This window comes from Dicentrarchus labrax, unplaced genomic scaffold, assembly GCF_905237075.1.
Source record: "Dicentrarchus labrax unplaced genomic scaffold, dlabrax2021, whole genome shotgun sequence".
NCBI classification, from domain to species: domain Eukaryota; kingdom Metazoa; phylum Chordata; class Actinopteri; family Moronidae; genus Dicentrarchus; species Dicentrarchus labrax.
This window is the reverse complement of record NW_026136717.1, coordinates 613,090-685,178: the sequence shown is the minus strand read 5'-3', so window position 1 is coordinate 685,178 and position 72,089 is coordinate 613,090. Positions and strand designations below refer to the sequence as shown.

The 72,089-nt window shown below is 39.2% G+C and overlaps 3 protein-coding genes and 2 non-coding genes across 7 annotated transcripts; 1 reads left to right on the top strand and 4 right to left on the bottom strand.

Annotated features, from left to right (window-relative positions):
* Positions 1 to 23,233: 23,233 nt before the first annotated feature.
* On the bottom strand, positions 23,234 to 33,029 carry LOC127349463 (eukaryotic initiation factor 4A-I). Its single transcript, XM_051375233.1, has 11 exons — positions 32,908 to 33,029; positions 31,585 to 31,627; positions 31,296 to 31,428; positions 29,568 to 29,707; positions 28,701 to 28,869; positions 27,841 to 27,950; positions 27,594 to 27,737; positions 26,991 to 27,128; positions 26,480 to 26,569; positions 25,872 to 25,951; positions 23,234 to 25,321 (listed from the first exon to the last, which is right to left on the bottom strand). The coding sequence occupies exons 1-11, from the start codon at positions 32,928 to 32,930 to the stop codon at positions 25,177 to 25,179; spliced, it is 1,215 nt and encodes a 404-aa protein (XP_051231193.1). The 5' UTR covers positions 32,931 to 33,029; the 3' UTR covers positions 23,234 to 25,176.
* On the bottom strand, positions 28,435 to 28,573 carry LOC127349611 (small nucleolar RNA SNORD10). Its single transcript, XR_007880342.1, has one exon. It is a non-coding gene; the product is annotated as a small nucleolar RNA SNORD10 (small nucleolar RNA).
* Positions 29,029 to 29,167, bottom strand: LOC127349610 (small nucleolar RNA SNORD10). The gene has a single exon (XR_007880341.1). It is a non-coding gene; the product is annotated as a small nucleolar RNA SNORD10 (small nucleolar RNA).
* Positions 33,030 to 35,455: 2,426 nt separating the features above from the next.
* senp3b (SUMO specific peptidase 3b) lies at positions 35,456 to 59,663 on the bottom strand. Of its 3 annotated transcripts, none has more exons than XM_051375217.1 (12): positions 59,315 to 59,663; positions 58,378 to 58,503; positions 51,049 to 51,753; positions 49,282 to 49,398; positions 48,744 to 48,855; positions 45,714 to 45,861; positions 44,096 to 44,143; positions 41,616 to 41,693; positions 40,512 to 40,649; positions 38,749 to 38,832; positions 38,507 to 38,557; positions 35,456 to 37,089 (listed from the first exon to the last, which is right to left on the bottom strand). In XM_051375217.1, the coding sequence occupies exons 2-12, from the start codon at positions 58,463 to 58,465 to the stop codon at positions 36,979 to 36,981; spliced, it is 1,680 nt and encodes a 559-aa protein (XP_051231177.1). In that variant the 5' UTR covers positions 58,466 to 58,503; positions 59,315 to 59,663; the 3' UTR covers positions 35,456 to 36,978. The 3 variants fall into 3 exon arrangements, with proteins under 3 accessions (XP_051231177.1, XP_051231179.1, XP_051231178.1); XM_051375219.1 differs by having other exon boundaries at positions 49,282 to 49,395; positions 59,315 to 59,630; XM_051375218.1 differs by having other exon boundaries at positions 59,605 to 59,623.
* Positions 59,664 to 62,876: 3,213 nt separating this feature from the next.
* Positions 62,877 to 70,337, top strand: LOC127349467 (gastrula zinc finger protein XlCGF52.1-like). The gene is made up of 2 exons (XM_051375241.1): positions 62,877 to 63,111; positions 65,810 to 70,337. Exons 1-2 carry the CDS (start codon positions 62,943 to 62,945, stop codon positions 66,688 to 66,690), a joined length of 1,050 nt encoding a protein of 349 aa, XP_051231201.1. The 5' UTR covers positions 62,877 to 62,942; the 3' UTR covers positions 66,691 to 70,337.
* The last annotated feature ends 1,752 nt before the right edge of the window (positions 70,338 to 72,089 follow it).

The window sequence follows — 72,089 nt, the reverse complement described above, 5'->3', positions numbered from 1 at the left end:
TTTTTATCTCTATGCTCTAAGTAGGAAAAAACATTCTATAATGTAAGTAGACCTCCATAAAAACGTACAGATTTTTTTGTTTGTATGGAAGCCAGATTAACTTTAGGGCCTCGGGGCAAAAATATTTTTTGCGCCCCCATTCTGCAGTGTGTATGTACTGTATCCTGTTGGGTTTGAAGATGTTATTATTGTGTTGTTGAAATAATAAAAATAAAAAATGTTAATCATAAAAAAAATCATGCTCATAGGCCCTGCTCCTTAAAATTAGATTTTCAGTGAGCACAGATAAACTTTCCACTTTCAGCAGATTTCAATTCAATACAATTCAATTTTATTTGTATAGTGCCAATTCATAACAGAAGTTATCTCAGGACACTTTTCAAATAGAGCAGGTCTAGACCGAACTCCTTATAACATTATTTACAGAGACCCAACAGTACCACCATTAGCAAGCACTTGGCGACAAGGGCAAGGTAAAACTGCCTGTTAAAAGGCAGAAACCTAGGACAGACCCTTCGGCTTTAGGTGGGTGGTCGTCTGCCTCGACCAGTTGGAGTGAGAGAGAGCGAGAGAGAGACAGACAGAGAGAGAGAGACAGAGAGAGAAACAGAGAGAAACAGACAGACAGGTGTACAGCAACAACAGTAGCAACAACTACACTTAGTAATAGTAGTGACTGATGACGATGAACATGAATAAAGACGACGACGACAACAGCAACGATGGGGGACAACAAGCAGCGACAACAGCAACAACAGTAACTGTAGCAATAATAATACTTATAATAATAATAACACTAATATCAGTGATATTTAGCAATGACAGTCAAGCAGGACCATGGCAGGAGGCCATGAGATCCATGAGAAAGAGATGAGAAATGAGATGAGAAAGCTCCGGGATGAATGTGAAAGCATCCTTCTGTCAAACTCTGCACATACATCATTCGGCACAGTGAACATCCAGCTGTAAGAACTATTTTTGAGTAGAGGCACACTTTAAGTACCCATCAGGTACGGTGTGGACTGCAGACTTCACAGCAGTTTCATTGTATTTTTGCCAGTTTTTAAAACTACATTTTGACACAGCGCCCCCAGAGTAAGATATAGTTACTCTAGATGGCATTAACTTGGCCTCTAGCACCACTGTCAGGAATCTTGGAGTTATCTTTGATCAGGATTTGTCATTTATCTCCCACATAAAGCAAACCTCTAGGACTGCCTTCTTTCATTTACGTAATATTACAAAAATTAGACACACTATCACAGACAGATGCAGAAAAACTAATCCATGCATTTGTTACTTCAAGGCTGGATTACTGCAACTCTTTATTATCAGGTCTCTCTCTCTCTCTCTCTCTCTCTCTCTCTCTCTCTCTCTCTCTCTCTCTCTCTCTCACCCCAACTGGTCGAGACAGACGACCACCCACCTAGAGCCGGAAGATCTGTCCTAGGTTTCTGCCTTTTGACAGGCAGTTTTTCCTTGCCCTTGTCGCCAAGTGCTTGCTCATGGTGGTACTGTTGGGTCTCTGTAATTAATGTTTTAAAGAGTTCGGTCTAGACCTGCTCTGTTTGAAAAGTGTCCTGAGATAACTTCTGTTGTGAATTGGTGCTATACAAATAAAATTGGATTGAATTGAATTGAATTGAATTGAACATAAGAGCTTCAAGACTAGGTAAAATGCAGCACCCTTTCATCTTATGTTATCAAAAGGTCACTGCCACAGATAAAATAGAAGAAAGTTCCTTGTATCAGTCAGTCAATCAAGACAGTTTGTTAATCTGTAGGTAATAGGCTAAAATCTTTAGTTCATCATGGTGTTGTTCACTGAGCTCACAGTTCTCCCAACTTTGTATTTTATGTTACATTAATACTTTTATGTACTCCATTATTATGCAGATACACCGCAACTGCTTCTTGCTAAATATCCCTCCATCAGTAACAGAGTAAACTAGTCCAACTCAATCAAAAAGCACATTATTATTTGGCTAGCCAACTGCAAATGAAATGTTTTCTAGAAAGTCTTTGAGAAGCCTGACCCTCTTTTTAGATGATTGTGCTGAAGACGTGTCCCTATACACAGGTATTCATTTAGCTTGACACACAGAATTACTTTAGAGCTGTAGGAGAATGAGGAAGATCTTTGTTGGTTTGACTAAATAGATTAGAGTCTTTGTTAATGGCAGTGTTCCCCAAAACTACAAGGACTATGCTGTCTCAGTCTACTCAACAAAAGTTGTCTTTAGTGATGTATTGAAAATCAAATTAAGTTATAGACAGAATTATTCTTTAATTTATTATAAAGTGCAGTGTTTCCTGAATATACACTTAAATATTGTGTAGTTAATGATCACATACAGAAGCTCAAATACATTCTTGTTTACCATTTTTAAGGATGGCTCATTTTCAACATGTCTGTGTGTGCAGATAAATCTACCTGGAGGGAAAAAGATGTGCGGGTATAGGCCCACAATTACTTCCCCATTCCTCTTACCCTATATACAATGTGCAATAGCACCTGGCCTCAGGTTTGTTGTGTGGTTATTTAGTTAAAGGTGTTAACAATTATTAATGTGTTACATGATAATAATATGCACCATTACCCACAATAACAACTGGTCCTGCTTTATTTCCAAATCATAAGAGCCCTGTTTTGAAGAGAAGCTGTGTTCCAAAATCTAGTTTGAAACTTTCATTATTTCTGTTTTGTGCTTATGTTGCATATTCCTAAATTGTTTTCATGCACTCTGACAAGATGGATTGTTCCCTCTGTCTTTTTAATTTATTATGAATTTAGCAGAATCTAGCAGTGTACTTGCAGATTGCAGCTCATTTGCTTTTCCCTACCCATCTAAGCTCAAAAGGAGAAACTATGATGGCCACAAAAGGAAAAAACAGCCTTATCTACAACCAGTATTTAGTTTATCTGTTCTGGACTACTGTAGAAAAATGACAGTTCAACATGGCGGACCCATAGAAGGCAAAAGTATTATTTATTTCTTTATCAGTGGAATCACTAAATCATAGTTCTAAAATAAAAGACCTGTTGCATGTATACTTGGATGTACAGTAATCTGAGATGTACAGTATATGTAAGCACATTTCTTGTGTAACCTAATTTCTATAGTATCCTGGTTGCTTGTGTGCATTTAAGCGAGCTCAATGAAACCACTGCGCTGACGTAGTGGGGCTTCAGACAGAAAATGCAGTTACTGCAACATACTGCACTGACCAATCAAATATTTGCAAGTCCACCTTCCTGGTAGATTACTTTGTTACTAATGGGGTTTTGCATTGTTCATCTCATAATATTCATGTAGGAGGATAAAATGATCACAGTTTCCCCACCATAACAAACCCTGTTGTATCTGTGATTAGTGATTATGTTAATATGTCTAATGACAGATTCAGACTGCATAATATATGAGTTGGTCCCTGACCACTCATAGCTTGTTTCATCGTTCCACTTCGCAGCATCAACAACAGAAATTCCTTGTCACTACATTTGCAGTTGTGCTCCTATTGGTCAACATCTGGAACATGTTGAGGTTTTTTTTTTGCGGAAGGCAAAATACAAATCTAGTATATAAAGCAAGTCTTTCTGCCAATTCCAGGTATGGCAGTAGGGTTGCTGTGCACTATAATACAATACACAGATGCCCTACTTCTGTGTGGTCAGGCTATTATCAGGCTTATATCATGTAGTCTAAACCCAGCATAATGTACAATTGAAAAAATCTTGGAGTGGTGAATTGAGCATGAAGGATGGGTTCCAATTCCCACTCCATTTTGGATCCGTTTCCAATGTGGTAGAAAACACAAATTTGTTAAGCTCTGCCAGTGAATCCCTTATTGAATCTTTCATTCAAATCTCTCTAAGTCTCTTTTGCCTATTTCTGACACTACAGGCATCTGCAAAGGGAGAAAACTGGGGACATATGAGTGCCTACTAATTCAGCAACACAGCTGTTAAACTGTATTCTGTGTTTACAACTTAAAACACATGCAAATTTAAAAAAAGCAAATTAAGAAAACATCATCATCTTGACGAGTTGTGCACAAACAAAATACTGTCGTTCTTCTGCGGACAACAGTCCCTTGCTGTCTGTAACCACCATAGACCTTAATGTAGTTACATTTTGGAGAAGGCGCAGCGACAGTGTAAAAAAAAAACACCTGGTGCGCCTGTGGAGCAAGGCAGCTTGCGCAACCGAGCAATCAATTATGATTAACAGAAAAAAATTATTGATTTAGATGTCGAGCTTTAGATGAGTTAGCTCTAGCTTCTTTTCAAAGGAGGTAGATAACTGAGTTTACTTTGGTGTACCCCCCACTACACCCCTGACCCAAAGCTCTCTCACAGTCAAACAGCTAGCTAACTAGCTAGCTAGTTAACCTATTTACTGGCATTAAACAACATCAAAACTAGAAGGAAGTGGTAAAGTAGTAAACCCCACCTTTTGCTTGATTGGCTGTCTGGGACAAGTGTGACACTGATGAGCAGAGCGTCTTGAGCTGAAAAGTTGATAATATTTAAACTTTTTATGCACGTCTAAAACCACTTGAAAACCATGTGCAGGCAATACGTATCTGGCGGTGCATTTCTGTGTGATCAGTCCCTTAATGTGCAACTATAAATTAAGCTTCAATGTTTGTTAAAGAGGTCTCAAAATAAACTAGATTAAAAACTGCCCTACCAGAAAGGGAAGACAGAACACATGAGAATCACACACACAAATAGTTGAGACAGGAGAGATTTCCTAGCACTTGTCTGACAAATTCATAAATCTGTGTATGTATGTGGGCAAGTGAATGATGACGGACCAGTGGTAGTGCTACACAAGTGTTTTTCTGTGTCTGAGAATGAGAATATGCCTTGTGTCAATGCAGTATGCAGATTTGTGTGTGCATGCTGCAGGTGTGTGTTAGAGATCATGTGTTTGTGACTAATTGGGAATTGTGAGGGTCTAGTCTCCCGTTTCCATCTCCATGACGACCTTGTGTGGAATCCCTTCCAAACCTTGCTCTCTCCCTCCTCCTCCTCCTCCTCCTCCTCCTCCTCTTCTCCGCTCCCCTAGCTTTCCTTTTACAAAAACAACTCACCAACACCCACACTCTCAGCTTTTCTTCATCTGTCTGTCAACTTCTGTGGCTTCAGACGGGATGGAAAGGCAGTGGAGTTCAGCCCTCTCGTGTCCTCACACACTCTTACTTTATGTGTGTGCATGTTGCATTTGTGAAAAAAAAGCCAACATGGCTGCAGGTTTGTTCTTTCTTTACATGATCACAGAGCTGAGAATTGTTTTGGTTGCTGTAAAACTTTCTTTTTCCGCTTGCTTGTCAAAGTTGTGAGAGGTGAAGTGAAGGCAGCAGCAGTTTTCAGTTCTCTCCCTCTCTGTTCTGTCTCCTGCCATCACCCTCAGTTTGGATTAGCAGAAATGGCCTTGTTGTTCACGACCTTGGCTTTTGTTTGTCAGGTTTTTCATTAAAATGTAGGTTTTTGTTCACACCTGTAATGCTATACACTCCTGCTCTCCTCATCTATTCAAATCTAAATTAAAGCTTTTCTTGTCCTATTAAAATTATTTAGTCTGTGGTCACAAGGGACTCCCTCTAGTCCTAAGGCCATAAACTATAACATCAAATTATATATAATCACTGATAATGCAGCAGTGGTGTGTGTTCTCCCATTTTTGGGGGACACGCCTCTTGGTTCAAGTGTGTCTGTCCTTATGTGGGTGTAAATGGTCCACCCTCGCTGTTCAGCTCTGATTGCTGCAGTATCACCTGTGACAGAAAATTGGCCTCTGTAATATTATACTGACAATAATATCATGTTCATCAATATATTACTACAACTGAATATTAACAATAACATAGAAATGCTTTACATAACTTTATAACTTTAATATTTTTAAATATTATACTGATGTCAGATATTATATAAGTATGAGAAATATATCTTGGGGGCACAACTTGCTGCCCTAAAAATAATAAATTACATGAGAAAATTTCACATCGCACATGGAATGGTAGTTAAATAAGCTACTTGAAAAAAGTTTCTCCTCTGATTCTGTCAACAGCTGGAGGTAAAGGTCTCTGTGAAACTTTACAGATAAACTTTTTGAGGTTCTTATTATTAGTAGAGGGCTTGTAGAGGGACAGCACCTAGATCAATATTTTAAGTCAGCTCCGCCTTTTACCATTTCCACTGGCTTTACACATACAACTGTGAAACTAAAAGCCCATATACTGAATATATATTAAGTGAATAAAACTGATTATGGTAAATGGACTGTACTTAATTAAAACCAACTCCTCAGTAGCACAAAATAAGAGAATGAAATGTGGGCTGTTAAATATCAGGTCTCTGTCCTCTAAAGCTGTTTTAGTGAATGAATTAATATCAGATTATGATATTGATTTACTTTGTCTTACTGAGACCTGGTTGTCCCACGAGGAGTATGTTAGCCTAAATGAATCCATCCCCCCCCCCCAGTCATATTAATACTCACATTCCTCGAGGCACAGGCCAAGGAGGTGGAGTGGCAGCCATATATGATTCGAGCGTTTTAATGGACCCTAAACCTAAACTAAATTATAATTCATTTGAAAGCCTTGTTCTTAGTCTTTCTCACCCAAACTGGAAAACAAAAATAAATAAATAAACCAACTCATTGTTTTAATCACACTCTTGACCTTGTTCTATCATATGGCATTGATATTGAACATTTAATAGTCTTCCCACATAATCCTTTCCTATCTGACCATTATTTAATAACTTTTGAATTCATACTATTAGATTATAAGCCATTAGGCAAAACTTCCTACAGCAGATGTCTATCTGACAGTTCTGTAGCTAAATTTAAGGAGGAGATTCCTTCAGTGTTTAATTCAATGCCATGTCTGAATTTAACAGAGTCCTATAACGACTTTAGTCCCTCTGAAATTGATAATCTTGTCGATAGTGCTACAGGCTCACTACGATCAACATTAGACTCTATCGCTCCTATAAAAAGGAAATTATTAAAACATAGGAGACTAGCACCTTGGTATAACCACCAAACCCGCCAGTTAAAACAAATAGCTAGGAAATCTGAAAGGAAATGGCGCTCTTCCAAATTATCAGAATATCGCTCAAATTGGCAAGATAATCTTAAAATTTATAGAAAGGCCCTCCGTTATGCCAGAGGAGCCTATTACTCAGCACTAATAGAAGAAAATAAGAATAACCCCAGGTTCCTCTTCAGCACTGTAGCCAGGCTGACAGAGAGTCACAGCTCTATTGAGCCACATATCCCCATAAACTTAAGTAGCAATGACTTCATGAGCTTCTTCTATAATAAAATTATTACTATTAGAGAAAAAATTAATCACCAACTGCCATCAACAGTTATCAGTGGCTCTCCAAGTTCAGGGACTTCTGTCAATGTAAACTTAGACATATATTTAGACTGTTTTTCTGCTATCGATCTTCATCAGTTAACTTCAATCATTTCTTCATCGAAGCCATCAACCTGTCTATTAGACCCGATCCCAACTAGGCTGCTTAAAGAAGTTGTTCCCTTAATTGGCACTTCTTTACTGGATATGATTAATCTTTCTTTATTATCAGGATATGTACCACAGTGCTTTAAAGTAGCTGTAATTAAACCCCTTCTTAAAAAGTCCACTCTTGACCCAGGGGTTTTAGCCAACTATAAACCGATTTCTAACCTCCCCTTCCTCTCTAAGATTCTGGAGAAAGTAGTCGCCAAAGAGTTGTGTGACTTTCTACATAACAATAGTTTATTTGAGGATTTTCAGTCAGGATTTAGAGTTCATCATAGCACAGAGACAGCTCTGGTTAAAGTTAATAATGACCTTCTGACTGTTTCTGACAATGGACTTGTCTCTGTACTTGTATTATTAGATCTTAGTGCTGCATTTGACACCACTGACCATAATATTCTTTTAGAGAGACTTGAGCATCAAATTGGCATTATAGGAACCGCACTAAGCTGGTTTAAGTCATATTTATCAGATCGCTCGCAGTTTGTACATGTTAACGATGAATCTTCAATAAATACTACAGTTAGTCATGGAGTTCCACAAGGTTCTGTACTTCGACCAATACTATTTACTTTATATATGCTCCCTTTAGGCAACATTATTAGGAATCACTCCATTAACTTTCACTGTTATGCAGATGATACGCAGTTATATCTATCAATCAAGCCCAATGAAATTAATCAATTATCTTCATTACAAACATGTCTTAAGGACATAAAATCCTGGATGACCTGCAATTTTCTGATGTTAAACTCAGAAAAAAACGAAATTCTTGTTCTTGGCCCCAAAAACCTTAGAGACTCACTGTCTAAAGATATAGTTACTCTAGATGGCATTAACTTGGCCTCTAGCACCACTGTCAGGAATCTTGGAGTTATCTTTGATCAGGATTTGTCATTTAACTCCCACATAAAGCAGACCTCTAGGACTGCCTTCTTTCATTTACGTAATATTAGAAAAATTAGACACATCCTATCACAGACAGATGCAGAAAAACTAATCCATGCATTTGTTACTTCAAGGCTGGATTACTGCAACTCTTTATTATCAGGTTGCCCCAATAAGTCCATTAAAACGCTCCAATTAATTTAGAACGCTGCAGCACGAGTACTGACAGGAACTAGAAAAAGAGATCACATCTCTCCTGTACTAGCTTCTCTGCATTGGCTCCCTGTAAAATGTAGAATAGCATTTAAAATCCTCCTCCTCACCTATAAAGCTCTTCATGGTCAGGCCCCTTCATATCTTAAAGAGCTCATAGTACCCTATTACCCCTCTAGAACACTACGTTCTCTGAATGCTGGGCTACTTGTGGTTCCTATAGTCTCTAAAAGTAGAACAGGAGCCAGAGCCTTCAGCTACCAAGCTCCTCTCCTGTGGAACCAGCTTCCAGGAGTGGTTCGGGAGGCAGACACCCTCACCACATTCAAGAGTAGGCTTAAGACATTCCTCTTTGATAAAGCTTATAGTTAGGGCTGGATCAGGTGAGTCCTGAACCATCCCTTAGTTATGCTGCTATAGGCCTAGACTATTGGGGGATTTCCCATGGTGCACTGAGCTCCTCCCTTCCTCTCTCTTTCTGCACTCATTCATGTCCCATTAATGCATGTTACTAACTTCACTTCTTCCCCGGAGTTCTTGTGCTTTCTCGTCTCGCAGGTTCTTGTCGATCCTGGTGGAGCCTCCTGCCATGGTCCTGCTAGATTGCCATTGCCAATACTGTTGTTGCTGTGCACCTGTCTGTCTGTCTCTCGCTCTCTCTCTCTCTGCCTCTCTCTCTCTCTCTCTCTCTCTCTCTCTCTCTCTCTCTCTCTCTCACCCCAACTGGTCGAGACAGACGACCACCCACCTAGAGCCGGAGGATCTGTCCTAGGTTTCTGCCTTTTAACAGGCAGTTTTTCCTTGCCCTTGTCGCCAAGTGCTTGCTCATGGTGGTACTGTTGGGTCTCTGTAATTAATGTTTTAAAGAGTTCGGTCTAGACCTGCTCTATTTGAAAAGTGTCCTGAGATAACTTCTGTTATGAATTGGCGCTATACAAATAAAATTTAATTGAATTGAATTGAACTTATATAGCATCTTTTTAGTCTTTCAACCACCTAACGCGCTGTACACTACATGCCACACTCCGCACACATTCATACACTGATGGAAGTGGCTGCCATGCAAGGTGCCAACTGCTCATCAGAACAGAAACTAATCATTTATCAGCTCAAGGGAACTTCCACATGCAGTGAGAGGGTCTAACCACAAACTTCCAGATTAGTGGACGACCCGCTCTATCTGAGCAACAGAAGGCCGAATTATTGGGTTCTGTCAGTGGGTGGGATATATCAGGCAGCAGGTGAAATTTTTTGTCCTATATACCTATATATAAATTTTTGATGGTCAGGGCTGTTTTACTGGCAAAAGGGAACCTACACAATATTAGGCAGGCATTCAGAATGTTATGGCTGATCTGTGTATTTGTGTGTGTGTGTGTGTGTGTGTGTGTGTGTGTGTGTGTGTGTATACATATATTATAGGCTTTATAATTAAAAATGGACGTTGTCTCTGTGACGTCACCCATATGTTTCTGAGGAGCCGTTGTGAATCCCTGTAGTCAATATAATTTTTTTTTAATTCACCCCCTTTACGGCTATATAAAGACCAAAACTGTTGTAATGCTATAAAGTTTATTTCTGCTGTAACATTGAACATTTCAATATGCAGGTTTATGGAGATTGATCACTTCTGCAGCCAGCCTCAGGTGGCCATTCAAGGAACATTTTTTTACTTCTGTGTTGGCTACATTTGCCAGACACAGAAGTTGTAACTTGGTTGAGATTTGGATACAAGAAAGTGCAGTAGATATATGCAAGAAGCAATATTTTTTGTTGAGACTGTGATGGGCAATGAATGATAACCCTCAACCCTTGAGTTTTTTGGTTTAGTTTCTGAAAATTTCAACACAAAAGGGTTGATGACAAACTTGAGCAGGAGAGTTAAAACAGACTGGTGAACAAAGTTAGGGTTGGTTTTCTTTTGTTAGCTAACGGTGCTTGTTTGCTTTTAGATTGGCATTGTGACTGTGTGTGGAACTGGTAAAGATACCCAAGTGCTATTGGATCACTAAATAGGCCTCACTGCTAGGTTTACATTGACAGGTAGGGTGGCTTGTGAGTGGATAGGCTGTTCAACTCATGTACCCTCAAATACAGTACAAATACTTTGTTACTGTACTAACTTACTAAGTCGTTTTTCTACTAGTATTTATGTATGCAGTCATACAGACGTTATACTGATGAAAACACATATCAGTTCAAACATTAAAGTCTCAGTAATTATCTTATGAGTTCACAAACACTTTTCCCGGTATTGCAGGAATTTATTATCCCATAAATAAATAGTCACAATATCGATCCAGTCGCTCTTTTGTTGGAGGCTCGGTCTGTAACTATTTTTGTGTTACAGCTTTCTTGCTGGCTGCTAATAGTATCTTTAGTAGATATTTGTCTTGCACCAGCAAATGAGCCGCAATATTGTCCAAATAGATTGTAGAGAAAGAGCAATGAACTCCTTCATCTAATACAATGTTTGTATTACCCCCTGCCAGTATGACTGAATGGTTGGGCTGCTCCCACATAGACGCTTTCCAACCTGACCTGTCTGTACACATTTTAACCTGGGAGTTACAAAGTATCTAATCAAATTCCACCATTAGAATTCTCTCGAAAGACCTGAACCGGTGAAAGTAGACTGTACAGAGCTGAAGTCCAGATTCTTTCTCCCATTTTAGTCCAAACTTATTTGTTGAATGTTCTTTACTGAACTGAATACTTGTGCAGTTTCCTATTGTCCTTGTCAATAAATATGTAAATGAAATTAGTGTCCCATTTTCCATAGATTTTATCCAACAATTGAAATAAACCCTGGTTTGTAAATTCTTTAAAATGTTGTGTTTTTCTAAACCATATGAGTCTGAGATTTTCCCTTTGATAAGATTGAACAGGAAGAAGTGTTGCTGGCTTAAGGTCCGGGTCAAAAGTGACCCATCTGAGCAATCTAGACTTTTTTTCAAATAGTGTTGATTTACATTCCTTGAACCAGATTCTGGGAGGAACTTTAGTCCATTGATTTAAACTATTAGAATGCTGCTCATACAAAGTTTTGCTTCCCACTACGGATTGTAGTGGTACATCTAACTGACATTTCCAAGCCTTTCTAATTTGCTACATACTCAGGATTACAGCAGCAGGCTATCATAGTCTGTTAAGCATTGTAGTGATCTATCCCCTTTTAGACAGTTGCAGTGTTTTAAATTGAATTCTTGGCCTCCTACCAAGATGAGTTCCAAAATCTTTTAGTGAGGTCAGGAATGCTAACCTCTGGTGCTGTAGCAAGCAGCAATACGTCATCCGCATGTAAACAAATCTTCTGCTCTAAGCCTTTAACCATTATTCCTTTCATCAGCTGGTCATCCCTAATTAACTGTGCCCAATGCTCAATAAATAAGCCAAAAATGGTGGGGCTGAGAGGGTACCCTTGGTGGCAGGCAACCTCTCTCCAAATTAATAATCTTAGAGAGGTGTCCGTTATGAATGCGTTCTGTTTGATGGGCTTTGCCATCACTGAGTGAATGTGTGTGAAAGGGTGAATATGGCACGTAGTGTAAAAAAGCGTTTTGAGTGGTCGGAAGACTAGAAAGGCTTTTTACACATACAGGTACATTTACCATTTACCTCTTTTAGAATGACCAAATATATTGCCTCCCTCCATGTTCTCGGTGGTTCATTTTCTTTAGGTATAATTAAAGCAGTCAAAAAGTATGGGCACTATTCGATCACTAAAGGCCTTATACCACTGGGCTGGAAAGCCATCTATTCCTCGTGCTTTTTTAGCCTTTAATCTAGAAATTACTTTCCCTATTTCCTTCTTTGTAATCTCTCCCTTTAGGGCTTTATTCTGTGCTTCACCTATGGAGGGTAAATCTAGTGACTCTATTCTCGATTCCTCGATTCCTTATATAGATATCTGTAGTAGTCTTCAAACATGTGTTGAATATCCTCTAATTTATGACAGACTTTTTTAGTTCTGGGGTCCCTAATTTCATATATGGTACTGTTTGGTTGCTTCCTTAGCCTCCATGCCAAAAGTTTTAAGGCTCTTGAGCCATCTCTTTTAACATTGGATATTTGATTTAATAAACTTTTAGAGAGGGGGGTACCATTTGAAAGGGAACTAAACAGGCTTTCCAACGGTATAAGATTTATTGCCAAAAAGCATTGTTACCACAGAGAAATAATCTACCAAACACAAATTTCCTTACTTTTTGTGCTAAGTTTATATGTGGTTCCTTCCTTTCAACGTGTTCCCTCTCTAAAACTATTTAGGTGATGTGATGGCTATAAGCTTTTCTCGCTGATTTTCAGGCGTCCCATTGCACTTCTATATTATTGTTGTTATCCATATAATCTTTAAATTCCTTCTGCACAAATTCCTGACATAATCAATCATTAGGGACCGAGCCAGCGACCGCTGGAGGTCCCTATTGTATTTGCTATGTTTCTTATTATTATTTTTAGCCCCCTCTGACTGCATTTTTGCCCCCCTGAACATATACGAAAAGTCAATTTTATTTGCCAAAGTTGTCAGGCCTGGTGAAAATGGGGATATTCTATGCGTCGCTTTTAGGTTGGCCACTAGGTGGCGCTACTATCATAAAAAATGCGTTTAGGCTAATAACTTCTGCATAGTTTGTCGCACATACAAAAACCTTACATCCCCACGTTTGGTGAATGGAGCTGAATCTCCCTATATAGGCCACGCCCACTTTCGCATATAATTTTTTTTCTAGAGCGCAAAATGTCCATAAACTACTTTTTCGTGTTCCTCCTATGTGCTTTGTCCGATTCGCACAACATTTTTCATGTAGTACCTGGGGACTGTCCTTATAAGTAATTCAAATAATTTTGATATTTCAAAAAATTAGCACGTAATAAAATTAGCACTTCCTGTGGATTTTTCATCAAAAAATTAAGTGGACCATTTCTCCACATTGGTATGTCCGATTGACACCAAGCTTGGGTCCATAGTTCCCCATGTCTTCTTTAGGCATCGTGCACAATTTCAAGCCATCGCCACGAGGTGGCGCTCTTTAAAATGAAGAAGTTTATATCTCTGTAACGGCACATGTGATTTAAATGAAACTTGGTACAATGCTTGCCCATGGCTCCCTGAGGCTCACCTAAAAAGGAAAAAAAATTACGCCAATGGGTGGCGCTCTGGTGGCAGTGTAAATTACTGTGCGGAGAACGTAATAGTTATGAATATGAAATTCACAGGGGACGTGTAGACTGGTGCCTGAAGCTCACATACCAAAAATCGTGTTTGTAGCACCCCCTGCAGGATAAAAAAACTGCAGCCGCGGCACCACGTTTCACCGATATGTACGAAAATCGGTAGGCACATGCAACGTGCAGAGACGTACAAAAAAACCTCTTGGACCCATACCCCAAACCCCACGGGAAGTCGGCCATTTTGATTTTCATTTTCACTTTTGATGAACATTTTGCGTTGTATTTGAACGAACTCCTCCTAGGGAATTTATCGGATCTGCTTCAAAATTGGTCAGTACAGTAAAAAAATGGTGCTGATTAAAAGTTGTGCTATTTCTGCATGTATATTAAAGGGCGTGTCCGTGGCGTGCCCTCAAAGTTTGCCAGGTTGGCCCCGAGTTGCGTGGAGTCCTGCCCAACACTGCTTGCAGGTTTAATTCAAAATACTTCTATTAAGTCACCAGAGTGTGTTCTTCTTTTTATTGTCTGCTGCAGGGTTCAATAACAGCTGAGATATCTCTGAGCCGTATCCTGCTATCTTTAAGCCTGTGTCTGTCTAAGAATTTACTCTTTATAAATTAGTATTGCAGCACCTCTCTACCCTTCTTTGACCTTCTTGTATTGTTCTACTTCCATTATTAATTAAATCAAGTTTTAAAGGTTACTTGAATTTAAAATGGGGAATGAACTTTGACCAACTGCTTTTGGCATTCCACCAGTAGTCAAGTATTTATTGTTCTGACAACTTTTTGTTTTTACTCCCTATATTTTTACTTAAATATCTGTACTTTCTAATCCTTATATTTTAAAAACAGACATGTTACTTTAGTATTAATGTATTTGAGGGGAACCCCATCATTCCACAACTTTCCAATTTCACTGCATATTGGGCATGACAGAAGTAATATGAAGAAAACAACATGAAAGACATAACAGAGAGGGAGACTCAAACCTATTTGAAGTTTGAGTTAGTTTTATACAGAAACAGCCGGTAGAATGTCCTTCAGAGAAACCAAGAGAGTATTTTTACTTTTAGTAAATACTTTTTCACTTTTACTTGAGTAAATAAGTTGAACTTCTGCTTTTACCAGAGTCTTTTACACAAGTTTCTGTACTTCTACTTGAGTAAAGACTGTGTGTACATATGCCACCTCTGGCTACAGCATGCTAGTCAGCAGTCACAAAGCATAGTGCGTTTGGGTTTAGTTTGATGAGTCATCAGTGATAAATCTCTTCTTGTATTCATTTTAGTTAACAGTTAGCATGACTGTACATAAACATTTCTGACGGTGAATCTTGTTTGTGTCTTGTTAGAGGCCAGTTAACGCTGTGTGCATTTGGTGCTCCATCAAAAATGTCAGGAGTCCAAATGACTACATCTGTATGTAACAGCTTAACTGTCTGTGTAAAAAAAAATAATTTTAAAATCTGTTACCAATTCTCGCCCATTCTGTCAGTGTATCAAGATGTTTCAATAACTGATGGTTAATGGATTGCACTTATATAACAACTCTCTTCCATCGACTCAACGTGCTTTACACTTACATGTCACACTAATAGCAAAGGCCTTAACAAAAAGAAACAAACTGATAACAGATTCACAGGTTAAGTATCTTCTGAATTAGCTGTTTTCAGGGGGTTTCTAGCAGTGTCTCTAATATGGAATCACCTCTATTTCTTTTTTGATATGCAGTCTAATTTCATGAATGTTGTTGGAAGCATGTGTAATTGACATAAACATCATTTATTTAGACTCAAAACACTTTCTTTATTAACCATGAAAAAACACAACTGAGACTTCAGTATATATCCAGTCACATATTAACAGAACACTGAGAATTAACATCCAGTTGCATCTCTATGTAGCTTTTTAGCTCATTGTACTTGGTTTACAGGGAGGTTTGAGTCCAGCGACTCTAATTAATCCTTATAAACAGAAGGGATGAGCGAGTACACTATCTGTCCAACCAACTAAATGACCTGCTGTATTCATAGTTGGGCAGGGCTTAAATGGTGGTGAAGCTTTAGCTTGAAGTGAGCGGGACTAATAGCTTGAAGTGAGCGGGACTAATAAAGGTAATGCTGCAGTAGGTAACTTTTATAAAAATGTGTTTTTGTCATATTTGTTGAGTCTCATTCCTAGGGTCCCAAAGCATCTGTATTTGACAACCTGGGAATGAGGCTCAACAATCAACCATCTTTCTTGGCTCTGATTGGTTGTTTTGTTAAGGCCCGGTGGATTCTTGCAAATGCCATTTTGTGCTAGAACGAGCCAGAGGAAGCAGAATGTATGTACTACTGTCAGGACATAGTGAAAATTTTAAAAAATATGATAAAAAGTTATTTTTATAAAAGTTACCTACTGCAGCTTTAACCCTGAAATTGATATGGATTGATCAGAAGTTGCTTTATTTATTAGAATACTGTTTATAGAATTGAGCTTCAGAGGAATGTTTCTATCATATGAGAGACTAATACACTTACGTTTTATTTTATTTTATAAAACTTTGTATATTTACGAGTACATATATTGACACATTTTACTTGTTTGATACCCGTACTTGTTAAAAGTACATTATCTGTACTGGTTTCAAACGTCGCTCAACCCAAATAAAAAGCTATTTTAGGTAAAAAGCTCTGATAAACCATAAAACCATAAAACATTCTGTTCACTGTTCATGTGGCTGTACATTTGCAGCAAAAAACATTTTGATATTTTGCAGAAATTTCTCTTATTTTTCTCAGGAGTTGGTGGAGATAAAAGCTAAAAGGAGAGTGACTCCTTATGAATGGTAATGTTGCTCTGTGTCTGCTGGATGTATAGACATTTTATATGTTCACCATATCACATAACTGTGACAAATATGTGGCTGTATATCTGTCTGTTTTGTTTTAGTGTTTTTCTGCTCCCTAGTGGCTAAAAATTGTTGAATGCAGCTTTAACCTAATTATGCCATAATATCTCCTGCTGACTCAAATGTAGACTCAGTCAGCATGTCAGAGCATCAAGTCACATGACTTATTTTAGTGTTAAAGAGCTTTGACAATGACATTTCCATTATAGCTTCTCATTCACAATACCCACAAAGTAATGAGAGGATACAAATGTTATGGAACTCACCGAGGTAAAAACAGCTTGATGGAAAGGAGGGAAAATCTGAATGAACAGAAATTAAGTGGGATGAAATCAAGAAGTAAGGAGGGCAGCAGAGTGGGGGTGGGATGTAGATTATAGGGTGAGAAAGAAGCAGTGAAGACAGCCAAATGAAAGCCACAAAATGAAGGAAGAAAGGGAGACTGAGATGGAGGGGGAGAACAAGGGAGGAGGAGGGGCGAAAGGATGAAGGGATGGATGATGAAGGGGTGGGGTGTGAGGGTTCGGTGCAGGAGGGTGGTTTTGGGTGACAGGCCTCATTGAATAGACCTCTTTTCTCCCCTCTGCTGGCTTCTCTTCTCATGCAAAACAGGCCTGTTCAGCCTCCCAGCCATCCGTCACACAACAGAAAGACCATGGCAGGCCCTTTACGAGTCTCACACTCGCATAATCCCCCCACCCCACCCCACCATCTCTCAACCCCACAATCTAGCACCCAACAGGGGGTGGAGTGGGTAACAGGAGTGTGTATGTGTGTTGGGCAGTTGGGGGATGGGATGGGGTATCTTCGCCACAGAGAAAGTGCCATTGGAAGAAGGGCCACCTAGGCTGAGAGTGGAACAAAAACACAGAGAGACGTAACATGTTTTGAGGTTGGATGGACGTCATATTGGGACACCGGGGAAGTTAGTAGGAGTAAACCTGCCTGGGATGTTGTGTGTATGTTTGGGGAGTGGTGCACGGGGGCATTGAAGTGTTGGTGCAGGGAGGTACGAGTCAATGATAGCTGGAGGTAGCGCTGTTTTCATTTGTGTTAATCGTGTATTCACTGTGTATGACAATGCATGTGTGGCTGCTGCATGCACACGTTATTGGTGCAGTGAATCATGGGAATAGCCTATAGTACCTTTCACACTGGACAAAAAACCCACTAACATCTGGCTTTTGTCTTCAGTGGGAAAGGGTACAATCAGCATTTATTGCCAGGTCAAATTACTGCAATAGTCACAGGTATTTATCGGCTCCAGCACCGATCAGCAGTAATGGAGACATGACACCTAGGTGGATGCTAATTTCATCTAATAAAGTCATGACAAAATGTGTTATCACCACAATGAGTTGTTCAGGGTCAGTTGCCATTAAACCAAACCATTGCTTATAGGTTTACTCCTATAGGCCACATTTAACAATGTATGTTAAAGACACTGGCACATTAATAGCCAGGAATATTATTTATAGTTTCTTACAGTCTATAGGAACAAATCGTAACAGCAATTTGGTTCTTCGTATCGTGCAAAGCACCCAGTCGAGTCAGCAAGGTGTTGAAATGTCACTACTCTCCATGTTGCTTTCCTACTCTGTTTTCTGGCCCGTTAGTGATGTCATATGTAACACATCAGAACACTAGGAATTGCCTACTAGCAATGGCAAAGGATTTTTTTTTTTTAAACTGCATTTACACAGTAATTTTGGTGTAATTATGTTAAAGCTGCAGGAGGTTACTGTTTTTTTCTTTACTGTGTCCTGACAGTAGTAGATGAGACAAATAATATATGAAAAAAGCAGGTTCCCGCGTCCCGTGGTTCTAGCACTCCTAATGGCATTTTCAAGAATCCACCGGGCCTGGATGAAAACAACCAATCAGAGCTAAGGAAGATACAAAGACAATTTTGAAGCTTGTAGATAATTGATTGTTGGGTCCCAGTCCCAGAGCATCTGTATTTGACACCTTGGGAATGAGACTCAACAATCAACTATCTTTCTTGGCTTGGTTGTTTTTGTCCAGGCCCCGTGGAATCTTGCAAAAAACCCAAACTGATTTTTCACAGATTATCTGTCTCATGTACTAATGTCAGAATATAGTCAAGTTACAGCAAAAATGGCAAAAATATTATTTTTTTAAAATGCCCTACTGCAGCTTTAACTAAAGCCTACAGGAGTAAACCTATAAGCCATGCTTTAGAACATAATAACTTAATATGGTTATAACATATCAGAGGTGTGTATTTACAAACAGTAACGGTTGGGATGAGATATTTAGTTGTGATGGTTAAAGTTAAGGTTAGGGGCAAGGTAATGCCTTATGTCAAGTATGTTAGATGGTAGACAGGTAAAGAAAGATGCGTGTGTGTGTCTCTCATGATCTTGTCTGTAACATTTCTAACATTTCTGATGTTGTTTTTGTAGATGAAGACCAAAGAGAAGTTTGAACCTGTGAATGAAGCTCGACAGTTGGTGACATTTTTTTTACATTTTAGCTGAAACCAGTAGCTTTGCTGTAAGGCATATGCAGTGTTTTCTTTACCCTTGACAAAGTTTTGGATGTCACTGAATTTGAAAAATACTGTATGTGTGCGCTGAGCATTGTACTCAAAAAACTTGCGATGAAGAGAAGCACAGGTAGTTGGGATTAGCTGGAGGAGTGCCTCGTAAAAGGAAACAAATAAATTAGTCTCATTATCATCACTGTGGTATCATCCTGTTCCACCTACAAAGCTAAATAATGGTATTGTTTAGTTAAGTATTAAAAAAGTGGACATTACTAGAAAAGTTTTTGCTTCCTGTCCAATGTGGCACAATATTATTTTTAAAGCTGCAGGGAACCCACTGTCATACAACGGTTGGCAGGATCACAATATTACAGAAATTTCACAAATTGGAGAGAATGGAAAGATTTTATCCTTTGAGGAGCTTAGAAGGAGATATAAGACTTGACTTTAAATGGATTTTTGCAATATGCTCAACTGAAATCAATCCTCTCAAAATTTCCCAAAGAATACCTTGATTACAATTACAAGACACAGAAACAATTCAGGTCTTTAGCATCAGACAGACACGCTGTATATGGTTTGTTACAAAATGTTATCCCAGTCCTCCTTGAATCCCAACATTCAGGCTCATCATCACTCAAGATCTAGGGGTCTCACAGAATGGGAAAGAATGTGGAGGGACCCTCTGGTAATATCAAAGTCGGACAGATTCAGAATTATACAATAAAAAATCCTACACAGAGCATATATCACACCCTCAAGACTTAAAAAATAGACCCAAGCTTCTCTTAGCGCTGTTGGCATGGTTGTAAACAAGTAGAAACTTTGACCCATATGCTGTGGATGCCACAGGATTTGGCATTGCCCTGCAGTCAAATCCTTTTGGACGGAAGTGTTTCACTCAGTCTCAGTAATGATGAATATTAATCTCTCTCTCAAATGAATTGGGATAAAGTTTTAAAATGTGCTTCAGCATTGAATATCTGCAATTAATATGAAGCAGCCTCTGAAATTTTGGATCAGGTCCACACTACGATAATGAAATGGACAATTAATTGTCCATAGTTTCATATTGGTGCAGAGAATCATGGGAATATTCTATTTTAGATATGGCCTAAAGTGCCTTGAGTAAATCTATAAGCAATGGTTTTGTTTAATGGCAAGTGAGCCAGAACTTGAATTTCCCTCGGGATAAATAAAGTATCTATCTATCTATCTATCTATCTATCTATCTATCTAGAACAACTCAATAAGTTAAAAACGTGGTGTGTTTTCAGCTTGTTGTGGAGTTCTTCTGCCCCAATGTGGCCAGTTAATATATATGTCTATATATACAGATAATATAGGTGTTTGGCAACATTCTTGATACAGGGGGATCATAAATAAGCATATAAGTATCCTGCAGCCCATTAATTATTTTTTTGCTTTTTTTTCTCATTAAGTAACAACCAGGGTTTTCAAGAGATAATCCATATTGTCAGGTTTGGGGGCAATCCAGGCATTTTTGGATGCATCTTTTCCTTGGTTGCTATGCCTGTTGTCAAAAAGCCCTACATTACTGTAAAATATAGTCTACAGAACATCAGATCAAGGTCAGTGTGCAAGCTTTCATCATTATTCTATTTTATTTATCATTTATGTTATTCTATGAATTTGATTATCTTTGTGTGTGTGTGTGTGTGTGTGTGTGTGTGTGTGTGTGTGTGTGTGTGTGTGTGCAGCATGAAGGAATTACAAACTTTGATTTCGTTATACAACCTTGTGTTGTACAATGATGAATATATTTCCTTGATTGATGTTAAAGCCCCATATTCCTACAGTAGCCCAGAACAGATAGGACTCTAGATAGGGCCTTTTACATTTTTCGTGACCACCGTAGTTTCTCTACATACTTGGAAGGCTGAACAGTATTCAAATGGTTGCATTTTGCAAATTCACAGCCAGATACCACTGAATATACACTGGTCCTTTAAGCACTACACCCCAATATAAAACAACAAATACATGACAATAAATTTGTGATTCTGACTTTGGACACATATGTTGAAGGACAGATAATATTTATGGATTATTTTATAAACACACCACATATCTGTACATACCAATATAATATTGGACGATTCTCAATTCAGCAAAACCCCAGATTACATTCAAAGTTTTTTTAAATGTTGCCAAATTTGGAACAATTGGTTCTTACAATATGTGCTCATGGCAGTATGGTTAATGTCAGGGAAAGATTGTGGCAGTGTGGAATCTAACTATCTGTGACTCAACAAGAACTTTTCCGCATCAAGACCATCACCCAAACCTCCACACCTTTATTTTCTACCTCTCCACATAAAGAAACATTACTTCTTGAGGTGCTGTTGAACATTGATGTCCTAAGATACACATACATTATGTCAGACAAGTATTCATCAAAGTATATCCCTCTAATATTCCTTCCAGCAGCCGTACTGTGACTTCCACTCATATTCCTACATTTATATTTGTGGATGGGCTACAAATTTAAATAAATAATTAAACCACCGAAATGAATGAATTCTGTGCCTTCTGTCTCGAACAGAGCCTACCAACCTATCTACCAGAGCCTTCACATTCACATTAAGATACTAAACCTCAAATTGCTCCTGATGCTGTGCCATTAGTGTATGAAAGGTTAAGGTAAACGTGACATATAATGTAAAGTGCTTTGAGTGGTCAGAAGACTTGAAAGGCACTATATAAGTACAGTCCATTATCGATTTACACCCTGAAGCTTCCCAAGGAGGACTACAGTCTGATCTGTTGGCTAGGGAGCTGCTCCACTACAGCACTTCAGTGGTGATAATCAGGGAAGTATGAGGGCATAAGTAAGTTCCAGATTACAGAACAAGTTGTGAAATTTTCCTTCAACACATGATGGACATCTGGCAAATAAGCTAAATAGTACCTAAATAAGTTAAATTTTTCTGTAGAGCGTGTGATAAACCCAGAGGTTATAAAGGTTTTCTGGTGTGCCTCCATTCAGAATTCCAATAAAATGTACCTAAAACAATATTTAGCACTCATTATAGGAGATCCCAAATTATTATTTTTAAACGGCTCCCAGTTGTATTTTACTGAAATAAAGATAAGTACAATAGCATCAGCAAACTTTTTTTCCCCTATATAAATCTTATTCATTCAACTTAGTTTCACTAATTTTTTCCAAATCATGGCATTTTTGTCTGCTACAATCAATGAAATGTTTTGTCAGATGGAAGATGATCAAAACAATCCAAATGATTGAAAAAAGATCAATAAATAATACTGTCAGTACTAACTGTCGACTTTGCGGTTGAAAAAGTAAACACCCTAAAAGAACACACTAAAGAAATGAAAGCAACATCCCAATGACAATCGATGAGGCAGACAAAATATGGACAAGGCTGAGAAATGTCAACAGTGATCGAACCTCTGACTCCACAGGGTACCTGATAGATATTAAATGCATTTTATTTACATCTCTACCAAAATTCTCCCTAACTCCAAATCCAAAGGGAAATAGTAATAATGTCGATACTGCGAGAAACAGGTACAAGACAAAACAGAAAGACCAATATTCATGTTACAGGATCAACATCGGATCTGATCTAGAAATGTGTCAAAAAAACAAAACATTCAAAATCTGAAACTCATGTCTACTGTTTGAATATTCTCTCAGAATGTGTCAGGAGGGAGATTCTTTCTACAGTTTGAAATGTTTTCAGAGAGAAGAAAGAACAATGTCACCCTCTAGTGGAATGACGAGTCCATATTAATCACATGATGCCTCAGAAATTAGTCCTAAGTGGAAAGAGATGTATTATGTATTAAATGTGTTTTAATAAAGTGCTGAAAAACATACTAATGGCATGGATTTGGCAGAATGGCCTATGTTTATGATGAAGGCCAAACAGCTGGATCATATAGATGAAAGTTGCTTTGGTTCCTCTTGGATTTTGTATGAGGGGTGAGCATGCTACTGAAGGACATGACACTGATATACAATTCAATGTTTATTGCAGAAAGACAACAATCAGTAAAGACATGCTAAGATGTTCTAAATTAAGTCCAGGCTGAAGACCGCCACCAGCACGGTAAAGCTGTAGCTTGAAATGGCAGATCAGTAAAGAATCACAAGATAAATAAAGGGCATTCAAGTTGTTTCATGGTTTAGACCAAGTTATCAAATAACCACTAATTTTAACCAAATGATAAAGCAGAAAGTGAAGTCAAAAACTTGGTATTAAATATTAAACGTCTGTTATGTCTGTCAGGGCCAGCAGTTGGAGCCAACTGAGTTGGTTTCAGAGGAACCAGTCACAAAGAGCACAGGTATGCGTTGATTCAACATAGCCTGTGCTTCAGCTGTCAATTTACAGATGGTGTAAATCCATTACTAGCCTTTCCACACAGGATTTGGCCATAAGAGCTTTCATGCTATTCAACAATGCAGAGGCCAGTTTACACTGTTAAAAAGGAGAAACCTTTATTTTTTTTAAAGACCATTAAAATAAATACTATACAGAATCCAATGTAGAAAACTTGATACACTGTTTCTGTCTCAAAAAAGGTTAACAATTCCGTAAATTCATTTTAAAAAATAGCACTGACTATACACCCCAAAACATGACAGTTCTCCTAAACCAGACACCAAACCCCATGATGACAGGCATTTTAATATGAGAGCGCTTAGAAAGAGTAGAGATTTCAGGGGTGGGGATCTCTATATACTTAATCATCTGTAGTTTGGTCCTTTCATGTCAAACGCGCCCTGCCCACCCCACCCCCCCAACATTTTGGCGAGGTAGGTTACAAAAAGTCACCACCACTTATCAAAAATCCAATATTTTGTTTAAAAATAAAATCTAAATGAACAATAACGTCAAAGAGAGATGAAAATCCAACCAGGTCGTCAGGGTTAGGAGGCAAAGTCTCCACAAAACTCACCGTTGTTTTTGCCTCCAAACATCTGTGGCCCCCAGTCAGTCAGTCTTCAACTGAATGCTACTGCACAAATGACTGTACAAGTCAAGCAGTATGTACAATAGCAATAAAAAAAATATATATATATGAAACAGCAGTAAAAGGATCAAAATGGTAAACAACTCATTCATGATGGATTTTACTATACAGGTCTTTTTATTGAATATGCCCTGTGTACTCTAGCCCCCAAACCTGTTCTTAACATGATCATGGATGTGTGTTAAAGGCCGTTTTAAGTACACTGAAGGTTGTTTAAATACTGATCTGGTCAAATGCAGCATTTCCCCCATTCAATTTAGATAATTGTTTAGATCAGTGTGTTGACTCCAAACTTGTCTAAACCATTCATCCATCACTAGCAGTGCAGCACCTGAGACACTACAGGTACAAATCACAGCCACATTTCTCAAAAGCTTCAATCAACTTTGTGTTAGCACTGTGTATGTCACCAGCTGAGCAAAGATGTAATAAGCTTTTGCTAACAGAGCCATTAACAAACAAAAAAAAAAAAAAAAAAAGTGAGCTTTGTAAATTTGTATTTTGTAATTATGTTTTTCAATGTGCTTTCGGAAACAGGGTTATGTTTTGCACTTGTCAGACCCAGTTACAACCTCACTCATTTTTATGTTAAAAGTCCTCTGTTTAAGACATCAATGTGGTTCAAATTAATGCTTTAAGTTTGAGAGTAGAGAGATCAGCTGCAGGAGGAATTCGGGTGCCAATGTGGGCTAATGGAATATGGCGAGCAGACGAAGCAGGCCAGTAATTCATCCTTTCACGATGGCCCAAGACTATTTCAAAGGTTGAGAAGGAATAATGGCTGCATTCTTCCTTCCTGCTGAGGGTAAAGTCATGGTGGAATTTAGCAAAAGAAAGTTCTTAGAATTCAGATCGTATAAGAAACAAGGTTTGACTTCTAAAATAAGCGGGGTGGGGTGGACGAAGGGCGTGTGGATTCTTCTAGATAAGATCAGCCACATTCATGGGCATCTCCTCAACGGTGGTGTTGTAGAATGTCTCAATGTCCCTCAGGGTTCGCTTGTCATCCTCAGTCACCATGTTGATGGCTACTCCCTTTCTGCCGAAACGACCACCCCGACCAATCCTGACAAAGGAAAGGAGAAAAAAAAAGTTAATTCTGTTAGACTCAGCCAAGAGCCTCTAGCAGTGGCAAGTTGTATCTGGATTCATTTTCACATCATACAGGATGGAAAACAGATGCAAGTGTTTACAGACATGAGGTTTTTGACTTGAGTGTTCAACTACTAAAGACAGACATTTAGAGTTTGGGCACATGAGGGCAGAAAATGCTGTGCATTTTGAAAACAGCATAAACCATAAAATTACCTACAATGACCAACAAGTTGCAATTATGACTTGAGGGATGACAATGGTATTAACTAATGGCCCAAAAACAAACATTCCCAACTTGTAAATAATCTATATAGGTACTAAAGAAAATAACTATCATGACAGGTAATAGGTACTTTGCCCTCAAATGACAGTTACATTTTCTAATAAAAAAACAAGTTACATCCCATGTACGTGTGATATGTAAATTACTTAACCATTTTGAAGAACAGAATGTAGTACTTCCATTATACTTATTGTTCAAGCGAAGCTATAATTTGACATTGGCACCAATGTGCTTTTACCTGTGGATGTAGTTTTCCCTATTAGTCGGCAGGTCGTAGTTGATAACTAGGGACACCTGCTGGACATCAATACCTCTGGCCTGGGGGGGGAAGAAACATAATGGCTGTTACGTCAAATAGGCATTTGTAGCCATATAGCACAAAAGTAGCGGAATGACCGATGTCAAGCATCAACTTTATACTTCATTTCAGATTGTCATCACATCAAAAAATTATATTTTAAACAAGGACAAGACAAGAGTGTGTTCTGCCAATTAGTTGCAAGTCAAGGATTTAAACCTAGCCACAGTGGAGGGCAGATAGGATTCTTTACCAAGGAACATTCAGTCCTGCACCAGCACTGCAGATGGGAGGAGAGGGAACCTTGGACTGCACACAATACTCTTCAAGGCTAATCGTACATTGCTCGATAGTCCTTGCTTTAGTTTTACAAATGCAGAGTGGATGTTTAAGAAAGCAAACTTAAGATGTTTACTCAACCACTACTTTTATTACTCTGCTTTACTGGAAAGACATAGCTGAATCAGTGCATGTACATGTATGCAGTGTTTGAGATACTGCGGTCAAAAGTATGAGCAGAAACTGTAACAGGGCGTTTTTGTACATACCAGCAGGTCAGTGGTAATGAGGACTCTGCTGGAGCCAGAGCGGAACTCCCTCATGATCAAGTCTCTCTCTTTCTGGTCCATGTCACCATGCTACAAGATTGGAAGATACAAGGAGACAAAGTCAAACCTACAGTACACTCAACAGTATGAGCAGAGTAATAAAGAGATCTAATTTACGGTTTAGAGGCATCAGAAGATTAAACTTATCAACTACATTTCCAGCAGTTTAGTGATAAATTTACCACACCATGAATAAAGATTGTGCACAAGAATTGAGCCAATTGAAATTTGTGATCCCTGCCAGCTTAACATCCTGTGTCAGCAAAAACATTTTTGCCCAAGTGACAGTGCTGACCAGTGGGGCCTTAATATAAAAAGCAAAAAGAGTCACCTGCTGGATTCAAGATACTTCCAGCTAAAAATGGCAACCTAAAGCATTCACCTTCAAGAACAAATGGCCTTGGCTGGATTCAAAGCAGTTAACAGTTTAGGATAAAAGTGGACCCCTTACCAGAGCAGAGACCGTGAAGTCTCTGGCATGCATCTTCTCGGTGAGCCAATCTACTTTCCTCCTTGTGTTGATGAAGATGACCGCTTGTGTGATGGTCAGGGTTTCATAGAGGTCACACAGTGTGTCCAGCTTCCACTCCTGAGGACCACCGACAGGTCAGACAAAGCCAGCATAAGCCAAAGCAGTTCATGTATACAAAGCATGACCTTCAAGACTTGTGACGCCATCACAATTGCAGTTTATTAAGTAAACCTAGCAAATTGTAATGCAGTCCAATACAACTCCCACAATAAATGCAACCTTCATAAAAGCTAAAAGATTTAGTGTGGATGCTAATGCTGACTCTGAATGAATGAATTCAGCATTTTTTAAATCACATGCATTTTTGCAGGAAATGAATTTTCTAGTTTGTTGAAACTGTTGTCCAAAAATAATCAGATTAATGTAGTTTGTGGTGCTGTATAAGACAGCAGTCGTGCTAGTTAGGGGACTACAGGGCATCCTGGTCATCTTGTACACAAAGTAAACTTAAATGTGACCATTGTCAGACTCCTGTCTAGTTTGCCAACTAAACACCATATCAACTGGAAAATGTTTTGCCACCTCTTTCTCCACATTGATGTAGAACTGGCGGATGCCCTCAAGAGTCAGCTCCTCCTTCTTCACCAGGATTCGGACAGGTTCACGCATAAACTTCTTTGTGACCTCCAAAACGTCGGCTGGCATAGTGGCCGACAGTAGGACAACCTTTATTTATATATGTATATATTAAAAAAAAGGAAGGCTGGTTAAAAATTTATCGGAAATCCCTCAAGGGTGTCTTGCATGAGCCATGTGATTCAGCTCTTACCTGTGTGCTGCTTGACAGTTTCAGGAAGATATCATAGATCTGGTCCTTGAACCCTCGACTAAGCATCTCATCAGCCTCGTCGAGCACAAACATTTTGATGTTCTTAGAAGCTGGAAATGAATGAAATAAATAACCCAGACAACATACATTTGTTTGCTGTACTGAGGTTTCAAAGGCTGGGTGCATGTCTCCAGGACCAACCAAAGGACATGCTGATGGGGAATTGTTGATACTACACAATCACAACGTTCACCGTTATTATACCCCTTTATGTCGAGGTTTCCCCTCTACGGCTATAATTCTGTATGGGCAGAATGTAGGGAACACAAACGCATTTCAAATACAATGGCAACAAAATAAAGTGCAGCATTTGTCAATTTAGCAGAACAGATACATTTACCACTAAAATTAGCTTTGCATTATTTAATGCATTAGATATTTGTTTTTAAAGGAAACAAACTGTCCACACAAAGTTCACAGGAATGTTGTCTAGTTGTTGCGACTAGTGAGAGTAGACAAAATTGGAGTCTAATGTTTAGTCTCGTCTCAACAGAATGTTCTTAAAGCACAGAAAACTCCCGTTCAGATGGGTGCTGTATTCAGAAGAAAGGATTTGATCATATCTCTGGACCCCTGCTGCACTGAGGACTGAAGCTAGCAGAACACCAGCTAGAGCAACACCACAATGAGGGTTTACAGAGTCAGCTGACACGCATGGAATCATCATTATACAGCAGTTCTTTGTGCAACCAACTTTAAGGGCTGTCAAAATACATTGCAATACGCAAAACTGTATTAATAAAATAAAAAGTCAACCTACAGACAGCTCAGTATTTGTCATAATTCACATGATTACTTACAGAGGTTTCGGCGAGTTAACATGTCAAAGACACGGCCAGGGGTTCCCACCACAATGTGAGGGGCTTCAGCCAACAGCTTTTGGACTTCAGTGCGAATGCTGGTCCCACCAATACAGGCATAGCAACTGGCTCCCATGTAGTCACCCAAAGCCAGGACCACCTTCTGGATCTAAACAAGAAAAGTTTCACGCTTTAGGAAACTAAAAACTGTAAAAGTTCAAACATGCCAGATTTTGACTGAGATCAAAACAATTTACAACTTAGCAAAGACAATCCCCTTCCTTTCTTAGGAGCAAAAACATCACGTAGTACACATGTAAACATAAGCTGTATTCAGAAGTGATTTATGATCATGTCCGTGGACCCCTGCTGTGCCATGGACTCAAGCTGGAAGAACACCAACAAGAGCAACACCACACCAGGGGTTTACAGAGTCAGTTGACACGCATGAGTTTCATCATTATACAGCAGTTCTGATTGTACCTGACACCATGTATTATTAGCCTGGCTGATATAAAATTACATCAAATGGTGAAAAATGCTACAGCCATAACCCCATTTAATCTATTCCATCACTCAAATAGTCTTATGGCAAATAATATTTGGCAGGACATAAGTGGAATATACAGACACTTGTCTACACTTGTTGGCAATAACTGCCACCCAGTCATACCACTTGGGAGTAACAGGTTACAAAATATACCAAAAAAAAAATGCACATTTTGATGCTAAAATAATTACTTCAAATACACATAGTACAGGATGTGCTCTGTGGATCAAAAACACACCACACCTCTCAAACAGGCAATCCATCAAGAGTAGTTTTGACCCCCCCCACCCACTACTTTTGTTTGACAGTGAACCTACCTGCTGAGCCAGTTCTCTGGTGGGAGCCAAAACCAGGGCCTGAGTGTCTTTCAGCTCCACATCAATCTGCTGCAGGATGGAAATGGCAAAGGTGGCAGTCTTCCCAGTGCCAGACTGGGCCTGAGCAATCACATCGTAACCTTAAACAAAAAAAAAAAAAAACCCAGAAACATGTTCTTTACAAGACTTATTCAACTACCATAGTGTACCCAGAGAAAAGGGAACTGAAAACTAAAGAAAAACACTTCACTATAAATTGACACATCAGAACACAGTCAAATAAAAACCCATAAACCTTTAATTCCATCTTGAGTAACTTCAAGACGCAATATGTACAAGATTAGTCCAATGACCCAGCGCCAGGAATTATGAATTTAAGTACAAGCAACACATTTCATTTTGTTACTTTATCAATTTGTTAAAAGCCAATATGCAACCCAAATTTCAATACCCCTAGACAACCAGCAGGGGGAAAACAAAAAAACAAACCCAAGCCTAGACTTGACCAGAATTTATAATTTCCACATCTAGGTGAAGTTTTATAAGAAACTTCTACATGGGTTCTCTCTTCTTTTGGGTTAGTCTGTTTTATAAATAGGGGACTGAGGGCTTGAATAGAAGTTCTTTAAGCAAGACCAACTGTTGAATCCTTAATTTGTGCTGAAAAACAGCCCATTTATAGATTTAAAAAACCCACACATTTAGTTGCATTTTCAAATCTCAGGTCAGGACAGCAATCGCTAATGTCAAGATATAATATCAAAATCTTATCTTGTGTTTATGCATTTCATTATCAATATTATAGTTAATGTGGCCATATAGCAAGTATGCCAACTTGACCTGGGACATTTCTCTTCCATTCTGTCAGAAGTGAGCCTTTGGTCCTGACAATGTGGTGTAGAGCAGCCCCCTAAACTTGGCTTCATAACTTTAAACAGAACCTGCATCAAATCTCATTTTGGCTGTCAAACCATTGCGTCGTTGTACATAGCAATACAGGATAACAGCACGGATCCACTAGCTCTGCTAAAGCACACACTCTTAAGTGACTTTGTTGACAAATCCAGTTGTTTACATGTTATGCAGTTCTGTTACCTACAGTACTGCGGCAGTCTGTACAGACTGTCTGAGAGGTGACTTCAAAAAACATTGAAGATTTGGTCTAAATTAGTGAAGCAGTTTGACTGAAAAAAGTCTGCTACAGCCATGATATAGGGCGAGCACTGATCAACTCCAATAGGAGGCAGTAATACACCTTTAAACAGTTTGCTCCCCCATAGACTCAATATTTATTATAACAGGGGTCAAATCATTTTCCTAGCAAGGCATTTCGTCATCGTCACTCACTTTCTCAGATGGTGCAGAAGTACTGCAGGTGTGCTGTTATTAGGTGGAGTAATAAATATACTGTATTCTTAAAAGGTATGGTGTGTATACACAGTAATATTTATTGATATAAGCATAAACATACTTAAACACAAGCACATGACAAATTAAAAAACAAGACTGGGCTGCTTCCTGAAAAAGAACACTGCCCCAGCCAAGCTTCCAAGACTACACATGTTAAAAACAATTAAATGACCTTTGTGTACAGGTGCAACTTATTTGTCTGTTTATCTACAGAACTGAAAAGTCTTAAAAAAAAAAAAAAAAAAAAGTCAGTGGATATTTATACACAGCAAAAGAGGGCATTTAGAGTTTTCTTTAGTAAAGCCATGTTCCACTTACCCTTGATACAAGGGACAATGGCTCTCTGCTGGATAGCGGAAGGCTTCTCAAAACCATAGGCATAAATTCCCCTGAGCAGAGTCTCGCGCAGGCTCATCTCATCAAAACTGTCCACAATCTGATTCCAGTTGCTCTGGAGGGGGGCAAGACAAACAAGGTAACAGATTCAGACACATGCACTTTAACATACACGCAAATCTGCACGACAGTAAGAGGTTCCGTACTGCTTCCTCAAAATATCTTTGACATGTAAGGGATGAGACTGACTATTGTAAAGGTTTTTACTCACCTCGATGATCCCATCTGGCTCCATGCCCTCTGGGCCATTGTCTCTGATAATCACAAGACAAATCAATCCACAATTTAAACATTTGACCAAACTGGATGAATGAAGAATGAAAAACAAAAACACTGCCCATTGTCCAATTCTGTACAACCACTCGTAAGACGACGTGTGTTAGGTCATATTTGTTAATCTTTTGAGAAGCCTTCATAACTAAGTTTGTATTTCGAGGTCATATGCTATGACCTAAACACCATTTCCGGTCAGATGAATTGAGAGTTAAGATTTGTCGTTCTATCGCCGCTTGTAGGCAAACGCCTTTTTCACGAGTCCGCCATTTCTACTACATTCATTCAAGATGGTCGTTTCTCCAGTCAGGGCTGAAAAGTCGAAAGCGAGTCGATGGGAACAACGGCCACAGCTAGCATTCAACATGAAAATTATTTCTGACTTAACAATAACCAATTGTGATTGGCACATTTAATTGTGTGGTTCGATAGGAAATGTGCGCTAGTAATAATAAAAAGCTCGGATGGTTGTAGCCCGGCCCGCTGAAGCCACTGCCAACAGGCCTGTCTCTCTTCATGTGGCCTTTTTATAGAACGCGTCCAGTCAGCGAAACCTTTTAACGATTCCAATGTTACACTGATACAAACCAGGCACATGCTTCATGAAGATAGCATACACCTCACCCACAGCAATGTTAGAAGAAAAGCTTCCAACCGCACTTAGCGGCCTACGCTACCGGCATTGTCCAACCCGCCGATTAATACTACCACGACCATGTGCGTCCTATGTAAAAAAAAAATAAAGAAATGTCATTTGTACCGCCAAATCGAGGGCTTTCTCGTCTGCGGTGTGATAAGCAGGAACTCATCGTTCGTATATACCCTTAAATTTGATATTAATGCACTAGCGACAGAAGCATTTAAAATTTATATTGCGAAGGCCTACACCACGCTCGTTCACGTGCTACCCAGGCGCCGGTTGCCATTTAATTTGCATCAGTCAAGACAAACGGCGATCACAAACATGCATGCCACCTGAAACAAAGTTGTAGTTCATAATTCGGAAAGTTCGCTTTAAACTAACATACGTTCACGGTATTGGTTCATGAAATGTGAAGACCGGTGACTTTAGTCTGAGGCAGGCTTTCGGCAGGCCTTAGCGCCAACGTTAGTCGAGCACAGAATCACCAGCATGCTTCGCTCAATGTCTAACAGTTACTTCGCTCAGTCTTAAAAAAAAAAACCACATATGTTTACATAAACAAGTAAATCGAATCCTGAAATGAGAAATACCCATACAACCATAAATAGTTTTACTCACCTATTATCATATTCAGCCGACATTATTCCAAAGAAAGAAACTGCGGCAGAAATGTCTTATATACGTCGACAACACACAAAGAGGCTTTCTCATTGCAACACATCGCCGTCATTTAGCTATAAGCCCGCCCACATAGGCTTCTGATTGGTCAATTTGTACGTCATATAAAAATAGGCGGACTGTAGCGTCTCGAGTAGTGTACGATTGTGTTACCGTTAGCATTCTAAGGGGGCGGGGGTTACGTTTTATAAGCCAACTGCTTAAGAGCTAACCAAGCTCCTTTCACCCGGGCTACTCCGAGGTAAATATTTTCACTCAGTTCAGCCATTTGTCAACGCAGACAAAAGGCCGGATAGGGCAGATTTTTTTCGTCTGAACCATTCTCGTAATCTTTCTTATTTAGTAATTCAAAAAGTGGAAAATTACAGAAGTGACACATCTCATATCCAGTGATGTAATCTGCACAACATGTAACTGTGGATGAGTCACACTGTAGTCCTCTGTAAAATATCCTAACACAATTCACGAGATAAGCTTGAATGAAATGTGAGTGTGAAGTATTTTCATAGATCATTCCAATCCATATTAGCAGTGGTTCCCAATCCCTTTCCTTAAGGGGGGCCTTTTATATCATTGAGTAAACTGACGAACCTTAACGAAGTTACATATGTTATGGATATTTCATATTTAGATAAAATATACAGTCTTTTTCATGACTATGGCTCTGGATAACATGAGGCAAAATAATATATTAAGTAAAATGTATGTATATTGTAGCTTTTTTATTAGAAAAGTGGCATACTGATTATTATTATTATTATTATTATTATTATTATTATCTCACAGTCATTTATAAATGCAAGATTTCATTCAGATTGGCCTCATCACACATTCATTTCTGTGGTTCAAGACTTTTTTCTGGTTGTTGTTTTCCCAAAAACATTTACTTTAACTGAGTAGTTAGTTACAGGTATTTGCCAATGTTATTATTATTACTACTACGAGGACAACAACGATGATTAATTCAATTCAATTTTATTTGTATAGCACCAATTCATAACAAAAGCTATCTCAGGACATTTTTCAAATAGAGCAGGTCTAGACCATACTCCTTATAAAATTATTTACAGAGACTCAACAGTAGATTACTACTACTACTACCACCACTACTAAGAAATCTGCCTTTCCATGCATACAAATATGTATGCATTTAAAATGTATTAACAACCATACATACTTAATAGGCTTCCTTCTTGACAAATTCATTCGGTTCTTCTTCCTGATGCTTGTCTTTGCCTCTTTGGTTGTTCAACTGTGTACTTTTCTAATGCAGGCTGAGGTGTTAATAATAATAATTATTATTTCAATTAGTTTTCTTCACATAAATAAACAAAATGCTAAGATATAGGCCTACATATTTTTTTTCTTACACCCCTTAAAATCGGAAAGGCCTTGTGACAACCCCATGAAGCTTTAGCAACCTCTAGTGGGGTCCCAACCCGCAGGTTGGTAACCAGTGGTCTAAACGTAAAAGTACACAAGTTCTCAGAATTTCGTCTTGATAACTGAACTTTTGACACTAGTTTGCAAATCTGCCTTTACATGCATAGACAGCTGTTATCACAACACCGATGGCTGTGGAAGTCTTAGCGTGAAGCCACCTTCCCGATTTTCCCATTTCTCTGGGTAGCTTCAACATGTTTACAATGGGCCATTGGTGGAAAAGGTTGAGAGATAAAGACCTGTTTTTTACAGAATATACATCTTATACCTACTTGGGCATTGTACTGTCCCTTTGCCTCTCTAACTTTTAGGTAGTGGTCTGAACCCTCTGACCTGAACATTACCAGTTTGATTCCAGAAAAAAATTTAGTGACCCTGTGTTGTGTATGGATTCATCTGCATTTGTTGCTCTTACCTCTCTGTATGTAGTCCTGGTTTACCACTTCACTGGAAAGTCTAACGATAAATCATAGCAATTTAACATAAATGATCTTTGATTGCAATTTCCAAAGCAAACAACCCTGGTAATGCTGAATGGATGCATTTATGTGAATAGTGAAAAACAGACTTTTTGCTGACTGGAATACATTTCGTTCATTGTGAAACTCTAGAAGTTGTGAGTCAGGTGGCATTTCAGTGAGACAATACTCTAAAACTAGCTTCAACCTTCTGGTCACGGACAGCAAACCACCACATTCACCACTGGTAAATTGACTTTTCTGGTCTACTGACCACAAGCACTTGTCAAATTCACGCACATTAACACACCGATGCCTGCCATGCAAGGGCCAACCGGCTCACAATACAGCGATTCTATCGGGAGCATTGTGAACCCACCAGGTTTGATTGGGGCCTTTCATCGTCTGTCATCACCCTCTCTAGCAAAATGGCATTTAAAAAAATTTGTGAAATGGACATTCTCAAGTGCCCCAATAGTGTACTTGAGTGAATGTACTATGTTACATTCCACCACTGGAGTCAGGATAACATGTGGATCATAACCAGCTGATGCACATGCAGTCGCATTGATAAAATGCACAACCAATTGTTTACCGTGTATTTTTATTTTTAGCAACCATAATGCATTGTAGAAGATATATAAAACTGTCAACTCTGTTGCATCAACTCATGTTTAAAAAAACGAAGAAAAAAAAATCAAAAACACACAGCTACCAACAAATTTGTCTTTCATTATAAAAAGAAGAGGAGGGTACTGTAACTCTATTGCAGACATACTGGATCTGTTGCGTAGAAGTCGTGGTCCTCACCAAAATGGCTCTGAAACTTTCAACGAAATACTAACCAGAGGATCTCTTTTGTACTTACTCCAAAAATAACACAAATTAGTAGTCCTCCTTTAAACACAATTTGTTTAAAGCAGTAAGCATATCAACACATTTACTGACAGATAAAACACAAAAAAGGATAAATGCAATGTAAAGGTACCCCTTTTTTGGGCCAATATGTAATTCTGGCTTGTCTAATTCTAATTCTGGCTTGCATTAATCCACGGATGTAGATCCAGTCTCCCACTGGAGTTTGTATGACTGGGAAGAGTGATTGGGGGGGGTAGAAGAAAATTCTGGCACCGGGGGCCAATATGTGGCTTACTCCAAAGATGTTGTGTTATTTGTGATTTTCATCAGAAAGATGCACTAGAACGTCTCTTCATACACCGGAACTGTGCTTTCTGTCGTCAACATGGCAGCCTCAACTCTTCATTCTAAGTTCCATTTTTAGCATTACTTTAAATCCATCTAAACATCTTGTTGGAAATTGTTAACTAAATATTATACATTGAAAATGTCATGTTGCACTGCAGTGGGAAACATTATGTGGTAACTAGATAGATATCATTGTTAACATAACATTGACTGCAACATGGGGGATGTATTTAACGTTTGGTTGTTTTTTTCTTGGTTTGAAAGGTATCAGCTGAGAGTTTCACACACTTCTGACAATTTGGAATGGAACACAACATACTGCATGGACTAGATGGATGGAAGGCATGAAAATCCACTGGTACTATTTAACCACAAGCTTACAAAGACTGGTTCAAATAATTTTGCAGTACAGCCACGCTACCTCTGCACTCAAGTGTTCAGGCATCTTACATGAAAGTAAGTCAGATGTGACTGTGGTCCAACCCTGCATCTGTACTGGATTCTTTATACATCTTCATGAACGTCTTCATGCTCCCATTCAGACTGAAAAACACAAGTGGACTACGATAGGATGGAAGATTAGCACATTCCCAAAACGGAAGCTAGTCTTGGCCTCTGTCAACCACAAAGGAATAACCATGACATGGAAATTAAATCAGAGTTTTCAAAGGGTGAAGAGAGGGAAGCAAAGAGAGACAAAAAAGTGAAACTGACATCACCAACAATAGAAGAAGTTGTTTCTCTGGATGTTGGCAGAGAAAAATAAAGTTTTTAAAAAGTTTCTCTTTTTCCAGTCAATCATTTGCTCCCCTTGTCCTCTTCTTGTAATATAATTGTCCCTCCATCTTGTTAGAGTTGGGGGTGGGAGCAGGTGGAGATGGCAAGCTGGGTTAGGGGTGGTGGGTCACAGAGTGAGCTTGCAGTGACACAGTTCTTTGTACATTTGCCTCCTCAGTCGGGGCATATCCTGCTGACCAAAGCTGAATGGCTGCCCTAGTGCAAGACACTTGCAGTACTGCAGGATGGTGGAGAGCAAATGAGAAAAACAACAAGTCACTGGCCTGTAGATTAACGACAACACATTTGTAATAGCACTTCCCATTGCATTAAATACAAGTCAATAGGTCTGTGTTCCTGAGCGACCATTTTCACAGATCCTCAACACACTTGCTGACAGTTACTGCAAGACAGTTGTTTCTAGCCACTCATAAATACATTGCAATAAAAGCCTTGTTAACGTATTAATGGATTCTCTCCACATAAACGCCAGAGAGCTTTTAATCTGAAACAGATACAGGAGGTTTTTTTCATATCTGTGGCCAATATAGAAACTGTAGTCAAATATGTACATTGTATGGACAAAAGTATTCAGCCGCCATTGTTTTCAAATACATATACTTAAATATGGAGTTGGTCCCCCTTTTGCAGCTATAACAGCTTCCACTCTTCTTGGAAGGCTTTCCACAAGATTTTGGAGTATTTCTGTGGGAATTTGTGCCCATTCATTCTGTAGAGCATTTATAAGGTCAGGCACTGATGTTGGATGAGAAGGCCTGGCTCGCAATCTCCGTTCCAGTTCATCCACAAAAGGTGCCCGATAGGAATGAGGTCAGGGCCTGCCAGTCAAGTTCTTCCACACCGAACTCATAAAAGCATGTCTTTATGGACCTTGATTTGTGCTAAAAAGTGCTAAAAGTGCTAAGTTGCTGTTGTTCCTAAATGCTTTCCACTTTCTAATAATATCACTTACAGTTGCGCATGGAATATCCAGCAGGGATAAAATTTCACGAACCGTCTTATTGCAAAGGTGGTGTCCCATCAGCACAATGCTTGAAGTCACAGAGCTCTTCAGAACGACCCATTTTGCATCAGAAATGTTTGCAAATGAAGACTGCATGGCTAGGTGTTTATACACCTGTGGCAAGGGGTCTGATTGAAACACCTGAATTCAAAAATTAACAGGTGTGGCCAAATACTTTTGTCCACATCTTGTATATGTTGCTGGTAAATGTCAATATGACCACGGCTCACGTGGGTAGCGTGGTAGCTCTCATCTGTTAACATGGGCGTTGAAATAAAAAGCAAGAGGTTCTGAAACACAGGTGCATGCAGAGTGTCCAGGGCATAAGTGTGGTACAAACATGACAATCATTTAGCACAGCCTACTTCCCAAATAGGCCATCATGGTTGGTTGAGTTAGCTGAACACACCGAATGATGTAGCGAATGTGCTTACAGTTTCAAAGCCATAGCCTCTGTAGTCTTTCTAAGGCTCTAAAAAAAATGTTTGTGCTGGTGGGCGGTGGGAAATGAGATTGTGATGTTATTAGTACGTTTAATCATGCAGCCCTAATGGTATTAATTTGAATGTAAGGCCAAAGAAACAACGTGTCACATTAATCTGTATGTGGACAATGGGCGTGAGAAGCTCACCTGTAGCACAAAAGCTCCACAGTCACTGTCGTTGTTTTGACGACCCACATTCTGCAACATACAATCCACAATACATAATTAGAAATATGCAGTACAATTATTGAAATGCACAACACAGTAATGTATGTATGACTTGCAGCAGCAACAACCCATGAATTTTAAATTCAACTCATTAGAGGTCTTTGTGAAATGAGTGACCTCAATCAGTGCCAAAGTTTAAAAAAGGAAACAAAGCATCTCACCATTTTGAAAAAGCCTTTCCATCCCATCAAAAAGTTTTGTTGGTCTTTTTTGATGGCCTCTGCTTGCAGATACTTAAAAATGTGCTGAAAACAACAACATTCAATAAAAAGATTAGAGATGAAGCATTATTCTTTACTGTCTCCACAACAAACAGGAAAAGACACAAAAAGAAATGAGTTAGAAATAATGACAATGAACACTTTAGATTGAACTCCAATGTACTTAGGTCTGTTGTGATAATGGCAATATTGCTATAGAACCTTCCGTATTACACTTCAATGCATGTGTACTGAATGTTCAATTCCCTTTAAAAAGGGACAGCTCAGGCTGGTGCCAACCAACCGTTAAGAGTGGCTGAAGTCTTTGTGCAGGTTGCCTAACACAGCTTTGACAGCAGGCGGCAGAAATGCCTTGCAGTATGCAATATCAGGTCTTAGCATGGCAGAGAAACCTGCTGTCAAGTTAATGCTTCAATATAGTGCTGGTGATACTTTGTAACGCAAGATGCCACCACAGCTACTTGGCTTTTCAAAAACATACATCTACAGAATCATGCCAACTGCCAATTAAAAAGCCATTAAAAAGAAGTGGTTATGTCAAGGACCACCCACTTTCAGCAGACTTTAGCAGGCTTCAATGTGATGCATGACAATTTTTTAAAGGAAAGATTAACATTTGCTTTGAGACTGAAAACAGATATATTTGATAAACAATGGAAAGGATGGAATTAATTTATCAACCCACTTAGAACAGACTTCAGGTAAAAGAGCATTAATTGTATTGTACCCCCCCTGGATTTCTGCCGCACGCACGCACGCACACGCGCACACGCGCACACACACACACACACACACACACACACACACACACACACACACACACACACACACACACACACACACACACACACACACACACACACACACACACACACACACACACACACACACACACACACACACACACACACACACTTCTGTTTGTCACAGGGGAATCCCTCACCGCGACAGCTTTAAATGCACTACATTATATTATGGTGTGTGTTATTTTAATATTCCACTCATATCCATAAACTAAACCATCTCAATTGATTATTGTAATTTATAATCACAGGGCTACATACTGGGGAAATATTTTTTATCTTTATTTTGAAGTTGAGGATTTGTTTATTTTGAGGTTAAGATGGGAACAGTTTCCTTGTCTCATTGAACTCTTCATTTATTTTACATATGAGACACTCAAAAAACCACTCTTGGTAGTTGTGTTTCTAATACTGACCAACGCCTTGGTAAAACTGATGATACATAAAACACGAAGATGGGACGCGATACCCAGTGTTGTCCACGTCTGGTAAGACATACAGAGAAACACTACAGAGTAAATAATTTAAGTACCCCAATTATGAACTGTTAGATTTGATACAGTTACACGTATACATTATCCACTAAAAAAACAATGTTCTATTTATTACCTAAGAAACAGACTTAATCTGAAAAAGCAGTAGTAAATATGAACCGAGAGGGTGATTGTCCTTGTTAACTACACTCTTCATTTCGGGTATTTTATACAGTGCAGAGCTTTAGGTGGTGGGTCATAACAGACAACACATTCCCCAGCCTATCAGTTAGAAAGGTAGCCTGGAAACTGCAGAGATAGAAAGTCAATTTACTGAGGGTCTCGAAAGGGTTTTACATTTATTCTTTTTTCAAAAATCTCAAAAAATCTACTAGTATAAAGCCCTGGAGTTGCTGTCCATTCCTACCTTTGGACAGCGTCTGTTGAGGGTCCGCTGAGAGTCAAAGTAAGTGATGGCTCGACGAGGAATGTCAACACTGACCAGTGACCAGTGGACCTCCAGGTGGATGGGGATCAACAAAAGATCCTTCTGAAAGATGTCAACCTGATACAAGGAGAGTAGGGTGAGAAGAGTGGAGGGCACAAAATAGATATTAAAATAGATAATAAGTAGAATAGTTTATTTATTACAATAGTAAATCAAATTTTGCTCACTTTTGGACAACGATAATTTCAATTATCTAGGCTGCCTCCCACCCCTTGAAAGTACAGTGGAGCTTTGCTAAGTCAGCTTTGTTCCATCTAGCAGTTAAAAGCAATGTTCTTAACCATGCAGATGAGAAAGAACTGGTACAGCCATGTCAGTTGTGTGGGCAGACTTTGGCCTTAGTCGGTGTAATAAAGAGCAAAACAAAACTAAATGTAAATACTGTTGGAAAATAGCAGAGTAGCACAGCTCCTTATGGAGTGCTCAACTCAGATTTCATCCCACTGCACTAAAATTGGTCATTGCCTTCTCTAAAAAGAAAAAAAAGGAAAGGGGAAGTTCTATTTTAATTTTAGCTTAAACCCTGTTTAAGCTGTATGATGTCACAGATACACACACAGAGGCAGCTTCATCTAACTTCTAACTTCACTGCTGCAGAAAAAGCGACACCCTGCTTATCCATGAACACAATTCATTAGGTTACTATGAACATCAGCTGGAAGAGTGATTAGAAAATAGCAGAGGAGCATAATAACTTGTTGACCAGCTCTGAGAAAAGCACTGATCTGATTTAAACAGCCAGGCTCATGTGCAATTTGACAATGCATGGAAGCGTGGAAATTATCACGGTGACGTACAGTGGGACCAGGGATTAACAGCACGCATACTGTAGTGAAATTGGAGCGGAACGAAACAGGAGATAAGGCGACACTCCACTCCAACATCCGCCCAGTCCACTCACATAATCTGCCTTGGGAGTTGGGAAAGAGGGGAGGTTTCCCCCCACTGAACACTGAACTTGAAAAATATGCTGCTTAACAACTTCTCTGAAAAAGACTTCATAAGATTCTAACACCCACTTACATTTTTCGTCCACCGTTTGACACCTTCATAGCCTTTTGTCCTTAGCTTATCATAAAAGAAGCTGTTGAAAAAGTGAACCTGAAGAAGAGAGAGAGAGAAAAGTAAAAATTACGAGTAGATGAGAGATATATGTAATGAAACTTTGAATATATGGAATGAAAGTCTGTATATATGGGATGAAATGTCACGTGATCAAGACACTACACCATCTTGTGTTTACGATACCGGCCTAAATATTATTCCATAAGGATGTTACCGCAAGAAGTGTGGGACTGAGTGAGGTGCACCAGCAAAAAGTTAGGTGCACCCAAATTTTTCATTGCGTCGCCCATAAGGTCACCTTTTTATTGCTCTCCATAACTTTCATATAATGTGAATGATTTTTAAACAAGAATAAGGTGTAGAGAAATGCTCGTCTTTATTTGAAACACAATTATATATATAAAAAGAAAAATAAAGTGTTTCATTGAGCTGAAATTGAACATTTCAAACTCAAACATTTCAAGTAAAATAATTATTAATGATAATAATAATGATTACTACTACCTGCCGCTGAAATGCAGCTGGGAGAGGGGCCACTTTCTCTACACACTTGTCACGGCATATTGTGTGTTTTTTAGACATGTTACGTTTTTTTAAAGTTTCGATACAAAACGTTGTTGACCCGCTCAGGAATGCACTATTTTTGTGCATTCGTGAGCTGTGTACCTGACAGTACACGCAGTGCATTGCGTTACGTCCTTTGTTGTACCGTAGCCAGGGAAATTGTTTCAGCCAGTCCTGTCTGAAGGAATATATTTTGGCCTTTTTAATTTGGGTCTCGGAGCCGGGCTCTATCCCAGACTCGGTTGTCTCCTCCTCTGGGTCTGATGCTGTCGCCGAAGGACCGGGGCTCGGTATCTCACCAGGGACCGAGGGCTCCGTGTCTTGACGGGATGGACTCTAAGTAGTGGGGATGGATGGGATTATAGTAGTAGGGCTGGTTGTAGGCTTGGTTTTCTTAATGAAAAAACTTTCAATATTTCTGCCTCTCTTCATTTTCCCTCGTTTTGTCGCGTTTATTTTATTTTTCCGTTTCAATTAGTCAGCTACTCTCGCGCTCAGGTCGCGTGCAATTTTTAAACACATGCAACTTAGCGACCACAGCCAATTAGAGGCAAAGACCCGTCCGAGCGCTGTCTCTTACTGGTTTAGAACACGATATGATCCTACCGTGAGTGTGTGAGTTCGGTCACATGAGAACACAGAGAGATGATGCGCTTGAGAAATAAATTGTGTTATGTTTTCACCCGGGCAGTGTCAGGTGCACCAGTGCGACCTAGAAAAATTCTGAGTCGCACTCTTAAAAATTTTGGTCGCACTCTGGAGCCCCGTACAGAGTTCTACACACATCCGATTGCTCGGATATAACTCAAATTTCTGCTTTTTTATAAAGGAGACATCCGGTTACCAGGGCTTATCATAGCCTCATCCAACTTTCTGTTTTGGCAAACGTAGACTCTTAATGTACTAACTCTTAATTTATCCGTGAAATACAATGCAACGCAAACGCTAATTAATTACTGAACTATATGACCATGTACGAGGTGAGATACGTGATAATTATTACTCAAAGAGCGTAAGTCAAATTATAATAATACAAGCATTTTCACCAAATCAGTGTCTTTATTTTGATACAGTTTTTAATAATCGCCATGAACATAGATGGACCAAATTAGAAGGTGCACATGAAGACACCCGTACAGTCTGTGCGCCTATTAAAGCACCCTGCACTCGACATTAAGGGTGAAAAAGATTAAACTCAGGGTGAAATGCATGTTTGCCTCCTCGTAGAACCAAGCCTGAATATAAAACGACCATAATTAGATATCATTAAAAAAAATAAAATAAATAGCAATGAAAAAAAGATATAAAAAATCTGGTAGGGCATGTGCCCTTCCAGCTTAAATGGGCATGACTCGACTGTCTTGATGCAACATTGTTATAATATTACACATCTGACAGCAGAGTAGCCAGGTGCATCTAAAGTGACTGCTTATCAAATATCATTGCAAACATTAGAAATGCTCAAAACAAAAACAAATTTGATATACATAAATATTAAAATATAAAAAATCTTTAAAACCCAGTGGTAGAGAGTCCCTTTGGTAGGCCATTGGTCTTTAATTTATAAGTTTTTATGACTTTTATTGCTTTAAATTGATAGTGACAGCTGAAGAGTGACAATGTTACAATACAATAACAATGTTGTGTTTTTATGTAAAGTGTCTTTGAGTATTTAGAAAAGCGCTTATAAATAAAATGTATTATTATTATCATTATTAAGAAAGGGGGAGAGAGGGGGGATGACATGCAGCAAAGGGCCATAGGTGGGATTTGAACCCATGGCCGCTACAGAAAGACTCTGCCTTGGTATGTGGGGCACCAGCATGTAAGCTACAAGGGCACCCCAGCCATTGTTTAAAAAAAATATTCCTTACCTTCTCTGGCACAGAGTCCATGACCAGGTCACCATACATGTTCATAACCTGAATCAAACAACAACAGAGGATGTCATATGTAAAGACACATCTTAAAAAAGTTACTTTTCTGATCAGTGAGCAGTGATTATTATTATTATTGTTATTATTATTATTATTATTATTACTATATTAGTCCATTTATTGGTTCAAAAGAATATCTGCCAAATACACTTTTTATTTTGAGTATGGAAATAAGTATGACAAGAAGAAGAGGAACTAATTTATCTATTGAAAATAACTGGAGGATACATAACCCCTTGTATGTCTTTTATTTGACTTATTTCACTACTTAACTCTCGAACTACTTTATCACCTTGGTTTTTCTCTTCGAACGCGACTGTCAGTTGACTGTAAGAGGGGCAGACCAACTAGTTAATCGATTGCAGATACTTGTACTGTGAGTGAGAGATGCTTTGCTGAAGCAATGCAGCAAAACACAATGTTAGAAAGAAGGGTAAAAATGTGATTGTAAATGAATGTAGGCTAACCCACAAGAAAACAATATTTTACACTTCACTGCTTTCCAGACAAGTATAAGACACACGGTTAACTAGGGATGGGAATCGAGAACCGGTTCTTCTTCAGAACCGGTGCCCAGTGAATCGATTCCTTGGAACCGTTAGCGTGCCCGCTTAACAATTCTGCTCATCGGTTCTGCTCGTTGCAAATGAGTCATGACGTCACAAGCTCTGCGTTGTTTTGGTTCAGAACGCAGCGAACATGGCGTTTAGGCAGAACCGCTCTAAAGTTTGGTTATATTTCACGCGAAAAGACGACAATACGGTCACTTGCAACACTTGTAGAGTTTCCATTTCGTCAAAGGAGGAACTACCTCCAATATGCAGAAACATTTGGCCACACAGCATGCAATTCATTTGCAGGACTGTCGCATGTTTCATACACTACTACCTAGCGACACAAGTGAGTCAAGCCGCAGCAGGGCTATCTGTTCTGTTATCAATGCCGAAGGTAACTTTAAATGACATGATAATTGTTATATAATTGTAAATACTTATTGGCTAAAAATGTGTGTCAAAATAAGTAATTTCATTGGTTACATTTTCGTGTGGTGACCTATCAACACATGGCTAATTTTAATATTCAAATGAGCCATGTGTTGATTCGCCACAACATGTGTGTATGCACCTTCATGTAATCTGGTGGAAAAGCATTAAAATTTAAAACAGGATCATACCAAACAAATATCTGCCAAGACAACGTTCATGAGTTGAAGTGCAAATTATCCTAGAAACAGGAGTTTAGTTGGCTGGCGTTGAATGTGGGTGAAACTCCCAACTATGTATCACGCAGTCTGCCACAAGTTGGAGAGCCGGGCAGATAAAACAGGGTCATTTTTCAGAGTCACACCTAATTGCTGGAGCGCCATAACAAGGGCCTACATCACCTTGCTTGCATGGCAGCCAAGAGGGTCTTTGTTGTGTGTTGATAACCACTAATAAATTAAACATTTTATATAGGAGCAAGTAAAAATTTACTTTGGGCAAGTAAATATCCTCACTGACTGACCAGGCAAATGAAAAAAATAAACAAAACAAAGTTTGTACTGCTGCTGTACCTGGTCGTTGAGCCAGTTCTGTCCATACAGAGTGCCAAGGTCATCCATGGTCAGAACATGGCGTTTGTAGTTGACTCTGAATATTTTAGCCAGGGCTGATCCTGACGAACGCTGGAAGGATTGTATTAGGTGCTGGACCACTGCTTTCCTAATGAAGAAAAAATCAAATAAATGGTTACATTTAACTTAACTACACAGTCACTTTTGAAGAAAAAAAAAAACACTCCCCAATAGTTTAATTAACCCTCCAGATAACCTAATGAATGTCATTCATTATTACTCACGCAATTATTATATTCCATATGTTGCAGATTTCAGTAGCCTAGTATCCTGACATGTTCACTGACATCAAATAATGTTGATAATGTAACAAACTGCCTGCAAGTCAAATGCGTGTAACAGGCTACACCGGGGTATCTAACTTAGATGTCTGAGTCTTTACATTGAGCTGATTTTTTTGTGTTTTACTGTATACTTTTAGACTAATCTAAATAAATTTTATGTTTAATTGATGGCGAAATTAGTTTAATGATTATTGCAGTTTCCCAGGAAGGGTGTCTCCTCTTTTACTTTTCACTACAACTTGAAAAAAGTGACAACAAACCAAAAACTCCCAATGGACAAATCGAAATTATTACCTCAGCAGGGCTCCAGACTAACTCTTTGCATTGGTTGCACTGGTGCGCCTAACTTTATTTCTTTTCTTTTTTTTTTTTTTAAGGTGCACCAGCACAAAATTTAGGTGCACCCAAATTTTTCATTGCGTCGCCTTTAACGCCATACGGTCACCTTTTTATTGCTCTCCATAACTTTCATATAATGTGAATGATTTTTAAACAAGAATAAGGTGTAGAGCAATGCTTGTCTTTATTTTTCTTTTTATATATAATTGTGTTTCAAATAAAGTGCTTCACTGAGCTGAAATTGAACATTTCAAACTCAAACATTTCAAGTAAAATAATTATTAATGATAATAATAATGATTACTACTACCCGCCGCTGAAATGCAGCTGGGAGAGGGGCCACTTTCTCTGCACACTTGTCACGGCATATTGTGTGTTTTTTAGACATGTTACGTTTTTTTAAAGTTTCAATATGAAACGTTGTTGACCTGCTCACGAATGCACTATTTCCGGACATATTCTGACCGCACTCCTGACAGTACACGCAGTGCATTGCGTTACGTCCTTTGTTGTACCTTAGCCAGGGAAATTGTTTCAGCCAGTCCTGTCTGAAGGAATATATGTTGGCCTTTTTAATTTGGGTCTCGGAGCCGGGCTCTATCCCAGACTCGGTTGTCTCCTCCTCTGGTTCCGAGTCTGATGCTGTCGCCGAAGGACCGGAGCTCGGTATCTCACCAGGGACCGAGGGCTCCGTGTCTTGATGGGATGGACTCTCAGTAGTGGGGATGGATGGGATTATAGTAGTAGGACTGGTTGTAGGCTTGGTTTTCTTAATGAAAAAACTTTCAATATTTCTGCCTCTCTTAATTTTCCCTCGTTTTGTCGCGTTTATTTAATTTTTCCATTTCAGTTAGTCAGCTACTTTCTCGCTCAGGTCGCACGCAATTTTTAAACACACGCAACTTAGCGCAGTGAACAGGACCACAGCCAATCAGAGGCAAAGACCCACCCGAGCTCTGTCTCTTATTGGTTTAGAACACGATATGATCCTACCGTGAGTGTGAGAGTTCGGTCACATGAGAACACAGGGAGATGATGCGCTTGCGAAATAAATTGTGTTATGTTTTCACCTGGGCAGCGCCATGTGCACCAGTGCGACCTAGAAAAATTATTAGTTGCACTCTTAAAAATTTTGCATGGTATAATTTGTCATCATTTATCATCAATATCATTTATTTCATCATATTAGTTAATGAATGAGAAACATAGATACAACACAGTCAACCCAGTCTGTGTATTTTTTTTTTATTTCTGGTTATTATGCATTAACATACTGTTGCAGAATAACCAGAAATAATTTCACTAGAGAGATATTGCTTTTGAGTTTTTTAATCTAATTTACGCATTTTAGGGCGGCAGTAGCTCAGTGTGTAGGGACTTGGCTTGGGAACCGGAGGGTTGCCGGTTCAAGTCCCACAATACGGAGTGTGGACTGGTAGCTGGAGAGGTGCCAGTTTCACCTCCTGTGCACTGCCAAGGTGCCCTTGAGCAAGGCAACCTAACCCAAAGAAACTGCTCATGGGCTGCAGCTAACACTCCACCATCTCTCTCCCTGTTACATGTCAACAAGTGCATGAAGTGTGTATTTCAGCCTGTGTGTGTGTGTATATAAATAAAAAAAATGAAAAACAATTTCCCCAATAGGTGATTAATAAAGTATATATCTTATCTTTAAGGATAACAATTATGCAAGGGTAGAAGACACCAGACACTTAGGTGGATGGTTAAGAATAAAAATGTGATTTTATTTATGTTTGTATTCTTAAGCATCCACTTGAGTATTAGGAAGGAAAGGGGTCTTTATCCCTCACTGTTCCCATGGATTAAAATTCCTTAATTTTCTCTTTCAAGACCTCCAGTAGGTGTAGTGGACAGAAGTAGTTCTCCTATTATTGTTCTTTTCTAGTTTCTGGATGTACAGGGTCACAGTTTCACCTTTGCTTTCTCTTTGGTGAGCTGAGCCTGTGACGGCTGAGCTAGGGCTTGGCAAAATACAATGATAGAAGGTCAATTAATAACATTTGCAATTCAGTTACATGTTTATATTACCAACTTCCTTGATTTGAATCTAACCCTTTTATAAATAGTATTCATTCATCACAAAACTACACAAAGAATTTGCAGATATAACAAATTAATAGACTTAACTTAAATCCCTAAATGAACCACTTTACTTCAAGGAAACACTTAAATGACAAGGACTGGTTGTTGTAATGAGAGTAAAGAAACTGCTTTTCTGTGTCATACTAGTCAAGAAAAGAACAATTAATTAAGCCATAATGACATTCTTGGAGCACTAGTGGTACAGCTACAAAAATCCAAGAAGTAACCAAACACTGTGTCTAACCTATGTGGCTGTGAGAAGCTCTCACTGAAGATGTCCTGAAGCTTCTCAACGATGTCATCCACATGAATGGGGATCAAACTGCCATACTGTTGTAGAGACTCTTCAAGAATACCTTAAGACACAAGACAATATCACTAAATTATCTTCACAACAAGCTGAACAAGCATAGTATGGTGTCTATTCAAGAAGACCAACTCTTTCATTTTAACATTTTTATATTTCTTTTATATTTGCATCTAGCAATAACAAAAGGAAAAAAAGAAAACCATTGTCTATTTTGTAATTTGAAGAAAATCTTGAAACCCAAGACCCAATCTGCACCTATAATCCACACCTAAAACCAACCACTTTTTGTGGGTCTTATTCGATATTCCAATAAATTAATTTTAAAACAACAAGCAAACCAAATGGAACCAAAAACAGCCACCTTTTTACAGGAAACACTGCTGTTTGTCAACCTACTGCTTAGGCATTACAAAGTATGAAAAATGATCTGAAAATGCTAATGTGGACAAAAATGCTGTTCTCTGATCCATACCAGTCACACAACTCATATGCTCCTCAGTAAGTGCCAGCTCCACTGGTTTGACCTCCACTTCCCGTCTCCCTCTGTCCTCTTGCTTGTCTAGAGAGCAGCCATTTATCGGTTTATCTGCTAGAGAAAAGGAAAGGAATTACACACACAATTTCTGTCCCTATACAGATTGTTAGACCGTTAACATTTTTCACTTAATTCGAGAAAAAAAAGCAGTCTGGTCAAGGTAAAATATAATGCTGTAACTCAAGTTATTATTCCACAACAGTAGTACCTCATCTAAAATCAAGAACTTTGATTATATATATGATCAGCAATACATATTGTGATAATATGGACTGTAATGAGCAACTTGATAATAGGGTCTGCAATGAGTACTTTGATAACTTGGTTTGTAACGAGTACCCTGACAATATGGTTTGTAATGAGTACTTTGATTTAGTCTTTCATGAATACTGTGATAATATTATCTGTAACAATTACAGTTACAGCAAAAGCATGGCATATGCAGGTGGATGCAGGATTTTAGCATATGATCAAAGCCACATTTTTGTGTGTGCACTCATTAAAAAACCTATTCTTTTAATTAGAATATTACAATGGTGTGTGGGTAAATAAATAAATAAATTAATCAAGATTATGTTGAAATTAAGTCCAAGAAGGTAGGTCGGCCCCCTTTTTTGGCAGCCAAAGGTAGTCAAGACAATTGTACAAAGTACACGTGCAGATTAAACATTAGCACTGATAAAGCCATCTTTCTGGCTACACTCTTCTCTGGGCTTACAATAAGTGACGCTGGATATGCTTCATCACTAAACTCTCACAGTCATTCACTGTTTGATGCACTCAAGTCCACAAAGTCAGACACTGAGAACAGACTGACGGAAATAAGCAGCGTCAAAGAACTTATTCAAACCCAGAAAAGCTTGTCCTGAGGTACAGCCCAAAAGAACAACTTCTGCACCTCCTTGCCAAAAGGGGGCATCAGCTCTCCAGGACAATGGAAACCAAACTAAGAAGTGAGTCACCCTGAAAAAGGAACTCAATACTAGAGACCTATTGAAACCTGCTACACTAGTTATTTGTTATATTTATGTTCAATTCTAGTATTTATATTCATGTTCAAGTTCTACTATTGAAAAGCAAATGTTTTCAGAAGAGAGAGTTTGTTAATTTACTCTTAATATTTTTTATTGGTTGCATCATATTCAAGTAGCCAAATAATTGACTGTATGAGAGTTTACCTGTTCTTATGTATTGGGAGAAAGTGGGTGCTCTTATTGTGAAATATACCGGAAGTGTTGTTGTGCACATAGCTGTTGCTAATAAAGTAGTTGTCAAGTAAATTCAAAAGGTTCTTATTGAATAACAGCAGGGAATATTAAGAGACAGACACAACACAGACAACACATGGTTGGTTTGATATTTGTATGTGATTTGCTGACAGTAAGAAAAATATTGAACTGTACCATTTTTAATATATTCTGTCCATATCAACTAGTCTTCTTTACAAGTAAATGTAGTGTATGTAAGTATGTGCTTCAGACTCTGAAAGAGGGGGTTACTACAAAGATATGCAGCCCTATGCCATTGTGAAAGATGCAGGATTTCAACATATGATTAGTAATGTGACCATTTTTACATTTAAAATAATATTTGTGTGTGGCATTTTTTGTTTGCACTAATTAAAAAACCTATTCTTTTAATTACCATTTGACAATGATGTGTGGGTAAATAAATAAATTAAAAATATGTACTGTATCTCAGTACCTCTTTCAGACTCTGTGAACCTCTCATCATTGCTGTCATCATCCCCATCGGTGTATGGTGATTGCGGATATCTTTTTATCCTCCTCTGCTTGCCGTACAGACTGTACCTTTGCCCTCTCCGGCTCCACCGGTGCCCTTGGGAGCATACCCACTGGGCCCGCTGTCGCCAGCTCTTCCAGTGCTGGGTGAGCCGAAATCCAAGGCCTCCATGGGATCGCAAACGCTGCCAGCGCCTAAGCCTCCTCAGAGCCCTGTACCTGCTAAGGTGGGACCTGAACAAGTCCCCTGCTTCAGCCTGGGAAACAGTATCCTCTACAATGACATCACCACCTTCTTCTGCCTTCTGTTGTGGTCCATGTTGGTGTTGTGAATGAGGGTGCTGGGTGGACTGGGAGGGAAAGTCTGGGATTCCCCACTCCACCTCCGCCTGGTCTCCTTCTTCCACATCCTCCTCCTCCTCCTCTTCATCCCCATCATTGTTATCCCAAGCCTTGCCCTCAAACTCACCCTCATCTTCATCCTCCCCATCCAGATTGTTTTCTTCTTCCTCATCGCCTATTTCCTCGATCCTACCCATCCCATCATCCTCTTCGTCTACATACTCGCCTGTCCACACCTTCTCTTTCTGCCCTAGTCTGAGGTGCATGGGGCTGGGTACACTGTGGCCTGACACTGGGACTATGAGGTGGTCTCCAGGAATTCCACCTAAACACAAACATGAGCGGTGATTAACTGGTTTTAATTAGGAATGTAACAATCAATTCACAATATACAATACTGGGTCCACAAAACAATGACAAAAAATCCACAAAATATATTTTCTCTTACATTTTCTTGATCAAAATTACAGAATCCCTTTTTATTTCTGTGCTGTATTAACTTTGAAAAAGAATTCTTCAATTCACTTTTGTGAAGTGAAACTGATGTCTTTGCACCTTGATACCAAATTTTTTTCATCTCACATATTTGTATCACAATTGAACTGTGTTGTGAAATATCTTTACATTCCTAGTTTAAAAGTCAACCAAACACAACTGAAGTCCCTTTTACTTAACACTTCTAGCCTGTTTAGTTAAGATACAAATGACAAACCATATAATTTAAAACTGGTACTAGAAAATGCGTGACATATTTGCTTGTAAATTGATTTAAGCAACTAATTATCAAAATAATTGCAGATTATTATTCTGTTGATCGACTGATAATTTCAGTTTTACTTTAGGCCCTATTCAGACCAAACCAGGCATTTCAGAGAAAGCCAGTCCCCCCTGGAAGTTGCGATCACAAAAATGATCACATTTTTAACCAATCTGTGAATGAAAACATAGTTTTTGTAAGTGTCACCAATCTTGGCAGTCCCCCCATACAAAATGTTGCACCATACGGCACCACTACTACTAGAGATTTCGCTCTAACTGAAAAAAAATTTGCCCTAAATTTGTCAGGCAATTAAGTTGCAATTTCATTGGGGAAAAAGAGTCTTGGAGGGACTGATTAGCCGCAGGCTGGTGTGGCGTTGTGGGGGTGCCTGCATTGTGAGCATCAGTTCAGTTGCTGATATTTATTTGGGTATCTTTGTGAACTAGGTGATGCTGGAAGCAAAATGACACATTGAATACTTGGTCGCGAAGTAAAGAAGTATTAATTAGTACAATAAGTAAGCAAAAGTAATTCAAGGGAATGCACTTGTACTATACACACTCCTATCTCATGGCTGACAGCAAAGAAAACATTCTCCTGAGGAGTACTGTTACGTAACATAGGTTAAGTTGTAACAAGTAATCAATTAATTGATAAGTAGACAAAATCATTATCAAAATAATCTGATAATCAATTAATAATCGAAGTCATTTTTCAAGCATGCCAAACAAACAATTTGAAGCCTTCATCTTGGGTTTTTTTGACAGTGGTTTTCAAACTGGGGTATTACATTTTGGGAGGGAATTGGGTTTTCCTAGATAGTAATTCAAGTGATTCCAGTTTGATCACTGATTAACTATGAAAACTATAATCTGGAAAGCTAAAAGAATTCCTTAAGACAAAACCCTGTCAAAATGGAGGTCTGTGGTCTAATGTGCATCTATTGTTGGGGTCCTTGACATGAAAAAAATTGGGAACCCTTGCTTTAGGAAGCAAAGATGGGCATTTTTCACTCTTTTCTGACATTTTTATACCAAACAATTAATGAATTAATTAATACAGATTCTGCAGATTAATCAATAACGAAAATGATCATTAGCAGGGTCGGGAGGGTTACTTTAAAAAAGTAATCCGATACAACTACTAATTAAAGCTGCAAGCAGCGTTGGACGGGACCTCGCATTCCACGCAACTCGGGGCGTTCTGCGGCCGCGTCGCGTGCCGACGTAACGCGTGCGGACCACAACATGAAAATCTGCCGTTAATCAGCTCAAAGTCGCCACGCGGCGCTTACTTCCTGTTGTCAGTAGGTGGCGCTATCACTATGTCTGAATATTGTCATGTACATGTGTTCAGGGTGGGACTGTTATCAAGCATTTGAAGTGTGGAGCCGATTGGACAATGTACACTCAAGTTATAGCAAATTCGTATTTTGTGGCGGTCCATCAAAATGTCACGCCACCCCACAGACACGCCCCCTCACCACAGTCAACACATATCATCAACAATGTGTTTTGAATTTTGTAAGTAAATTTCAGCTCGATCTGATCATCCTGCGAGGAGTAGGACATGAAAGTATAAAATGATACTTAACAGTTACCAGTATGTGGCGCTATCACTATGTCTGAATATTGTCATGTAGACGTGTTCAGGGTGGGACTGTTATCAAACAAGTGAAGTTTCACTGAGATTGGATCATGTACACTGAAGTTATGAGGACGTGTTCAGGGTGGGATGTACACTGAAGATATGAGTACTATCTGTTTGATGGCCAATCGGTGGAATTCGACACGTCGTCACGGGCACACGGTTAAACATACAGTCACAAATAGCACAACTTTTGATAACCAATGTGTGTAGATTGAAATGATCGAATTTGAAGTCAATCTGATAAAATCTGTAGGAGGAGTTAGTTAAAACAGAAGCCCTTAAATGTTGGAAATAGCATCACAGTTTGACATTCGATTCGACCTGGCCAACTTTGAGGGAACGCCACGGACACGCCCTTTAATGTACAGTCACAAATAGCACAACTTTTAATCAGCACCATTTTTTGACTGTACTGACTAATTTTGAAGCAGATCTGATACATTCTCTAGGAGGAGTTTGTTCAAATACACCGCAAAAAACGCTGAAAATCATTGCAAAATGCCGGAAATGGCATCACAGTCTGACATTTGATTCAACCTGGCCAACTTTGAGGGCATGCCACGGACACGCCCTTCAACGTACATGCACAAATAGCACAACTTTTAATCAGAACCATTTTTTGACTGTACTCACAAATTTTGAAGCAGATCCGATAAATTCCCTAGGAGGAGTTCGTTCAAATACAATGCGAAAAGTTCGCCGAAAGTGAAAATGAAAATCAAAATGGCCGACTTCCAGTGGGGTTTCAGGTATGGGTCCAAGAGGCTTTTCTGTACGTCCCGGCATGTTACACGTGCCTACCGAGTTTCGTACATATCGGTGAAACGTGGCGCCGGGGCTGCTGTTTTTTTATCCTGTAGGGGGTTCTACAAACACGACAAACACGATTTTTGGTATGTGAGCTTCAGGCACCACTCTACAAGTGCCATGTGAATTTTATATTCATAACTATTACGGTCTCCGCACAGTGATTTACCATGCCACCAGAGCGCCACCTAGAGGTGGATTGTTGACACATTTTTTAGCGAGCCTCAGGGAGCCATGGGCAAGCATCGTACCAAGTTTCATTTCAATCACACGTGCCATTATGGAGATATAAACTTCTTCATTTTAAAGAGCGCCACCTGGAGGCGATGGTCTGAAACTGTGCACGATGCCTAAGGAAGTCATGGGGAACTAAGGACCCAAGTTTGATGTCAATCGGACATAGCAATGTGGAGAAATGGTCCACTTCCTTTTTTGACGAAAAATCTACAGGAAGTTGGAATTTTATAGCGTTCTTATTTTTTGAAATTTCAAAATGTTCAAATTTTTTGCCAGGGTGGTCCCCAGGCGCTAGGTGAAAAATTTCGTGCGAATCGGACAAAGCGTGTAGGAGGAACACGAAAAAGTAGTTGAAGGACATTTCGCGCTCTAACGGAAAAAAATGATAGGCGGAAGTGGGCAGGGCCTATATGGGGAGATTCGATGCATTCACTGAACGCGTGGATACAAGGTACAAGCAACGCATAGAATATACCCATTTTCACCAGGCCTGACAACTTTGTCAAATAAAATTGACTTTACATATATGTTCAGGGGGGCAAAAATGCAGTCAAAGGGGGCTAAAAATAATAATAATTAAAGCTGCAAGCAGCGTTGAGCGGGACCTCGCACTCCATGCAACTCGGGGTGCGCTGCCACAACACGAAAATGTCACGTAAATGAGCTCAAAATCGCCACGCAGCGCTTACCACCTGTTGCCGGAAGGTGGCGCTATCACTATGTCTTAATATTGTCATGTAGACAAGTTCAGGGCGGGACTGTTATCAAGCATTTGAAGTGTGGAGCCGATTGGACAATGTACACTCAAGTTATAGCAAATTCGTATTTTGTGGCGGTAACACACGTGAAGTTTCATTGAGATTGGACCACGTACGCTGAAGTTATGAGGACGTGTTCAGGGCGAGACTGTTACAGAATATATGAAGTTCACTGGAGATTGGACATTGCACACTGAAGTTATGAGTGGCATTTCATGGCGAATCCGCTGAATTTGACAAGTCGTCACTGGCACGGTCATTTCACGTAACGCAGCACAAAATCGCCATGCAGCGCTTACCACCTGTTGCCAGAAGGTGGCGCTATCACTATGTCTGAATATTGTCATGTAGACAAGTTCAGGGTGGGACTGTTGTCAAACACGTGAAGTTTCATTGAGATTGGATCATGTACGCTGAAGTTATGAGGACGTGTTCAGGGTGGGACTGTACACTGAAGTTGAGTACTATCTGTTTATGGTGAATGGTCGAAATTCAACGCAACGCCACGGGTACGCCGTTTGACGGAATGTCGCAAATAGCACAACTTTTAATCATGAATGTCTTTAGATTGCGCTGATTAAATTGGAAGTTGATCCGATAAATTCCCTAGGAGGAGTTCGTTCAAATACAAGGCAAAAAATCACAGAAAATGAGCACGGAATGCAAAATGGCTGACTTTGATGCCAAGCCACGGACACGCCGTTTGACGGAATGTCGTAATTAGCACAACTTTTAATCATGAATGACTTTAGATTGTGCTGATTAAATTTGAAGTAGATCCGATAAATTCCCTAGGAGGAGTTCGTTCAAATACAACGCGAAAAATCACAGAAAATGACCAAAAAAATCTAAATGGCTGACTTTGATGCCACGCCACGGACACGCCCTTCAACGTACATGCACAAATAGCACAACTTTTAATCAGGACCATTTTTTGAGTGTACTCACAAATTTTGAAGCATATCCGATAAATTCCCTAGGAGGAGTTCGTTCAAATAAAACGCGAAAAGTTCACCGAAAGTGAAACTTTAAATCAAAATGGCCGACTTCCTGTGGGGTTTCGGGTATGGGTCCAAGAGGCTTTTTTGTACGTCCTGGCTTGTTACACGTGCCTACCGAGTTTCATACATATCGGTGAAATGTGGCACTGGGGCTGCTGTTTTTTTATCCTGTAGGGGGCGCTACACACACGACAAACACAATTTTTGGTATGTGAGCTTCTGGCACTACTCTACACGTGCCCTGTGAATTTCATATTCATAACTATTACGGTCTCCGCACAGTGATTTATCCTGCCACCAGAGCGCCACCCAGTGGCCTGATTTTTTTTCCTTTTTTGGTGAGCCTCAGGGAGCCATGGGCAAGCATCCTACGAAGTTTCATTTTAATCACACGTGCCGTTGCAGAGATATAAACTTCTTCATTTTAAAGAGCGCCACCTAGTGGTAATGGTCTGAAATTGTGCACGGTGCCTAAGGAGGACATGTGGAACTATGCACCCAAGTTTGGTGTCAATCGAACATACCAATGTTAAGAAATGGTCCTCTTCCTTTTTTGACGAAAAATCCACAGGAAGTGCTAATTTTATAGCGTGCTTATTGTTTGAAATTTCAAAAATGTTAAAATTACTTTTTTTGCCAGGGCGGTCCCCAGGTGCTAGGTGAAAAAAATTGTGTTAATCGGACAAAGCGTGTCGGAGGAACACGAAAAAGTAGTTTAAGGACATTTCGCGCTCTAACAAAAAAAAATTCTAGGCGGAAGTGGGCGGGGCCTATATGGAGGGATTCAGCTCCATTCACCGAACGCGTGGATACCAGTTTTTTGAATGTGCGACAAACTATGCAGAAGTTATTAGCCTAAACGCATTTTTTATGATAGTAGCGCCACCTACTGGCCAACCCGAAAGCGACGCATAGAATATAAAATTTTTCACCAGGCCTGACCACTTTGCCAAATAAAATTGACTTTTCGTATATGTTCAGGGGGGCAAAAACGCAATCAAAAGTGCTAAAAATAATAATAAGTAAGAAGAAACATAGCAAAAACAATAGGGACCTCCAGCGGTCGCTTGCGAGGTCCCTAATAATAGGTAAGAAGAAGAAATCGAGCAAAAACAATAGGGACCTCCAGCTGGCTCGGTCCCTAATTACATGTTAAAAATTGTCGTCAGTAACCTGATCCAAGTATCACAATATTAAAGTAACGTAACTTGATTACTTTCCATTACTTTCGGATCACCTCAACACCCAGTGTTAAAATAAAGACAAGAGAAAGTAAATGTCAATAAGAAGTTTTGCTGTAAGTACTCTATAAGACAACAGAGCTATGTTACCTTAGGGAAAAAATGGGAACCAAGATTTTTCTCATCAAAAATGTGTCATCTTCTCAGTATTTGTTTAAGTAAATCTGATGTATTTTAAAATTGTAATCCTGCTAATAATCCCCATTTTATTAAATACAACTGTAATCTTATTATGTCTTTTTGTAACTAATGGATTACAGCTACATTTTTTCGTATCCTGATTACGTAATTCAGTTACATCTGTTACTCCACAAGCCTGATCATTAGTGGCAGCCCTAAACACACAGCTAATATAAACAATAGTTTTTGGACTCTCTGGGTCGCGTTTCCTTTAAAGGCCTGCACTATCAAGGCCGTTTTGAAATGGAAAGAGCACTTTACAATGCCAGAATGCTAGGATGTAAACATATAATTAACCAGAAGTAAAATGCCCACCTCCTCCGGTGTCGTCCTGCCCCACAGCGGTCAGACCCAGGTCTCCCTGCCAGCGGTTCTGGGCCAGGCTACCGCCACTGTCTCGCATTATCCACGGACAACCCACAACCTGCGCCAGCTCGTCACCTACAAACGACAAACAGTCTTAAGTGAGGGTGCAACCATACAGCCAGCTAATATCATTAGCTAGCCAGCTTCAAATAACGTTAGTTGAATTTACAACAGCACATTGATATGCGTTGACCATTAGGCTGTTTTAAGGGGAACTGAAGCCTTCTTGTCGTACAAGGTAATGAGAATAGAGCCCAATCGTTTAGCAAGCAACAAGTTTGATTACATTATCCTGTCCTTTCACATGCAGAAATATAAGAACTGTGTTAACACTCCTTTTACCATGTGCACAGAGCGGATAATTACCTTAGCTTGCTAGCTAGACTGAGTGGATTTACTGTTCCAACGTATAGATATGACAATAACTGAGCAATTAAGTTAATTATTAATAACAAAGAATAATATCATGCGGCCTGTGTCCTGCGCAGGAGAGACTATTTGAGAAAAGCAATTCTACGATGAGAACAATTCTTTCCGGTGCAGGAAATAGTCCATACCGAGGCTATTTTGTGCGCGTTGAGCGCTAGCAGCATCACCGTCATAGTTTAGCCAATAATCCTAAATTCAGTTCACTCTAATTGCAATTGCTCTTTTTGTAAGTAACTATGGGTACCTGAAGCTGCGGTAGTACAATTAAGGACAATCTGAAATAACCAGAATTTTTCAATAATCCGTTTTCTATCCATGCTAAAATATTAGCTGGTTAGCCATGTTGTCGTTAGCAAGCTAAGCGTTAGATAGACAGATACCATGTTAGCAACAACAAATTAAAATGCCCGGCTTACTCTATTCCTTACATAGCTAGGCTTTGCAATTGTATGCTTACCGTTAACCTGCAGATTAATATGAATGTGTATCCAGCTTCTTCTGAATGAAAGTTGGGCGTGTTTAATTTTCTGTGGGTATCGAACCAAAACAAATGCTAATTTGTGTTAAACCTCATTCAATGAAGTCAGGTGTGGAGCAGCCAGATGTCACCTCCCTACGAACTTTGATTTCTTTAAGGTCTTCCGGTTCAGATACAAACGTGAATACCTAATACAAAATGTGGATTACAGTCAATGATGTACGTGAAATAGACAGGAAGAATCTATATTAACTTTAGAACGTATTTACGGAGGATGTGCTGAGCCGGATCACTGCAGATTTTTCGCTCTCATGTCAACTACAACAAGTCCGTCGCACAGCAATGGCGTCATACATGTTTGTTTTTTTTTTTTTTAAGGATAGCCTTTCATTTTTGACCCCTAACTTCAGTCAGTTGGAAAACAAACATTAGTTATCATACATTTTATTTTGTATTTTACTAGTAGTGATACTACTAATAACGTTACTTGGATTTGTTTTTTGATTAACTTGAATTTGTCCCTTGCTTTCTATAAAGTTTATGATACAATTAAACATGCATTTCTTTGTATTTTTTGTCAAGGGCTTTAGATGTTCTGGTTGGTGGGTTTTGTTAGCATTGTTGTAGTTTTTAACTAAGCTAACTAGTTGCTGGCTATATAGTTAGCCCTTGAACTGAAAAGTTCTATTGTAGGTGAGACCTAAAAACATATGAGACATAGTGTTATACCAGTCAAGTTTTACAGCCCACTAAACCACTGAGAAGACCCCTGATATTTTGTCAAGCTTAACACCTCAGCTGAATTGGCTCAAACAAGATGAATTTCCTCAAAAATTTATTTTGATAGTTTAACAAAGTTATACATTACAAACACAAACCTTTTGATGTCTTTCCTGGCCTGATTTCCTGGGGCCCAGTTTCCTTATCTGAAATGGCATTTATCACATATCACCACTGGGGGGTGGCTGTGGCTCAGAGGCAGAGCTGTTAATCGGAAGGTTGTTGGTTTGATCCCTGGCTCCTACCACCACATGAATGTGTGAAAGGGCAAATGTGGCATGTAGTGTAAAAGCGCTTTGATTGTGCAGTACACAGAAAATCCAAATTATTTCTGCTTCAGTGAGAGAACAAAAGGCTACAGTTATATATATGTCATAATATAGAAGGTTTTAAAGTAACATTCAGTTCTTATGTGCTTATGTGAGTTTGGCGAGTTTAGCAAGTTCAGATGTGGATGGCAGAACCTTGTTATCTGGTCCTGGTAAGAGGAAAAGGTTTGCCTGCCGAATAGGGCCTTCCCTGCAGCCACCAGACCACCCTGCAAACACAAATATGCAACTGTGTGAGAGTTAGCTAAACCACCACCTCCACGTTAACTAACCATTTTACATTACGTGAGTAAAAGTACAGTTACCGAAAATGACTTTGAGTAAAAGTTACCCGTAAGAACTTAAGAGTAAAAGAGTATTCAGTTAAAAAAATATATTTTGAGTAGTGAGTACTAGTTACATGTGATGAAATAAATAACTGTCATTCAAAAGAAGCTATGTAAAAGCATTTTAATTTGGTGTACGAGTTACTTCATGATCTTCTTTGGTTGACACATTTGAAGACATTGTATTTATTTCAGGTTAAAACAGTAAGAGGTAAATTTTTTTATGAGACAGATAAAAGCCAGTCAATTATGCTATAAATAACTCCAATGTGTAACATTTAAGAGGAGCTATTGGCCGAAATGGAATATAATATTTGTAAGTATGTTTTTTATTAATGTATAATTACCTGAAGAATCAAGAATTGTTTTGTTTTCATCACCTTAGTTAGAATAAGCCCTTTTTGTCTAGCAGGAGAAACAGGTTCCCATATACATTTATGTATAGAGGGAGCAGGTCCCATCTATGACAGGTCCCCTTACATAGAGTCCACCATGCTGCACTGCCATGCGTGTACAGTAGCCGATGAAAGTTGAAGATATCTCCTATATGAGATATCTCTTATCAAAATTCATTTAAAGATATCTATAACTTGATGATAGATATCTACAATTAAAATACAACTATTCAAGGGCTGCCCCTGACTAAAGATTTTCCTAGTTGACTAGTGAAATAAAGTCAACTAGTGGCTGCAGGTTTATGATATTAATTTGATTATTTAAATATATAGATTTTAACAGCTGCCTTACAGACAAAGCGATTATGAATCTGAATGTCAGAACAACCAGCGAGGAGACTGAACATTTAATTCATTTATTTCAACACAGTATAATAACGAAGTGTCGTTGTTCAAAACACAGAATAAATAACTTCCAACTTCACAAAAACAAATATTGGCGGACTTTACGTTAGGATGGATAATGTATAAGGTTATCAGTTACTTACAAATTAACTTGCTGCAAAACTCACTCCTCTTCTTCCATTTCATGTCTCTCCTGTCGCTGCCTGAACCCGCTGTGTCACCCTCTACAACTGAATTGTAGGTATCTGTTATGAGAAACCCCCCCAAATGTTTTTTGAATCTTACCAGTCAAAATGTAATAACAGATATGTAAAACTAGAGTTTTCACTACGGAAAATGACATTGCAGATATCAGTAATAAATATCCAGTCTAGCTATTAAATGTTAAAATGGCTTGCCAAACAAGATTGCACTCGCCCACTGAGTCAGATAAATGCCGCCACAATGGTGAACTGTGACTAGAAAATACACATTAAAACATACACTAATGGTTGTCACGTCAGGATGTAAAGTGCAACCAACAGGTTGGTGATATGGCCAAAATGTGAAGGCTACATTGAGGAAGAAATTGCTAAGCACATGTCAAAGTGGATTTTGTCACGGAAGATCTATGGTAGATGCTTTAGTAAACATCTGTAAGAGCAGTTTGTATAAAAGAGGTAATGGTTTTAGTGTATTTTGATATTAAAAGAAACTTTTCTTCAATGAGGAGAGAAGAACTACTGATTAAAATGCATAAAATTAGCATTGGCAGAACTGGGTTTTATACATATACATGGCTATGAAAGTACAGTCCATTAACATTATAATAAATTATATTTTTATGTCCGTAGCGGTTTTGTATGTTAAAATCACAATATTAATGGGAATATTTCCAGCTTCTGAATTTAAGTGTTTAAATCTTCCAAGCTAATTTCCTTCATGATTATAGAAATTAATCCAAGAATCTGATTTCTAATTAGGGGTGAAGAGGGGTGCCAACAAAAGTAGTTACTCCCCAGTAACTACTTTTGTTGGCACCCCTAGTAGTAGTACAGTAGTAGTAGTAGAATATTATTACTGTTATATTATTAGTAGTAATGAGTTACTAACACTGGTCATTATGAAGTTTTGTATATAATTAAGATATGATTTGAGGTCCGTGCATCTAAAATAATTTATGTGCACTTGAAACATCTCATTTTATTTGCTAATTTAATTATCCATCTTGTTAAACCCATTTCTGCATACTCCGGTACAGTAGGTGGCGGTATGTACCTTCAAAGTGAATGATTGCAATCGATTGCGAATAAACGAAAAGAAGAAGTAGAAGAAGCCTACGAGTCGTTAGGTTCCCCCCTCCCTCTGATCGGATTTCTCCTGTCGCTCGAAAATGTCTACAATTCAGTTACTAAGAGTGTACGTCAAACAGCGACTGGCTGTAGCTGTTGATGAAATAATCGAGATGTTTGAAAGAACAATAACTGAGTACGAGGTGGAAATCGATCGCCAACGCAAACTGCTGGGAGCTGTGCAGCTGCCCGGCATAAAGAACAAAACAGGTTTGTGTGTTTTGTCATATTTTGTGTTTCAGGTGCTGTTGCTGTTGCTGTAGAAAACGGCTCAACGTTACGGCTTTGCCAGAAACACTTCTCCCTTGTTTGCAAAACAGGCTGGTCACAGCAACACAAAAGGCATGAAATGCTAAGAGAAGTGACAGTCAGTCATAGTCAGTAAATGATGGTCAAAACAAGCCAGCCATACAATTATACACACTCCAACGTTACAGTATAATTCAAACTACTAAGACTGCCAAAGAATTGTCCAATAAAGTTGAATCTACACTTCCTTCATACATTGAACATTTGTAGGATTTATTACAGAACAGTTTACAACAATAGCAAACAACTGTACTAGTAGAAATTGCTAATAAGTATTTGAACTCCTCCTCCTAGGGAATTCAAAAAATTATGCTGATTAAAAGTTGTGCTATTTGAGACGTACGTCAAACCGTGTGCCGGGGACGACTTGTCAAATTCAGCCGATTCGCCATAGAACAGTACTCATAACTTCAGTGTGCGATGTCCAATCTCCAATAAACATCATATATTCTGTAACAGTCTCTCCCTCAACACGTCCTCATAACTTCAGCGTACGCGGTCCAATCTCAATGAAACTTCACGTGTTTGATAACAGTCCCGCCTTGAACACGTCTACATGACAATATTAATATTGGAATATGCTCGTGCCATCAGGGAAGAAAAACTCCACTGATGGAAAGACCTGGTCATTCAGTATATTCAGGTAGTCGGCTGACCTCATTCTTTGGGGACATAACGTTGCTGAACCTAAACCTGACCAACTGCAGCAACCCCAGATCATAACACTGCCCCCACACACTTGTACGGTAGGCACTAGGCATGATGGTTGCATCACTTCATTTGCCATTTTAATAGTTTCAGCAATCTCCTTAGTTGTTGTCTTTGCTTGGTGCAGGCCAATAATTTGACCCTTCTGAACTGATTAACATCCTTTCCACAATCACAGGATATGTCTTCCGACATGGTTGTTTAAGAAATGAGAAGCTACTCACCGCATCAGCTAGGGTTAAATAACTTGTTGCCAGCTGAAAAATATTGATCACTGCAGTAATTATCCAATGGACCAATTTGCTTAGTTAAATCTAGGTGGTGACTTTTTTTTTTTTGGATGGGCAGTGTATATAAAATAAACAAAAAACAGAAATCTAGGAAATCTTATATACCCATGGAAAAAGATGAAGGCACTCCATCAATGAATGAATTAATGTATTGGCAATAAAACAAAATAACTCATTTGGACTCTAGGTCTTCATCAGGGTCCTCCTCTTAAACGATCAAAAAAGCTATGTCACTTAATCAGGGGTCATCAGGTTACTCAATGATAGAAGTAGAAATGGTGTCCCTTCAGGCAAAAGGTCGAGAACCACTGCATTATACTTTCCATTCAAACAAGCATTACCCCAGCAGTCAAAATAATAAACATTCACAGTAAGATAGAGAATCTAATACAAATTAATAAAAAATATTCCAGAGCAATATTCCAGAAGAAGCAATACTTCTTCAAAGTGAGGATAAACTAATTATCTTTTGGTTTTGGACAAAAAGGCTATTTGAAGATATTACGAGGATTCTGAAATGAAGCAATTAAATTATAGCTATTAAAATGATATATATATATATATATACACACATATATATATATATGTATATATATGTATATATATATATATATATATATATATATACACATATATATACACATATATATACACACACAAAATAATTGTTAGTTGCAGCTCTAGATGAGATGCTGTCATAATCCAAGCAGGGGCAAGTAGCAGTTTTATTATTACAGCAGCTGCACTTTCCCAATAGATAAATGAAGAGCTGCCACTTATACATAAAACTAAACCCAGGTTTGAGTACACTAAAATGATTCATACTTCATACTGCTTGGGCTGCTCTGCCTGGTAGCTAGGCAACAGCAGTGGCTGGTAGCTAGACAAAAAGAGTTTGTAGGCAACACCGGAGCCAGGTTACAACCAGCATAGGTACTTTCATTTTCTGTAGTTGGGTATGATTTACATAATTTTTCTTAGTCAAACAACACCTCAGTGTTTTTGCTCAAGTATAGTGTTCATTGTTGAATTGAATTTGCATGAGTGCAATGAATTGATTAAACCCACATATAATTGTATTTCTGCAGAAGAGTTTTAACGAGAATATACTGAGGTTTAACATTTCTAACACCAGGGATATGCCAGTATTACATTTTCAGTATATTTTATAATATATTAAATATATATAGACACATTTGAATTATAATAATACAATTCAGTAGTAAACTATTTTTTATTCATGTATGAAAACATGAATGGATGCACTGAAATCTAAGCGATACAGACATGTAGTTCATGGCCAGCTGTCAGAAAAATCCAATGGAAGTTCCAATATATAGTTCATTGTTAAGTGTTTGTCAGGTTTAATAAAAATCAAAGCAGTCTATATTTCAGAATAAATCGTAATATTTTTACAAAGTGCGGTAACAGTAACAGTTATATTTATGGCCCAAACAACCATAGTGAAGATCTGACAGCTATACACCCCTAGCTGTTTTTCATGAAGAAGTCATAAAGAATACCAGTTTTTAATTTATTCATATGTTTTTAAAAAAATGTATTTATTTTTTTACATGATGTCCCATATGTTTATTTCTCAGGTGTGTCTCAGGATATCCAGCTGCTGATTGTCAATGCAACGGTTCCCCATAAACGGATGAGCCCCACGCTGGTCCAGGAGGCCCCAGAGGTCCCATGCATTAAAGAGGAACCAGAGGAAGTTTGGACCAGACAAGTTCAAGGGCTGGAGGGGGAGAATCCTCATTCATCGCTGCTTCATCAAAGACAAACTGAGGAGCACACTGAGGCAGATCTTCCAGCTGGTGCTGCTGGAGAGGACTGTGGAGGATCAGACCCAGTCTTTGACTTGGATGTAGCTGGTTTTTTAAAAGCAACCAGTGATGGTCAGTTCTTTCTTTCACAGTGTTTTAAAACTAAGACTGGAGACTTGGATGATGACTGGAACCAGATGACTGAATCTAAGCCATTTACAGAGACCCTAAAAGACAACGAAGCTGTTTCTTATAAGAGATCTCATTATCAGAAAAAACTTTATAAATGCCCATCGTGTAGGAAAACATTTAAGCAAAACACAGCACTGCAGAGACATATAACATGTCATACAGGGGAGAGGCCATTTGACTGTACTGTATGTGGGAAGACATTTAGGCAAAAGGGAAGTTTGCACATACATATGAGAAAACACACAGGAGAGAAACCTTTTAGTTGCTTAGTTTGTGTTAAAAACTTCACCCAGAGTGGAACATTAGCTGCACATATGAGAATTCATACTGGAGAGAAGCCTTTCAGCTGCTCAGTGTGTAACAAAAGGTACAATGAAAAAGGGACACTAGTCAGACACATGAGAGTCCACACTGGAGAAAAACCATTTACTTGCTCACTTTGTGGTAAAAGATTTAGTGAAAAAGGAAATCTGAATAAACACAAGAGAATTCACATAGGAGAGAAACCATTTAGTTGAAGTGTATGTGACAAAAAATGTAGTTTGCTTTCACACCTCAAAAACCATAGGTGTCCTGATAAGAAAATTAAGCTGTAGAGCAGGTGCTTCAGTTGAAATGTCCAGAAGTTAACATGCAATTAATCAGACACACATTCACAGTCCGCAGAAGGAAACCCTTTTTCAACTGTAAAATCCCTCATCTTGGTCAAACTTCTTTATATCAGATATTTTAGGGATATAAAAAAAAAGTTATTTAAGTAGTAAAGAAGAAGGAGGAAAAAATCTGATTAGGGAGAAATCAATATTGGAGCAATGATTCTGATTAGGAGATGACCCACTCTAACTCTTGAGCCACAGCCACCCAGTTAGTCATGGTAGGTGGTGGTTAGCACAGCTGAAGGCAAGGTAAAACGGTGAAAATATTCTATATATACACCACATTTAAACTGACTTTTTATTATTTTCATTTTCTTTAGGTTGGCCTTTTTAATGTGGCTAACATAAAATTTTCTGCAGCCCCACAGCAGTACATTGCTCTCCTTGCATTCTGAGATGTCTGCTTCTCCCAACTGGCAGTGTGCTGACTAGTGTAATGGCAATTTTTAAGAACTTATGTTACCCTTTGACTTGGTTATTGTATATTCACACATGACTCTGTTCAAAAGTCATATCATATCTATTATAATGCATGTAACCCTTTGTCCTGTTTCTTCATGTGCTCTGTGTAATGTTGAGACTTCACTGTGCAGCCGAGGACCTGATAAAACCAATCGTCATAACACCATCTGGTGACTGCCCAGTTCTCAGGCATGTGTAACTGCCTTATTGTGATGTTCCAACAGGGATAAAACTAAACTGCTTTTTTTCTTCTGGGCTTTTCGTACTTTCACATACGAGAGTGTGACTATTGCGTTGAGACCATTCATGGATGAATAAAAAAAATGATAAAATGATAAAAGACAAGATCATACTTTGTATACTTTATTAAACAAATTGCCACCAAATTTTGGCGTTGTCGGCAGGATCACTCGTGCGACAGGACTTCGGACACTCACGGCTGAAGGTGAAGACCATGCATGGCTAGAGTCTGGGACTCTTAACCTCAACCTCCTAACTAGGGTAGAGAAGTGAGGGCCCGACGCCCGAGGACCGAGGCTCACTCACCGCTGTGATCCAAAGAACCGGGTGGTCTAGACAACTGTCTTTCTGGTTAGTGTATTCAGGGGGCCCAGAGTAATCGATTCTCGCCGCCCCGCGGTGGTATGTGACCGACGTGTCAGCAGGGCAGGTAAAGGCCGCTGCAGAATCGCCGGAGCTTCAGGTTAAAGAGCTATAGCCAGGAGACAAGAGTCTGGGACTCGTCTAGTATTGCATGCAGGGTTGAATGGAAGAAATGAATGATTGTACGTGGTAAAGGCTATAGCCAGGAGACTTGAGTCCGGGACTTGAGTCCGGGACTTGTATGATGCATGAAGTTACATGCATGTGTGTGAATGATTTGTGAAGGTAATAAGAATAAGATACATATATGTAGAAAAGAAGAGTGAATATTGAACTGCAGAAAATTTCAAGGGAAAAAAATGAGTTTTTCCAGCTTACTTTAGAGGGCTCTCGAGAAAATTTAAGGGGACCCCCGGACAGTAACAAATAGACAATATAAAAGTTTTCCTAAACAGTAAGCTTCAAGGTCCTTGCAAATCATAAATGGATGAATCGGAGAATAACAAATTCAAAATAGAAAAAATAAATAAATAAAAAATAAAAATTATTCTTCCAATACAGTACTATAAAACCTGAAAAAACATGGGTTCAGCTAATAGCAAAACCTCTCAAGGGTTATCACCCCTGTTGTCTTCTCCAAATATCCAATACATGATCATTAATTATGGTAAGCAAAGTATTGACCAACTTGACATGTGGGTTAAGAAATGTGGATTTCCTGTCACTGGCAGCTTTAGCATCAGACAATTAGAGATGTTGAAAGATAAATTAGAAGAAAAAGAGGAACACAGCAGGAGAAAGAGAAGAGGAAAAGTGTTTAGAGCAGACTGGAAAGCATAGGCTTGCTGGCAGCAGGAAGCAAACGTGGCAGCTGTGGCTCAGAGGCAGAGCGGGTCATTCCCTTATCCTTGAGCAAGATACTGAACCCCAAATTGCTCCCGATGCCGTGCATCAGTGTGTGAATGTGTATGAATGTTATTTTCTGTTCAATGGACTTTGCCATCACTGAGTGAATGTGTGTGAAAGGGAGTGTAAAAGCACTTTGAGTGGTCGGAAGACAAGAAAGGCGCTATACAAGTACAGGTCCATTTACCATTACCATTTACCAAACATCAGGGACAGAAAAATCAAGGCAGGGACAGAAAAATCAAGGCAGGGACAGCGTCTCAGTGCCTCAAACTAGATCCTGATCTGGACTCGGCTCCACCCGGAAGACCACAGGCACCACAGCAGCAGCCCCAACCGGCGCCACGACATCAGCTCCAGCCAGAGCAACAGGGACAGGACCAGAGAGCCACGCTGATGATCGCTCGGAGGCTCTATCCAGAACTCGAGGGAAGGGGGGGAAAACCTGCAGAAGCTCCTCCACCATACCCCCAATATCTGACCCGAAGCGGAAACGCTTTCCGCAAAGAATCGAACTCCAACCCAGATACCCCGACCTTCCAGGCACCAATGGTCGTGGTGGCTACAGGAGATGGAAACACTCAGCTGATATACAGGCCATGGACGTACAATGACATGAGAGAAGCAACTTCACACCTCCCCAGGGTCCAGGACGGAGGTGCGGAGTTTACAATACAACTGGAGATTTTTTGCCGACAGTTCAGGCCCACGTGCTCGTGCTACAGCGATTGCTGATGACCCAGATGGGAAACAGCTGGACTAAAGTGGCCGGAAACTTTCTGGCAGAGGATCGACGGCAGGCGGACCTGGATTGGGAGCATGCAAATAATGCTCTCTACAGACAAGCAATAACTGACCTTTGCGACAGAATAAGGGCTGTTTTCCCCCTAAGAATGGAGTTGGGCAAAATATCATCATGCAAACAGCAAGATGAAGAGACAGTGGCAGAATATTTAGCAAGACCCATGCGGGCCCACAACACACATAGTGGACTCCAAAGACCTAATGCCATGGGGGGCAACAATCCCATTACCCCCTGGGAGGCCCATTTGAGGGACCGCTTTGCAAATGGAATTAAGCCGGAGATCAGTGACATGGTGAAATGAGACTGTGTAACTTGGGACTACGGCAACCTTGAGACTATTGAGAGACATGCCGTTCATGCAGAGAAATTCCTCAGAAACAAGGTAAAGAGGAAAAGTGGACAATTGTCGGACAGACTACAAATGGCCCAGCTGGCGGTATACGATAACCAATATAAACATGAGGCATACAAAAGAATGCCAGAACACATAATCAATGTAGCTGGTAAAAACATAACCTTTTTGGTAGACTCAGGTGCCACGGAATCAGTCATAAAACATGAAGAATTTGTAAACACCCCAAAAATGAGTGTGAGGTATATGACAACAGTACGGAGCATCAGGCACACACATGATAGAGAGATACACAAGCCCACTGCCATGTACTGAAGAATTAGAAAAAAACATTCATTCTTGCTGTCTAAACATTGTCCCATAAATTTGCTGAGGAAGAGATTTAATGTGCTTGTTGGGCATTATTCTGATTTCTACTCCGGAGGGAATAGTTGTGACTAGGGCCTCCAAAACCGCCATGTTTGTGAAACAGGGCAGGGAAGATTTGGCGTATGCTTATCAGTGGAAACTAAAACAAAGTGCCCTCAACTCAGTCAGTAACACCTTAGTCACAGAAGCCAAAACACTCGTCACTGACACACAAACAGACATCCTGTCCTCACAAGATCTGCACTGCACATCACATGTCTCCTGTGGAGTGGATAAAGGGTATGAGAAAAAATGGTTTAGACAAAACCAAGAACAAAACTGGTGCTATACAAATAAAATTGAATTGAATAGAATTGAAAACACACTCAAACTTGATTCGTTGTACTGGAATGAAAAGAGATGTGCTGTATCAGTGACTTTGAATGATCCACTTTGTATAACTCTGTTTCAGATACTAAACGCAGATCCTCATGTCTCATTGGTCAAATCAAAGTATGACAGGTGGGAGAACTTGGGGCCTTGGCCCAGAACATGCAATGAAGCTACTGGGTGGGAAAATACATCAGATCCAAATGTTGATTTTCACAAGCGATTGAAGGTATACCGTAAAAGGTTTTCTGCTGTAGTAACAGTGGCAAGAACAGTTGATCTCATGCCAGACACAGATCTTCAAATGATACATTTTGCAAAAAGTGATCACAAACTAAGTCATGACAGATGTACTTTTGTAAAAGACGTCTCGGAAATTCCTGAACTAAGTCAGGTGCCATCATGCCTGTGGGTACAACACAAGTATGATGTAGGTCTGATAAAAGGCACAGAGCCTGTTGTAATTTTTTTATTAAATTTTTGGAATTTCCCCATTGTGGGACAAATAAAGGAATATCTTATCTTAATAACTCCAAAGTCCTCATACAGGCCATGTCAAACCCAATATCCCCTAAAAAGGGAAGCAGCTGAAGGTATCAAACCGGTTTTTGAATCACTCCTAAAAGCTGGAGTAATTGTTCCTATCACTAAATCACTAAATTTAAAAGCAGGAAGCGCACTTTTGCAGTATGTTGATGATTTGATAATCTGCGCACCCACAACGCTTGCCCTGTTGACCCATTTGGCTGAAAATGGCCACAAAGCTAGCCTGAGTAAACTGCAGTTTGTTTCAGAAAAGGTCACCTTTTTGGGTCATGTGATCACAGCAGAGGGCAAAACCCTCTCACCCAAACGAATCAAAGCAATCCAGATCATTCCAGAACCTCAAACAAAAAAACAGGTAATGAGCTTTTTGGGAATGACATCCTACTGCAGACAGTGGATTCCAAATTATGCAGAAATCGAGGCACCATTAGCAGCAATCGCTCATGGGCAGGGCTTCGCTGCAAAGGACAAAGTTCGATGGACACCGGAAGTGGAAAAAGTTTTCATTGACTTAAAGCTAACTCTTCAGACCCCTCCAACACTGGGTCAACCAGACTGTAAAAAATCATTCATACAGACGGTGGACGAAAGGGGGGGGGTTCATGACTTCAGTACTGACACAGGACCATGGGGGACGACAAAGACCTGTAGCCTATTTCTCATCCAGACTAGACTCTGTGGCATCAGGACTTCCCCATTGCCTTAGAGCAGTGGCAGCTGCAGCTGCAGAAAAAGCTGTGATAGCGTCACGGGACATTGTTGGTTACGCTGACCTGACTTTACTGGTTCCACATGCAGTGTCAATGATTTTGTTTGAACAAAAAACTTCCCATCTTTCAGCAGCAAGGT

What these genes read in the sequence shown, in the direction of transcription:
- LOC127349463 (XM_051375233.1), bottom strand. Translation starts at nt 32,930, where the DNA reads ATGTCGGCTGAATATGATAATAG. An exon ending in AACTGTCAAGCAGCACACAG is followed by an intron (nt 27,738 to 27,840) that starts GTAAGAGCTGAA and finishes ATATAAATAAAG; the next exon opens with GTTGTCCTACTGTCGGCCAC. An exon ending in TCATTACCACTGACCTGCTG is followed by an intron (nt 25,952 to 26,479) that starts GTATGTACAAAA and finishes TTCCCCCCCCAG; the next exon opens with GCCAGAGGTATTGATGTCCA.
- senp3b (XM_051375217.1), bottom strand. Translation starts at nt 58,465, where the DNA reads ATGCGAGACAGTGGCGGTAGCCTGGCCCAGAACCGCTGGCAGGGAGAC. An exon ending in GTTCACAGAGTCTGAAAGAG is followed by an intron (nt 49,399 to 51,048) that starts GTACTGAGATAC and finishes CCTTTTCTCTAG; the next exon opens with CAGATAAACCGATAAATGGC. An exon ending in AGCTTCTCACAGCCACATAG is followed by an intron (nt 45,862 to 48,743) that starts GTTAGACACAGT and finishes TTTCTTCATTAG; the next exon opens with GAAAGCAGTGGTCCAGCACC.
- LOC127349467 (XM_051375241.1), top strand. Translation starts at nt 62,943, where the DNA reads ATGTCTACAATTCAGTTACTAAGAGTGTACGTCAAACAGCGACTGGCT. An exon ending in CGGCATAAAGAACAAAACAG is followed by an intron (nt 63,112 to 65,809) that starts GTTTGTGTGTTT and finishes TTTATTTCTCAG; the next exon opens with GTGTGTCTCAGGATATCCAG.